The sequence below is a fragment of the Oncorhynchus gorbuscha genome, linkage group LG03, assembly GCF_021184085.1.
Source record: "Oncorhynchus gorbuscha isolate QuinsamMale2020 ecotype Even-year linkage group LG03, OgorEven_v1.0, whole genome shotgun sequence".
Taxonomy (NCBI): Eukaryota; Metazoa; Chordata; class Actinopteri; order Salmoniformes; family Salmonidae; genus Oncorhynchus; species Oncorhynchus gorbuscha.
This window is the reverse complement of record NC_060175.1, coordinates 46897690-46951545: the sequence shown is the minus strand read 5'-3', so window position 1 is coordinate 46951545 and position 53856 is coordinate 46897690. Positions and strand designations below refer to the sequence as shown.

The following is a 53856-nucleotide window of genomic DNA, read 5'->3' as shown; positions in this document are numbered from 1 at the left end:
TTTAAAGGGATAGTTTACTCAAAATGCAAACTAACATGATTTTCAACCTACCTTGGCTGTAGTTTATTCAAGAAGGCAGTTTTGCGATATTCTGGTTTCATTTTGACATATAATAGCCATATTGTGTTACTGTAACAAACTGTACTTGTGCCTGTTTAATCAAACTGTAATTACTTTTTGAACAATGTTTTATTAGCATGTTGTTACATAATACTTTGGTAATTGCATACTTATTGCATATTAATGAGCTGAGAGTTTTTGTAACTTCTGCACACCAGAGGAATAGTGACTGTTCCTTATTCCACTTAGCTATGTAATAACTCTTGTAATGATCACAAAGAATTAGAATTTGATTTGAAGTGTTACTGTATTACCTTGTCTCACTCATTATGAAAATATATTTGTTAGTCAAATTGAAGCTGCAAAAGGGGTCTACTCTAATGTTGAGGTGATTCCATGTCCTTCCTGTATCCAAGCCATGTGCTCATGATCATACATTTAGATGAATTTGTAGTTTTTGGTTCTTCATCAAATATTTGGCAGCCATCAAATCAATATTTATTTGTTTTCAAATACCCTTGCGGTAACACTTTACTTGACACCCAGTATCAGCACACACACACACACACACACACACACACACACACACACACACACACACACACACACACACACACACACACACACACACACACACACACACACACACACACACACACACACACACACACACACACACACACACACACACACTTCCTCCTCTCTCTCTATCACTCCTGATTAAAGTGACAGGGGCACTTCCCATTGGCTGTGAGAGTGGCCCTCTCCTTTCCAGGGCAGCCAATTTCCCCCTACTCCAGAGCTGATAGGAAACTTTGATTGTCCACTGAGCTTATGAGAGACAAAGACATTTTTCCTCTCATACTTCACATACCACTCTATTTCATCTCTACAGTGAGACTCTCATTATTTCCGTGTTTTCTCACCCTCTTTTTTGTCAATCTAACATTAACTCTTTGTTGTCCCCTTGGTACATGGCCTTACATTGTGAACCAGATCTGACAGATCTGACAGGCAGGAAGTGTCACCGTTCTAACACCTGGTTCCTGCACCCCAGTTAACTTACACCTCAAGCAACCTGGCGGCCTGGCAGCTTGACCCATTGTCCTCTTCCTCACAACCCCCTTAAACAAACGTATCATATACGGTGGCTGTGTGAATTCACATGAGGAGTTTGAAGGGGAACATTTCAGAGAAATAGGATGGATTCAAAAACGATAGGCCTACAAGTGATACAAGCGTACAAGCGACAAACGATAGGCCTACACATTTCTCTCTAAAGTGGATGGGGAGTGAAGCATGGCAAAAGACAGATGGATAGGTAGACAGAAAACTTAGAGAGAAATGTGTTGAGAGAGGGAGAACAGCTAACAGGAAACAGCTCTCTCTCCCCACCCAGTACTAGCCCTCCCAGCAGACTCTTCCTGTCAGGACTCCACTCTCTTCCTGTCCAGCCATCGGGAATCCCAGCTGGAACATTCCAGCTGTGCAATGGCCTTTTGTAGTCGCTCTCTCTCTCTCTCACTCTCTCTCTCTCTCTCTCACTCTCTCTCTCTCACTCTCTCTCTCTCACTCTCTCACTCTCTCTCTCTCTCCCCCCCCTCTCTCTCTCTCTCTCTCTCTCTCTCTCTCTCACTCTCTCTCTCTCTCTCTCTCTCTCTCTCTCTCTCTCTCTCTCTCTCTCTCTCTCTCTCTCTCTCCCCCTCTCTCTCTCTCTCTCTCTCTCTCTCTCTCTCTCTCTCTCACTCTCTCTCTCCCCCCTCTCTCTCTCTCTGAATTTATATCTGGAATTAATTTATCTATATTTTATCTGTCTCTCTATCTCTCACACACACACACACACACACACACACACACACACACACACACACACACACACACACACACACACACACACACACACACACACACACACACACACACACACACACACACACACACACACACACACACACACACACACACACACACACACACACACACACACACACACACACACACACACACACAAACACACATGCACTCTCTCTCTTTCTCTCTCTCTGTGTCTCTCACACTGTCTCCATCTCCTCTATGACTATGAATTTCTCTCTAGGTCTCTCTCTCTCTCTCTCTCTCTCTCTCTCTCTCTCTCTCTCTCTCTCTCTCTCTCTCTCTCTCTCTCTCTCTCACACACACACACACACACACACACACATGCACAAAAAAAGCCTTTTAACAGACGACTTAAACTCATGCATGCGTTTTATGTGCGGGTCATGGAATCAAATCACCTATTCTGGTGTCTCTAAGGTACGCACGCACACTTCTTCACTTTCCTCATTTGAATGAGTTTACATTTGAATCATAATTCTATCACTAGGGGTCGCTACATAACAGTACAATAGGGCCCGATTGCTAAAACCGAGCGCTAGCGGGTTGGTATTAACACAAATAGCCTGAGTAACCCCTACAAGCCTTGTTCTGTCTTTACATTCATTCACCAAAAATCACAGAAGATCCCTCTTTATGATGTTGATATTTTGTGGGCAGGGAAATGCTGAAGGCCATTAAGTTAATGACTGTTGGCATACGAATGAAATGGCACACGAATGCATATATGTATGTCCATGCACTCAGGGCCAGGGTGAAAACTCCAGGTTTCGTGACTTTGTGTCTGACCTTTTCGGAAAGAGAGCTAATCCCGGGATATAATAGACTCTGGTGCTGATATGGAAAACTGCTGCTACGTTATCTTGGTTGTCTAGGAGACCATCAGAGCACGGGCCCGGTGGATATGCCCCATCAATACAACGTCTATTCCAAGTTGTTTCATTGAAATGACGTGAAAACAACGTTGATTCAACCAGTGTGTGCAGTAGGTCTTTATTAAAAGGGGAGGTTGTTTATACTGGATTTTTTTGTTGTCATAAGTGTCACATAAATTGTAGATCGTGTTCCATGCTCGATTGTGAATGGAAATCTGGTTTCTCCCTCTTCCAAAGCATTGTACTATCTGTGTGGTCAAATGATTCATGTAGACTCTATGGCTAAAGCAAAGGACAGTCATGAGATAACTGGGTGTCCATGGTGCAGTTTTTGCGGCTAATAGTGTTTGCGAAATATGCGCTCATAAGCCATCAATAATGAAATATCAGAGTAATATTAGGCCCATACCACACCATGTCTATCGTAACCTGTTAAGATTTTAGTTCTACTCATAAGACAGTGAAAAATAATTGTGTTTGAATTTGAATATTTTATTCTAGTGGTAAGAAAGGCATTTGTTAGAGAATACACATATACAAAAACAGCAGGAACTGCTTGTCTACTTGCACGAATACACTTTTGGCATTTCGGAATCTTTAGTATATCTTTAGTAATACAAGCCTATTTTATTTGTTATAGTATATATTGTATGTTTAAGTCGATATTGAAGTGAACATTATTGCCATTGATAATACTGTGATTAATAGACGTAATAATTATATTTTATACCTATTATTAGGCCTATTATTATTCTTATTATCATAATTCTTATTCTTATTATTATTATTAGTAGTAGTAGTAGTAGAATAGTAGGCCTGTATTATTGTTGTTGTTCTTCGTTTTACTTCGCCTAAGCTAATACTTTGACAGTATTATGTTATTGTTTATTTCATTGTTATTTATGGATATTACTATTGCCATTGTTAATTGTTATTATGTGTTAGTTATTATGTTACATTTTGTTTCAAATTTCAACGGTGATAGTTAATATAAGTTACAGGAAGTAGGCTGCCATTCAGTATAGAAAGCATATCTGAAAACGCATACATGGCTACATCCCAGGCAAAGGAGTAAAAAAACACATTTAGCCCTACCACTTTGCCAATGTAGAGACAACAACCGAGGAGACAGGATTAATCAGTCAGATAACCATCATATCACTTCACTATGATATATGTTTAATATAGCGTGTATTGATATGTAAAGTGTGTGTACCAAAGGCCTATACTCAATAAACTAATTTAAAAACCCCAATGGAGCTAATATTGGCTCCAACACCGGGCGCGTAAAACCTGTAAATATTTGTTCATTCTCTGCATCTATCTGTCTCTATCAACCTGCGGGATCTTCCCCCCACAAATGATGCATTAGATGCATTGAATGTATTTCTTGTGCAAGTTTGAAAAGGCGGCGATAATCTGGGAATGAGAGATAAGGAACACCAATTTATTCAGCGGCACTTTGGTCCCTGCTTCCAGCTTCGTTCGGTGCTGACACCCCCAGCAGTTTGCTGATAACGATTAGGCCATTTATTATCTTCACAGAGAACAAAGATTGCCTAGTGCCGATGAAATATTACCCCTGGTAGGCTAATAATCGGAAGAAGAAGGGCCCTGGCATCTAATGCAGCATGCATATATAAATAATAACGTCTCTGCCAAGCGCCGTGCAGACACTTACGACCAAAAACCCTGATGCAGAACATGTTGAAAATGATAAGAAAGAAACGTAGGCTAAATAAATGAATACATACACAGAATACATGTTCATGTGCTTACGTGATTATGATGACCCCATGAAAAATATTATTATTCAATTATTGTTCGGCCGATTATTATTATTCTGTCCTCCTCCTTATAATTATGGTGGCTAATCTAGGACTATAATGTTGTAGGCTATATTGTCATTAAGCTCACCTCTAGATCATTTGCTTTAACATGTCCATAATATAAACTAGGGGTCAAACTATAGGCTAGATATATGAATATATATATATATATTTTTACACAAATTACAAATAGGATTTGAAGCTCTGGGCTGATAAACTTTAAACGGGCGCTCAAACCAATAGGCTGTTATTTTCGCTGGACAGAGATCACAAGGCTCACGCTGCTCATACCTTTATTGATCTGTAACTAATAGGCATTCTAATTGGCTTAATGGTATGGGTATGTTGCGAAATTCTTAATTTACCCAACCATTTTGTCAAGTGATGATGAGCTACCATCTTGAAAATAAACGATAATCTAAACGAAAAGAACTATTCGCGATGAGTGTTTGATTATAATTATGAACATTAACAAGTATTATCATAATCTTTGCTGTTGTTGATGATGTAACTTTATGTGTCCTAAAAGATAGAACTGCTGCTTTTGGGGTGGATACAGTGAAAATAATGGACATTCAAATTGATCGCTCCAAGTTCCCAAATGTTTAGTGCATTTTCAACTTCTAATTTGAATAATGGGATAACAACATCCGGACAGGGGTCGAGTTTACATTTCAAGGAAGGTATAGGCAGGCTAGAGTCACCACTCTATGCAAGGTCTAAGTCTATAATGCTCTATCCAGTTTCAACAAGAGATGGTGTCTTCAATTGTGCACGGTCATTGCATTTGATATTGTACAACAACATTTTGAAGAAAATGAAAGCCTATGCGCCGCGCCATACAGGCTATTTAAAATATGGGCCTATAGGCACAAACTTTTGTATGGCGTCAAAATACAACAACCGTGTAGCCTACATTGGGGAGCTTTTTCTGCCTCCACGGAGGGTTGCCATAAAGCCATCTTAAGATAACATATAAGTTATCTCCTGTCTTTCTTTCTCCAGCTGTTATTCTTCTTTCATTTGTGAAATTCTGATATATGTAGACCAGACCGATTAGTATCCGTTTATTTTTCTTTAGATGATTTAATCAAACAGGCCTTTTTTCGAGTGACAAATACACGAGTGACAGTGTATATTATTTTCTGGTGTTGTTTTTTATCCAAGGTCTTATTCGTGGGCGCAAAACAGAGGTATTTGCAGAAGCGATTTTAAGCATTGAAATGAATGCAAGTAATTCTGTCAAAGTTCAATTTTTCTTTATTTTCTTTTATGCAAGCTTGGTTTTCTCCTCTTTTTGTGTGTGTGCACTCTAGGGGACACGGACCGGGATGCAGCAGTCCTTGCACCTGCCTGGCTTTAGCTGCAGCGCACGAGCCTAGGTCGCGTGCAGGAGATTTTGAGGCTTTGCATGTTTTAAAGTTGGTGTTAATGTGTGGGACAGAGTAAAAAGAAGATCGTGGGAGGGAGGGTCGGTGATGGGGTATACCGTATTTCAATCAAAATGAGCGGGGAAGGAATTCATTACACCGGATTGCTGTAGGCCAATTATATTGTGCATGTAGTTTTAGTTTGCTTGAGAGCCCAGCAACCCAAGATAGCTCAATATGTAATATAATCACACCAATCTGAGTCAACTAAACTCAATAACCTGATTGGGAAGATGTTTGATCCAAGTGGATTGGATGACAATAATGAAGCAGTGTCCCTTTAGGAAGCGTGTTTTTCGTATTCACTCAGTTTCTGGGTTACTCACCTTACACGGGTTGGTTGAGTGATGATACTGACGTGCCACTCTCTCTAACATTCCATAAGGAACTGTTCTGCTTCGACCATGAAGTAGAATTGTTTGCCGGATAAACCTTATGATTAAAAGGGTTTTAAGAATGAACACTAGATACTGTGCGCCCCCTCTTTCACAATCCATATCAAAATGCTCAAAGAAGTCACGACCCGGAAGACAAGATTGAGACTGGTTGACGCACCATAACAACATACATTGCTCCTATGTCTATCAAGTTTCCCCCCTCGTTTTCAGCGGAGCTATAGAAAGAAAACGGGGGAGAGAGAGAGATAAATAGAGATAACGGGAGAGATAGAGGGAGAGAAAGGGGGGATGCTAAACTGCTTGCCAACTGACATAACTATTTTGGGACAGAGGGACATAGCTTCCACAGCAGCATCACTAACAAACGCGGATTGATTTTTAGGCAGTCCAACATCCATAACTGCGCATAAAGGGAAACGTCAGCGAGAACTACATAGTGCCAGGCAGGCGAAACCGAGACCCGGTTATAGGCTACCGGACTGAATCTCTCATTACTCCTCTCCCAGACAGAGCAGGACCGAGTCAGTCTGGTGGTAAGAGATATTAATTATTTACTATTTACTATTGTTGTAAGTGGAATTATTTCGACATGCTGTAAATTCCTTGCAATCGTGTTACTGGTTGTGGTACATATTTAAAGACTAGTTGTCCATCAACTGAAATTAAATATGTGAGAGTAGGCTATCCAAGCGTAAAGCTTTTTTTTAACCATCTGCCTATATATCATTTACAGTATACTTGCCTCATAATGATGCAACGTTGACTGCACACATTATAGGCTACATTATAGGCTACAGAGAGCCCTAGTTGGCACCGCACTTGGAGTGGCACCGTCACGGAGTAGCCGTGTTAGAATGTGGGAAGAACAAGATAACATACATAATAATAACAATAGACTACAATTTCACTGCATTTTATGCAAACATTTTCTCATGTGTTTATGTCATATAGTCTTTCGTTTATAAGAATTCGTTACGCAGCATGTAATCTAATTCTGCTATTATCTTCTGCTTATGTACTGCATGCACTTCCCTGTAAAATCTATAATTACTACTATCAAACACCACGGTTTTCTGGCTTGCAAAACAATAACATCATTTTTTTTATCAGACTAAATAGAATGCATAGAGACAGTATGCTATAGCTCCTTTTAGTATTCGTTATTACTTGTCTTTGTAACTATTGGGCTGTATAAACTAGGAATACAACACAATGTGATTCATTAAACATGAAGTCATCTGGTAGAGCTAAGGTCCTCCCAAAGACATACCTTCCGCACCATCGATTAGGCTATCATTTGTCCAGATTCAATTCTTCATGGTTTAACAGTGTTATTACATGGTTATTACGAGTAGCCCAATCAGTTGAATGAACTGACTTCATGTGATCTGTTTTTTACTAGATGTTCGTGAAGTATTAACAAGTTAATCACAATTGAACTTTAATTAAACGTGACAATTGCTGTGGCCTTGGGTTATGGAATTGTGGAATTGTGCAGATCTAGGCTAACCAATCACGGGTGTGAGATTAACATCAGCGTCATATTAAGATGACGATGTATGTATCCACTAATCACCTGTGCTTTCAAACGCATTAAGACTCTAGTAACCAACCCCCTTTCATCACAAGAAAGGGCAATAAACGCCATGGTCTCAGTGGTCGAATAGAAACAGGGGCGGGACTGTTGTCTCGAGCAGGCAGATTTATTGCCCTCGTGAGACTGTCATCAGCTAATAAAAACGACACTTACACTCGAAACTCAGCATGTGGCCCCTTACCTATCAGTAACCTCACATGCCATACCAGTTAAGCGTCCCTTTTCTGATGATCACTTAGACCTAATATAAATACACTCTCAAATGATATCAAGGCTACCAGTGAGGTCCATGGAGCCAAAATGTACAGAAGTCCATCCAATAATGGGCCATTATACTATAAACATTTCCTTTGAACATACAGTAGCCAGATTCACCAACTCAGAAAACAGTTAATGCATCTAGTTTAATATGAGGGTGAAAATGCATTGCTTTCACAACCCTATTCTGGGTTTGCACTTCCACTAGGATGGGCTGTGTGCTGGGTGCTGTCTGCTTCTGTCTACTCTATAGCCCCCAGTGCCCTGTGCTCGATGTAATTACCCATGAGTAAAGGACAATAATGCTTCAGCTGGTTTGTGTCATTCTCCTCTCCCCAGCTCTGCTTATCTTCACAAACCCCTCTGTGGCTTTCTCTACCCCCCCCACCCCCCACCCCCCACCCCACCCCTCACCCTCACCCCTCTGAATAATGATGGTTGTTGACCATAAGCAAGGGGAACAAACAGGTAGAGAAAGGCACGCTCATTTCATAGCAGCACCTGTTAATGATTGGAATGGTCTCTGTTGCTCGTACACCGACTCTGGTTCAGTAATAACCATGTGGTGTTGTTGTCATGTTGTGTAGCTACCATGCTGTGTTGTCATGTGTTGCTGCCTTGCTGTGTTGTTGTCTTAGGTCTATCTTCATGTAGTGTTGTGTTGTCTCTCTTGTTGTGATGTGTGTTTTGTCATATATTTTATTTTATTTTTCTATTTTATTTTTAATCCCAGCCCCCATCCCCGCAGGAGGCCTTTTGCCTTTTGGTAGGCCGTCATTGTAAATAAGAATGTGTTCTTAACTGGCTTGCCTAGTTAAATAAAGGTTAAATAATAAATAAATACAAAATAACAACCGTCGTCCGGTCATTCACCTTACCATAGCAATGGTCATTAGGGATATCTTCAACAGGAGATGTGCCTTTTGTTAAGTAAATCAGGTGTTAAATGGGGTGAAAATGAGACTGGAGTAGGACTGGAGCTGACCACTGCACAGATAGGCCTACAAACCTACGGCAGAAGAAAAGAAGCATCCTGAATTGACATGGTTTTGCTACCATCGTATTGCCTCTTATTCATAACAATGCCTGTCATTGCCATGTATAGCCAATGAACATTTCTTATGGGAATAAAGGTTTTTCCTCAGCCATAGGCAGCAAGGAAGGGTTCATGTGCTTACCTCCAAGGGCTCTACCGCTCTAGTAGGATAGCATCCCCTGTGAGACAATGCTGCTATGTCCTTGAGCGAGGACCCCCCCCCCCCCCCCACACACACACACACAAACCCATCATCCCATCCTTTGTTCCAGCACAGATACAAATGGGATTAATGAAGGTATAAATTACAGAGGGGTAAATCCCGTTGAGTAATCCATTTGGCAAACATGCGAAACAACAATGGAGAGGCTGCTTGCTGGGCCTGACCCACCCAGTCCCAGCCACACAGCACAGAGCAGGCTGCGGTACAGAGGAGCACAGCACAGAGGACAGACAACCACAGACAGACAAACAGCAGTGGTGATGTAAGGGAACAAAGATGACCTGCTATGATCACTATTAGGGTTTGGTCAAGAGAAGATTTGAATTCCTCTTGCTTTACATTGAAAACATGTAGTCGTTGCATTGCTGTTAAATTGATGCATCATAGTTTAGAGAGATCTCTTGTGTTGATGCTTTTGATAATTTTTTTATTACATCTATTTTGTACTTTAGACCAAAGTGCCATAGAAAACATTGTTTGAAATCTATATAACTTGACCTGCTCAATGAATGACAATTGACAGAGTTGCAAATTATTTCAAAGAAACCTATTTATTAAGACAGATGTCCTCGCTACACCTGACATTTTCAGCTGCTACAGCTCTCATTTCAGGAGAATGTCTGTTATTTGGGTGATTACATAGGGAGACCCTTGGGTGTGTTATGACCCCACATACACTCATTTGTTGATTTTAGAAGATGACAAGCACAGAGTGCTCGGCTCATCATGTCATGGCCCCTGACCAGATGCCAATGACTGAATGCCAAGCCACACACACTCTCGCTCGCGCGCAAGCAAGCACGCACGCACGCAAACACACACACACCCTGCAAATATCCTCATATCAAAGCCCAAACTGTCCAAATTCCCTCGTTCTAACATTGCGTTATGCTATTCATGCATCCTTTTTTTCACAGATTGAGTATAGTAGTCTAAGTATGTAATTATTTTATTTAGGCTTGGCCAAAACATCACTGTATTTCTATTAGAATAAACAAAACTTGGTCGTAACTGATCTCGAGGCTTTTTTGGAACAATTGTGAAGTCCATGCGCTGAGATTTTTTTCTGTGACGTCTAGTCTGGGCGTCAGAGAGGCGGCCAGTCTGGGCCCCGAGCTCCCTCCAATTATTGTCTGTCAATCACGCACGCACGCACACACACACATTCTTTATTAAAAAAGACATTCAAACATTTTCTTTTTAATATTTTAATATCGTGATGTATGGCACGAAATGCCACATTTTTACTATAGAGGGTAAGCCAGTACGTCTCGACTGGCGATTTTACCCTGGATGCTCTTTCCCCGTGTTATTTTGATCAGGTACAGACAGGCCCATAGAATACCTGTGCAAAAGTGTGTAGGCTACAGTATTTCATCACATTATAATAAAATGCCACTTGAAGGCTAAACCTAATAACCTCATAACAAGCGCTGGATTATAGACTACATTTTAGGAGGTTCAGTTTGTAGCCTATTATTCATAGGCTTTTGCTTATGAGGCCTTCCGATCTATTCCTGGTTTGAAATAAATCACAGGTATGTAGACAGGTATTTGGGTATGTAGAGCGGTTGATAAAAGGTTATTGGCGACACTCTGTCTTTATGCCTGTGGTGGACAAGCCTTCTTGTTTCAGCCATGAGGTGAATGTAAAGAATAATTAACAAAGTGTTGCTAATGATCACCAATTGGTTTTACACAGGTGAGGCGGGCCTGACGCCCTGTCTGTACCACCAAGTGAGAAAAAGGCACATTAACATGCAGAAAGTGTTGACTGCTCTAGATCTTAGGCAAAACCAATGTTTTCACAAGAGGAATGTCGTGACTAATAATTAAAGACAATTAGGCTCTCACAACAATGGCCCCTCTTTCGAAGTCATAAAACGAATCCTCTCCCATTAATCCTAGAGGCACTGAAAATTGGGTTTATATACATTGCAGGTTCATGTGATCATTCACACTTGCAATTGGTGTTGTTCTACAAGAAATTTACATAATTGGCATATAGAATCCTTGTAAAATATGTCCAAACTGCCGATGCAGTTCTCCACAAGGGCCTATGCTGTAAAACAAAACTTGTGAAAACCAACCACTTTACTGTTGAATACAGAATAATAACCAAAAGACTGCTTAATTATTTTATGATGTTTGATAGCATTTCAATTAGCCCACTAAAAATGTTGAACATCTAATCTGGTTGGTTTCATTTACCTAGCCTATACAAAATAGCATTGGTATACACTTTGAATTCAAACTTAGCATTATAATGTTGTGTTTTCTAAAGGCTAAACAATCTCAAGGTGGTATGCAAGGCTAAGTGACAACAGCCTACAGGCTACTGCGTTTGCCAGATAATGTAGGCCTAGTTGACTGTTACAGAAATTGTCAGGCTTACAATTTACAGTTTCAATTTGCCTCCATCTGGGCTGTCCGTCTCTGAGTGTTGGTAAAAGAAGACATTATCAGGGGCAAATTGCTCATTCTGCGAGCTTCACGAGAGAGAAAAGTCCCCCGAGAAATTACACCGCTGATTGATATGTCTTTTAGTTTTTTGGTCCGGGGCATTACTGTTTCGAATGGAAACTGAAAGAGCTGGGATACATGAGCCAATTGCAGCTATACTGATCTGTGATTGGCTTACAGGAGGTCACTGCTCGCCCTTGACTCCGCCTCGACTCGCTTGATATGGAATTTACTGGCGCCAGTCGCGTCAGTGTACTGCCACAATTCAATAGGAAAGTGCGCCCCGGTACCTCACGGATCAGGCGTTTCAGAGATTAACGTGTTTTGAACAGCTGATCGTAGTCATAGATCAAACTTTCAACAGGTAAATTCAGAAGAAATATTTTTTTCCAATGGAGTAAGATTGGATGCATGTGTTATGAGTATAACATTGCAGCAATGGTGCAATGCACTGTAAGTCGTTTTTAAAAATTACAGTTTTGTGGTGAAAGCTGTTTGTAAAAGGTCGTCAGTATGCAAAAGAGTGTGGCATCAGTTTGTGTATTAAATTATAAAATGTTGTTGTGTTTCATTGCAGGTGTCAGTAAGAGCCAATAAAACGGATCAAGGATTCTATTTCTGAAGCAAAGAACCTGTAAGGAGAGTGTGCCGAAAACCCGTATGACATCACTACGTCCATCCTTTTCTCCACATTTCGGGACTGTATAAAGTGCTTAATCCAGGAGAAGGACCACATAAAGATAACTTATATTTTCAGAAAAAGTACGACGTTTCGGTGATATATTGGATAAAGTTATCGACGATTTAGGTATGGAAGTCGCAGCCGATCAATCTCGGTGGATGGCGCATCATCACGCCGTGTTGAATGGGCAGCATCCAGACTCGCATCACCACAGCTTGACCCACAACTACATGGAGCCCATGGCGCCGCTTTTGCCCCCAGACGAAGTGGATGTGTTTTTAAACCACTTGGACTCTCAGGGGAACCCCTACTATGCCAACTCCCGGGCCAGGGTTACATACAGCCAGGCACATGGTAAGACGCGCTCAGCCCTGTGACTAAACTGTATTAATTAAGTCTGCTTTATAGCCTTTAGGTAATTGTGAGAGGGTGCAATAAGACAACATGTATCCAACCACCCAGGCTGTTGCTTTAAAACTAATCGATGGTAGGCCTGTATTATTGCCATAACCGGTTGTGTGATGTTTGATGCACAATAACATTTTCCCATTACCAGTAAAAAGTCGTCCATTACAGAACCTTGTATTTAAAAACAAATCTAGATATGTTATTTTATTCAATATGTGAGAACATAAATGATGTCAATTGGAATATTGTAAACACATATTATAGATGTCCATACGCGTGGCTGTCTCTGGCGTACGGCATTGAATCATAAAACTAGCATTTCTAGCAAGCGACAGCGAGGGGAAAGGGAAGTATGTCATTTAACCCCTCTGTTGGAGCAGGGGTTTCTAGAGAGAGAGAGAGAGAGTGTGAGAGAGAGAGGGGCACTCCCGGATATAAAATCAAAACGCAAAATTACTAATAACATTATTTAGTCCGAGATCTGGAACTGAGCGACCAACAGGCCATTGGCTAATAGCAGTTTAGTCGAGGCCTCTACACTCCCATTTTCTCTCCGTGGATTTTTTTCTCCCATACATGCTTTCGACGAAAAGAGATTGTGTTGCAACAAGCGTAAACATTAACATCTGTAAATATTTTTTGTCAAGTAGTCTATGGTACGGAGCTGTAGTAGCTATTTTAATAACTTTTACACGAAGAAAAATATACTTCAATGTTGAGTTTAAATAGTTTGGAATTGACATCAACAGGTGAGGAGACAGCACTTTACGCAGCGTGATAGTACTGGACACATCGCTTTCGATTAAAAAAAAAATCATAATATTTCTTATTTACAGCTCGCCTTGGGAGTCCGGTTTGCCGGCCACACCTCATCCACAGCCCCGGCATTCCGTGGCTTGACAGCGGGAAGGCGGCCCTCTCTGCTGCCCACCACCATAACGCATGGGCGGTCAGTCACTTCAGCAAGCCAGGAATGCATCCTGCTAGCTCCGGCTACCCTTGCAGTAGCAGCTCCAGCACTGCTCCGGTGTCTTCCCTCACCCCTGCGTCCCACTGCAGCCCGCACCATCTCTACAGTTTCCCTCCTACGCCTCCCAAAGACGTGTCCCCGGACCTCGGGCCTACTTCTCCAACCTCCACATCGACAAGAATGGACGAGAAGGAGTCCATCAAATACCAAGTGTCACTGGCAGAGGGAATGAAAATGGAGGGTTGCAGTCCTCTCCGCAACAGCCTGGCTTCGATGAGTGCCCAAACTCCCGCAACACACCACCCCATCCCGACCTACCCATACTCTCTCCCAACACCACACGAATACGGCGGCAGTCTCTTCCACCCCGGTAGCCTGCTGGGTGGATCTTCATCCAGTTTTACGCCGAAGTGTAAAAGCAAAGCCCGGTCGTGCTCAGGTGAGTTTTATAAGTCTATTCTGCGCATAAAGAGTCTGGTATGGCCTAATTATGTACTTTTAAGGTATACAAATATTGGGAGTCAATGTTAGGGCAATATAAACCAGTGTCAGGTCTATGTTTTGTCAAAACGCTTTGGAAGTGCATGGATATCTGTCAGGGCCCAAACAAGAATGAACATTTAGCTTGTTCTAAATGTATTTTACTTATAGGGCTATGAATGCTTTAATCTTCAAGAAATAGTTTGGGTGGTCCTGTAAGTGTTTCGCTGTCGAACAGTTGCTGTAATAACGTCAAGTTATTTTACCTGTAGCGCTTCTCTCCTTCCCAAACCTGTCCCAGTGGCTCTTATCTCTGTTCCATCGCATTCGTCACCACTTGTAAACACCATCCACTTAAATGAAATGATTAAGCATTTAACATGAAATGACTAATATTTGAAACGCAAATATTCAGTTTTGAACATGATTAAAACACGTTTGAGTCGAGGCAAGGAGATAACAGCCTAGTCAAACAATCACCAACATTAAAATACGTAATTCAACGTGAAACATTAGTTTATTTTCAATAATTTGGCTTATAGGCTAGTTGGCAGAATTAGTATGAAGAGGGTTCTGAATATAATAATATTTCAATAGAATATGTAATAATACTTATTGTGAATGTTTTTATTAGTAGGTCTGTTGAAAGTGCTATACGTGACCTAGGCCTATAATAAGCATGTCTGACAGGCCTATCCAGATTTTAAAATAACGTTTTTTTTATTACCAAATTGCACGAATGCTAACCTAATCATTATTTTGAAACCATATTCTATGTGGTCGTGTTTATGTTTATCGGGCCTGGTTGGCTGGATGCTGAGAATAAATGCCACCAATGTCCTTGTTTGGCACAAGCTTAAAAAATGCAGGAGTCACGACGCTCTGGCGACTCCTGACATATCCTGTATACCTTGAGTGAACAAATCACGACCTCCACCGTCCACTGCTCGCCCCAATACTAACAAAGCACTGTCGGGACACGCTGTCACAGGCGACAGAGCCCTGCTGTTTGTGTTTTTAAGCATGGCCTTGGCCCAGTGCGCTGAGATAGTGAGAAATAATCAAGCCCAGGGAGAGGAAAGGATGATTAACACTAGTAGTAATGACCATATCGAAGACAACAAAGTCATAATATAATAATAATTGAAAATAAGGTTATGATATGGTAATAATAACGTTTCTCTTATAGCAGTTTAGGTTCTCCGAAAAGACCTCATCACCTTCAGATAAATGTATAAACATATTAGATAGTTAATTACATAGTTAATCAAGCCATCACATGAGCTCATAGGGAGACATTTATCATTACATTTGCTCAGACTAATTAACTCAAAATTAATTATGTTGTGGGCCTGGTGTCCAAAAATTATTTGAATGTGGAGTCTCTCTAACTGTTTGTTAGTGTATAGCGATATTAGAAAACAACTGTCTTCATTTGGATTATCACGACAGATCAAAGTGTTATTGTCTGATGTATGCTCAGTACTTCAATAATTTGTGGATGGTAGATTGGTTATGCAAATATTTTAATTAAAACGGTATCCACAAATCCTTTAAAGGGATTATTTTATGCAAGAGCATTGTAACTATCACAACAGAGAAATACACATGAACTTGAATCTTCCCTTACAGATCCAGAATCAGTAACTCACATAAGGCCTGCCATCCCTTTATCAGTCCCAAAGTCTGATGGAGCCGTGATTGATTGTTGTATGAAATGCCACACTGACATTTCAGCAGTCAGCACATACCTTACACAACAGTGTGGCTTCCTGTTTAAATAACCTTAAACTAGCCCTATCCGCTCACCTACATACCTCCTCCCTGGAATGGCAATGGCATCAGTCTCTCTACTATACTCTTGGCCAGGTGGGATTTCAGTGTTTTCTCCGCAAGTAACTTCCCAAATTACACAATAATTCAACACAGTTAGTCCTTCTGGAGCTGGAAGGCGATGTTGTATTGATACTGGTGCCTCTGCTGGACTGACAAAACAGGGAGAGAGAGTCAAACACTTCAAAAGGAGCGTTGCCATTGTCCCGAGCAGATCCCTTTCTCCGGTTTAGGTGGGACTATGGGTGTTGCTGACATTATAATAGGAATAAAGGCACAATGCTCTAGGGAGACGGAAACATGAATTAAACAAGGCCATTTTGGTCGAGGTTCAGCAACGGCCCATTTGACTGAGCCTGTGCATTATACCACAGTGCAACCTGTAAGAGGAGAGAGAGAGAGTCAGGCAACACCCACTGTCTTTCTGCAGCTGAAGATGTAGAAGTGGGTGAAAAGACTTGAACCCTGAACACACCAGAAGAGGGTCACCACTAAATGGGTCACAGTAGCTGCCAGGCACACAAAGAGAAACCTAACAATGAAAAGATTTTGTAAATAATTTCAAAAGTCATGAGTAAAGGGAAACATAGCAACCGGGCTGGTATAAAGTGATACTGAGCTATAATATGGGCACCTATTTGTTGGAGACCACAATGTGGTCAGGCCCACATTTAATACCACCACCAGCACCACACTCTTCTGTTTCCTCTCATGTGTGCCCACAGCACATGAATTATGTAGCTCTAATACGATGGTGTCTCACATTCATCTGTTTGGACACCTTAGGACACGTCCTGCCTGTCTCTGGGCTTCCTACCCTGGATCACTTTACATACAGGTGTCTGTGTCCATGGCGATTCGCCCTGAACCAAACTGTACAAATGACAGTCATATGGGATTGTCTTTGGCTGGTACACCTGCACACTGATATGGACACTGAGACACTGTCCTCCCAGTGTGTGTTTGTGTGTGTGTGTGTGGGGGGGGGGACTTCATATTACACTACTAATGAAGAGTGTGTCCAGTAGGCTCATGATTTCCTCTGTGTCGTCCTGGCGGCTATTGTCTTCAATGTGAATCCGTTCCTGTTTAGCTGTTGATGGAGTGTGAACTTTTTAATTATATAAATGTCCCTTTGTCTTCCCTCCACTTGAATTCTGCTCAGAGGGGCGCGAGTGTGTCAACTGCGGTGCCACCTCCACCCCGCTGTGGCGGCGGGACGGGACGGGCCACTACCTGTGCAACGCCTGCGGCCTGTACCACAAGATGAATGGCCAGAACAGACCTCTCATCAAGCCCAAACGCAGACTGGTGAGTCCCCATCTCGCTCCCGTCTACCCTTCCACATCTAAGAAAGGGGGCCAAAATAGAGCACGAAGCAGATACCGCCAGGACAATTCCAGGAAAGTTGTATTTTCCCTATGATCTTCCTGGAATTGTTTGTCCCTCTCACCCCCTGGTGATTGCCTCCACCGCCTGTTACAATACTGCTACTATTGCCATTTGAACTGCTATCATTAGTGCTGATACTGCTGATACTGTCACTGATCCCAATGCCCAATGCCCATGTTGCTTTGGTTATCACCACCCTGAAGTGAGTGAAAAACAGTGCCCACACATAAATACTTTGTCCAGTGTTTCTGCACAGGCATTTAAGAGCAAGGATTATTCTGAGCCTTGTTATTTCTAATGCACATAAGCCTATATATTTTCCTTGTCTCAGGTGGGCTGAATTATTACTGTATGTTTAATTTACAAGTTATTATTACAATACATTTTTTTCCCCAAATGATAATGGTTCCTGATTATATTGAAAAGGTTTATTTGTTCATTTTATATTCAGACCTCTGATTAGGATTCATCATTTTGACTGTATAGGATAGGCTTACTTACCATCTCGAACTTTTTAAGATATTCAAGTTGTGAGAAGTGACATCATTTCAGTGGCAGTTCAAGGCACATTACAAATGCTAACTTTTGGGTAGCTCCAAGCATTTTCGCATTAATATGCAATAAATTTAAATTGATATAAACTTTAAATTCGATATTTACATTTTGCTAAACCATATTTTACTTTATTTATTTAAGGAACCTTTCTACCTTGTTTCCCTCTGAACATGTTAATGATCAGTAGCGGTTTACCCGCCATACCTCATTTCTGTATAGGCTAGATCTGAATAGTTTTGTTCTGACATAATTAAATCATACTACTATACATAGGCCTAATGGGAATATTTCAATCAATAGCTTATACCTCACTATCTAATTAAATGGACACTCGTTATGCAGTCATCCAGTCATGCAGTTCCAAAGACGCAATAATAGACCAAATTGTAGCCCAATTCACTCGTGTTGTTAAATGTAAATTCGTGTTATAATTTACAAGTGTAGCCTAACCCACGCGGTGGCCTATTTGACATATCGTAATTGTTTAACACATTGCAATGGTTGCCTGAGTTTGTCTTTGCCTAGGTTATCTTCCATTGAGATACATGTAATGGGATGGAGAACATTGCGAATGTAGTTTTTTTATTTCTATAACTCTCTTTTTGAAATATATTGTAACAGACTGTATTAGCGTTATTGTCAGCATTAGTGGAACAAGTAGGCTATAAGTCATTTTAGCGCAGCTTGGTGTAAATAAGCGCGCCTCTGACTCGTTCTCTCGATGAGAAGTCCATTACATTTTCCATTTGGTCGGTCTGTGGCCGCAGCTTTGCATTTTCAACTCAAGTGTTTTCAGAGTTCTGTTCAAAGGGCATCCAGTTGTTTCCTATTCGGATATCTGCCCCGGCACGATAAGGAAGCCAGGCTCCCGGGTGTTTCCGCCTTCAACAAATACCGCTGCATTTTGTATGGACCCGGCAGGCCAGACTTTTACAGTATACTGTAAAGCGATTATCATAACACTATAGGACCCAGTTATGTGTGAAGAGAGAGAGAACGTGAGGGGCGGGATGGTTGTGGGGATTGGAAAATAAATGTATTTATGTTCTTGGTCTGTTGTTTGTTGGTCATGCACCGTTGGCACTGGCACATGCTTTATGCCCCGGAATGCGATGTGGTTTTTGTTGTAGTACTATTCTATTTTTCTGTTTTTTTTTATTTTTTAAATTCCGTCCGTCGCCATCCTAGTTTTTATTCGGGATGTTTTACATGAACCACTGTCATAAAACCCTAAATTAATACAAATAAATACATAGTTATTGTATTGTGAGCCTAAATGTTTCTTATTATGTATGAAGAATAGATCTGTAATGGACACAAAGCGCACTGGCAGACAGGGTCCTGGTCTTATAGACGCCTATAGTCCGGGTCGTTTGATTCTCTGGATCAAGGGAAGGGAGAATCATGCATAGAGACGGTATAAATTATTAATGTGCCCTATCTCATTTTTTTAATTAAATGAAATATGACAGCAGAAATTGGTACAAGACAGAAACAACGCATTTCAGAGAAACAGCTTTTGTAGCATTGCACAAATTGGAAAATTGAATTAAGCTTTGTATAAATCACAGAATATATTCAATTAAACAAATACAGATGTGACTCCCTGTAAGCAACTGCATGAGTCTAACTGGCGCTGGCCTGGCTTTGAAGTTATTTGTGAATGTAGCCCGGAGAGTGGGACATCACAGTAGGCTATAAAACGAGAGGTTTTACGTTTTAAACGCAGAAATATCATGGGCAAATAAATGAACATTTGAAATGTATAGGCCTAATCTATATTAGGCTATGCCTTAGGCTACGCCTACATGGCCATGGTAGTTCATTTCAATAATCGTATTCATGTCATGTTCACTTTCCTCGTTGATCTCTGTTGTCTAAGCTAATACAATCGTCAAATCAGCTAACATTTGAATGGCTTTATTCATAATGTAGCCTATTAACGTTCTGTCTTTTTCTCCAACACAGTCCGCTTCGAGACGAGCTGGCACCTGCTGCGCTAACTGTCAGACCACCACCACCACCCTTTGGAGGCGTAACGGCAATGGCGACCCGGTGTGCAACGCCTGCGGGCTCTACTATAAACTGCACAACGTAAGTAGCCTAACCGCTTACATAGAAACTGCGGGGCGAGCTGGTCAAGTGGGCGGACAGCTTGTATCGATTTAGGAGCGGGGGCGAGAGATGCAAAGCCTGCTTTCCCTGTGAAGCAGAACCCGCGGTCGTTTTCCCCCCTTTTTATTAATCCATCTTTGTTTCAATGGTGGGTGTTACTCCCAGGAGAGGCTGGAGGGTGGGACTGTCATTCTGGGTAACGCGTCAGTTACATTGATGTCAGGGTAACACGGAACCCAAACCGGCTGCGCGCGTGCGCTATCGTGCATGCATTTATTTTGTCCCCCAAACCAAACGCGATCACTACATGCAGGTTAAAATAGCAAAACAAACTCTGAACCAATGACATTAATTTGGGGACAGTTCGAAAAGCATTAAACATGTATGGAAATTTAGCTAGTTAGCTTGCACTTGCTAGCTAATTTGTCCTATTTAGCTAGCTTGCTGTTGCCAGCTAATTTGTCCTATTGAGCTAGCTTGCTGTTGCCAGCTAATTTGTCCTGGGATATAAACACTGAGTTGTTATTTTACCTGAAATGCACAAGCTCCTCTACTCGGCCAATTAATCCACATATAAAATGGCCAACCAAATTGTTTCGAGTCATCTCTCCTACTTTCAGGCTTTTTCATCTTTGAACTTATATGGTGATTGGCATCTAAACTTTCATAGTATTACCACGACGACTGGCAAAACAGTTCGTCTTTCAATCACCCACGTGAGTATAACCAATGAGGAGATGGGAGAGGCAGGACTTGCAGCACGATCTGTGTCACAAATAGAACTGACTTCTATTTTAGCCCTTGGCATCGCAGACACTCGTTGGCGCAGGCGAGCAGTGTGGGTGCAACAATTGAATAACATGGATTTCTATATTTATTTAGCGACGCTTGCGCACGCGACGTGTCCGGTCTGGTCAGCATGTAACGCGTCAGTTACATTGATGCCAGGGTAACTAACGCGTCAGTTACATTGATGCTAGGTTAACGCCGTCAGTTACATTGATGCCAGGGTAACGCCGTCAGTTACATTGATGCCAGGGTAACGCGTCAGTTACATTGATGCCAGGGTAACGCGTCAGTTACATTGATGCCAGGGTAACGCCGTCAGTTACATTGATGCCATGGTAACGCCGTCAGTTACTTTGATGCCATGGTAACGCCGTCAGTTACATTGATGCCAGGGTAACGCGTCAGTTACATTGATGCCAGGGTAACGCCGTCAGTTACATTGATGCCATGGTAACGCCGTCAGTTACTTTGATGCCATGGTAACGCCGTCAGTTACATTGATGCCAGGGTAACACCGTCAGTTACATTGATGCCATGGTAACACCGTCAGTTACATTGATGCCAGGGTAACACCGTCAGTTACATTGATGCCAGGGTAACGGCGTCAGTTACATTGATGCCAGGGTAACGGCGTCAGTTACATTGATGCCATGGTAACGCCGTCAGTTACATTGATGCCAGGGTAACGCGTCAGTTACATTGATGCCAGGGTAACGCCGTCAGTTACATTGATGCCATGGTAACGCCGTCAGTTACTTTGATGCCATGGTAACGCCGTCAGTTACATTGATGCCAGGGTAACACCGTCAGTTACATTGATGCCATGGTAACGCGTCAGTTACATTCATGCCAGGGTAACGCCGTCAGTTACATTGATGCCAGGGTAACGCCGTCAGTTACATTCATGCCAGGGTAACGCGTCAGTTACATTGATGCCAGGGTAACGCGTCAGTTACATTGATGCCATGGTAACGCCGTCAGTTACATTGATGCTAGGGTAACGCATCAGTTACATTGATGCCATGGTAACGCCGTCAGTTACATTGATGCCATGGTAACGCGTCAGTTACATTGATGCCATGGTAACGCCGTCAGTTACATTGATGCCAGGGTAACGCCGTCAGTTACATTCATGCCAGGGTAACGCGTCAGTTACATTGATGCTAGGGTAACGCATCAGTTACATTGATGCCATGGTAACGCCGTCAGTTACATTGATGCCATGGTAACGCCGTCAGTTACATTGATGCCAGGGTAACGCGTCAGTTACATTGATGCCAGGGTAACGCCGTCAGTTACATTGATGCTATGGTAACACCGTCAGTTACATTGATGCCATGGTAACGCCGTCAGTTACATTGATGCCATGGTAACGCGTCAGTTACATTGATGCCATGGTAACGCCGTCAGTTACATTGATGCCAGGGTAACGCGTCAGTTACATTGATGCCAGGGTACGCGTCAGTTACATTGATGCCATGGTAACGCCGTCAGTTACATTGATGCCATGGTAACGCGTCAGTTACATTGAGCCATGGTAACGCGTCAGTTACATTGATGCCAGGGTAACGCGTCAGTTACATTGATGCCAGGGTAACGCGTCAGTTACATTGATGCCATGGTAACACCGTCAGTTACATTGATGCCATGGTAACGCCGTCAGTTACATTGATGCCATGGTAACGCCGTCAGTTACATTGATGCCAGGGTAACGCGTCAGTTACATTGATGCCAGGGTAACGCCGTCAGTTACATTCATGCCAGGGTAACGCGTCAGTTACATTGATGCTAGGGTAACGCATCAGTTACATTGATGCCATGGTAACGCCGTCAGTTACATTGATGCCATGGTAACGCCGTCAGTTACATTGATGCCAGGGTAACGCGTCAGTTACATTGATGCCAGGGTAACGCCGTCAGTTACATTGATGCTATGGTAACACCGTCAGTTACATTGATGCCATGGTAACGCCGTCAGTTACATTGATGCCATGGTAACGCGTCAGTTACATTGATGCCATGGTAACGCCGTCAGTTACATTGATGCCAGGGTAACGCGTCAGTTACATTGATGCCAGGGTACGCGTCAGTTACATTGATGCCATGGTAACGCCGTCAGTTACATTGATGCCATGGTAACGCGTCAGTTACATTGAGCCATGGTAACGCGTCAGTTACATTGATGCCAGGGTAACGCGTCAGTTACATTGATGCCAGGGTAACGCGTCAGTTACATTGATGCCATGGTAACACCGTCAGTTACATTGATGCCATGGTAACGCCGTCAGTTACATTGATGCCATGGTAACGCCGTCAGTTACATTGATGCCAGGGTAACGCGTCAGTTACATTGATGCCAGGGTACGCGTCAGTTACATTGATGCCATGGTAACGCCGTCAGTTACATTGATGCCATGGTAACGCGTCAGTTACATTGATGCCATGGTAACGCCGTCAGTTACATTGATGCCAGGGTAACGCGTCAGTTACATTGATGCCAGGGTAACGCGTCAGTTACATTGATGCCAGGGTACGCGTCAGTTACATTGATGCCATGGTAGCGCCGTCAGTTACATTGATGCCATGGTAACGCGTCAGTTACATTGATGCCATGGTAACGCCGTCAGTTACATTGATGCCAGGGTAACGCGTCAGTTACATTGATGCCATGGTAACGCCGTCAGTTACATTGATGCCATGGTAACGCCGTCAGTTACATTGATGCCAGGGTAACGGCGTCAGTTACATTGATGCCATGGTAACGCCGTCAGTTACATTGATGCCATGGTAACGCCGTCAGTTACATTGATGCCATGGTAACGCCGTCAGTTACATTGATGCCAGGGTAATGCGTCAGTTACATTGATGCCAGGGTAACGCGTCAGTTACATTGATGCCATGGTAATGCTATCAGTTACATTGATGCCAGGGTAATGCGTCAGTTACATTGATGCCATGGTAACGCCGTCAGTTACATTGATGCCATGGTAATGCGTCAGTTACATTGATGCCATGGTAACGCCGTCAGTTACATTGATGCCATGGTAACGCCGTCAGTTACATTGATGCCATGGTAACGCCGTCAGTTACATTGATGCCATGGTAACGCCGTCAGTTACATTGATGCCAGGGTAATGCGTCAGTTACATTGATGCCAGGGTAATGCGTCAGTTGCATTGATGCCATGGTAATGCGTCAGTTACATTGATGCCATGGTAATGCGTCAGTTACATTGATGCCAGGGTAATGCGTCAGTTACATTGATGCCAGGGTAACGCGTCAGTTACATTGATGCCATGGTAATGCGTCAGTTACATTGATGCCAGGGTAATGCGTCAGTTACATTGATGCCATGGTAATGCTATCAGTTACATTGATGCCAGGGTAATGCGTCAGTTACATTGATGCCATGGTAACGCCGTCAGTTATATTGATGCCATGGTAATGCGTCAGTTACATTGATGCCATGGTAACGCCGTCAGTTACATTGATGCCATGGTAACGCCGTCAGTTACATTGATGCCATGGTAACGGCGTCAGTTACATTGATGCCAGGGTAACGGCGTCAGTTACATTGATGCCAGGGTAATGCGTCAGTTACATTGATGCCATGGTAATGCGTCAGTTACATTGATGCCATGGTAATGCGTCAGTTACATTGATGCCAGGGTAACGCGTCAGTTACATTGATGCCATGGTAATGCGTCAGTTACATTGATGCCAGGGTAACGCGTCAGTTACATTGATGCCAGGGTAACGCGTCAGTTACATTGATGCCATGGTAATGCGTCAGTTACATTGATGCCAGGGTAATGCGTCAGTTACATTGATGCCATGGTAATGCGTCAGTTACATTGATGCCAGGGTAATGCGTCAGTTACATTGATGCCATGGTAATGCGTCAGTTACATTGATGCCACGGTAATGCGTCAGTTACATTGATGCCATGGTAATGCGTCAGTTACATTGATGCCAGGGTAATGCGTCAGTTACATTGATGCCATGGTAATGCGTCAGTTACATTGATGCCAGGGTAATGCGTCAGTTACATTGATGCCAGGGTAATGCGTCAGTTACATTGATGCCAGGGTAATGCATCAGTTACATTGATGCCAGGGTAATGCGTCAGTTACATTGATGCCAGGGTAACGTGTCAGTTACATTGATGCCATGGTAACGCTTCATTTACATTGATGCAAAATTGTCTGAGAGTAGCCCTTTCAGATCCAGCATGGCTTACAGTCCTGTGTATTCATGTTTAGTGAGATAATTATATGCAATAGCCTTAAAGGCTAATGCCATTTATTGTGGCTTGATCATACAATGCCTGTTAAACCTGTTCCACAACATTTATGGCACATCAGATTTTCCCCCTCATGTTTATTAAGAAGGCAACATGTTTTCCATCATAGTTGTTTAGATTTTTCTAAATGATCTAAAATTACAAATTACACTTGACATAATTGAATATAAAATCACTGAGAGTGCAAGAAAATATCCAATGACTAATAATAAAAATTTAAAAAACTTTGTTTAACTAGTTAAGGCAAAAATAACAAATTCTTGACAGCCTACTGGGGAACAGTGGGTTAACTGCCTTGTTCAGGGGTAGAACGACCAAATTTTGCCTGGTCAGTTCAGGGATTTGATCCAGCATCCTTTTGGTTACTGACCCAACACTCTAACCACTAGGCTACCTGCCACCCCCAGGTAAAAACCACATAATATTAATAGCCTGTATATATATATATATTATTTACCTATATTACTCCAGGCCTATCTGACTACTCCTTAGCTAACATCCCTCCTCCCTGGCCTCTCCACAGGTCAACAGGCCAATGACCATGAAGAAGGAGGGCATCCAGACACGCAACCGCAAGATGTCCAGCAAGTCCAAGAGGGGCAGGCGTTCCGGAGATGGCTACGATGAGCTGTCCAAATGCATGCATGACAAGTCCTCCCCCTTCGGCGGTGGCCCAGGCCTGGCTGGACACATGACCCACATGGGCCACCTTCCCCCCTTCAGCCACTCCGGACACATGCTGCCCACTCCCACTCCCATCCACCCTTCGTTCGGCCATCCTCACCATCACTCCGGACGGTCACCGGCCTGGGCTGAGCACTGAAACCTCCTGAAGCCCCTCCATCACCCCTCCACCATATCATCACCACCAATGCTTCTGTCTCTAGAGGGGTAAATTGGGCTCACTGTCAGTAGGACATTGTTTTGCCTGGCCTCATTTAGAGAATTGATGGAGAGGAGACGTGACTGAAGGGAGAGAGAACGTGAGTGTGCGAAGGTGAAGCGGAACATGGGCGTGTTGAGTTGCTCCCTTCAAGTTGCCTTTCTTTTTACTGAGTCACTTTGGTACCCCTCCCACCCTATGAGAGAAAATATGTGAGGTATTAGGAGAACCACTGCTTTCCCCTCCTGAACCTCTGTAGTGTAATGAGACCAACCCCCCCCCCCCCCCTCCCCTACCCCTTCCTGTTGTGGACAGACTGTTCACACCGTGGGTATGAGAGACTTTCTGAACCAGCCTCCCCACACATGCATACACACACACACACACCACTGACCCCTCACCCCTCACATGCTGGAATACACACCCACCCGCCTGGTCCCCCTGGACTTTATTGGAAAAAAAGAAGCAAGCAAACAGAAATTTTATATAAAGTTAATAATTGTTATTATTGTTGTTATAATTGATGTTATACTAGTTGTTATGATAATTTATTTTCACTCTTTTTGCTTTCTTCAGAACACAAGGATATTGTTACGATTATAATTTCATTGTTATTATGTAAAGAAAAGAACACAGACTTATCTTAGACGAGACATTGTTCCTAAGCTGTACGTTTTTTATCATTTTGTCCATCTCACAAAATAAAGGAAATCAAGTTTTAATACTAAATAATGTCACTGAGTCCTTTAAATGTGAAATGTATCGTGTCTCTGTCTCTCTCTCTCGCCGTCTGTGTCTATTGGAGTGTCAGTGTGAATTCCAGTGTTGGTGAAGAGGTTTTGATTCCTGCTGTATTTCTAAGTGATATCAGATGTAATGAAGCCAACTCTATGATCCCCAAAGTGCAGTAAAGGTTTTGTTGAGCTCCTCCCCTGAGTGATGTGCTGCTGTTAATAGAAGGCTTCTTTGTGGAGCTCACGCCCCAGGGTGCACCAGTGTGACCCAGACAGCAGGCTCCAAACCCAGGGTGAGCACAGGGCTCCCACGTCACACACTAACGCGTACACATGTCCTACAGAAATACACATTTTCGGTTCATATTACAGTTTTTTTCTATCACTTTGGTGCAATTTTCACAAGTACAGTATGGGGTACATTTTCACAACACTTAGTACAAAACAAGGCAGTTGTTTAAAAACTCTAAGCACATTTTCAATTGACTAAGTACAACACACAAAATCACAGTCCCCTTTTCACCAAACTTAATCAGTGTTACATCTCGAAATACACGTTTCACATTGGAATACATGTTCATATAAAGTAAGTTGCTGTTCACAATGCAATGCTCCCATTACCTTTGATATGATTGTCTTCTCATTTGTTAAAACACATTTGACTATTACTTAATCCGACTGCTCTTAATTAATAATCACTTAACCATTTGGTAAACCTACAGCTTTTAAACTGGTTTGCCTGTTTCACACTGCTTCACAAAAATTGTATTGGCAAAAAGAGTACTGTAATACTTTGAGATATACAATTTACGTAGAAGACGCTTTTATCTAACACGAAAAAAGTCCACAACTCTGGTGTTGCTAGGGCCATGCTCTTATGAACTGAGCCACGTACAGGACCACTACCACACACAAGTACAAACAATACTCTAAAATACAATACACAGGTTCAATATAGATGGAAGATGTATGATTGCCAACCGCATGAGCGTACCACCCTCCTTCATCCCATAGACGAGGAATGCAAGGATTTCAATCCAGACCTATGTCAGGCTTTCTCCCCAGGTGCATGAACAATGAGGACTTTTACGCCGATTCCCATGAGAACTTCTAGCCAAATGCTCAAGACAAGCTCGATGCAAACATGAAGTTTCTTTCATTTATTTTGTTTGAATACATTGTGAAAGATGTCTTCAGTGGAAATTGGATGTTCAGTTAATTTTAGTGGGTAGTATTTCCTAATGTGAACAGTGTAACGTACAGAACTGTACAGTGCTGTAGCGAATTGCATTCAAAGGACAATTGTTTAACATTTTCTATTTCTATATTTTCTATTGAATTAACTGGTTGTTGTGTGTTTTGGTGGTTAAATCGGTGTTCTTATGTTATTTTACAGTGAACTTATTGTTTGGATCAATGGCTGTGCGGTAAAAGATGTCTCATAACAAAAGTAATGCACAATAAATGGTTTTGAATATAATACTTGCTGCATTACAAGTATTAACAGTTTGGAGTTTTGTACTAAGAGTTTGGAAAATTAACCACATATTTGTGAAAATATTACCAAAGCGATTGAACAAAAACGTTATTCCTTCCTTATTTCCATCTCGATTCCTCGTGTCCCTCTCCCAGAATGCCCCTCTCTGGGCCACAGCGCGGTGATTGGAGTGAGAGGAAGGACAGAAGGTCTTTAGTGGGAGAGAAAAGAGGAAGGAAAGGCAATCAGGCGACCTGTGAGCAAACACATGGGAGGTTGTTTGGACCCCTCACACACAGATGTGCTTGCAGCTGAGGACTGCAGGAAATAGCTCTCAACTCTCTCTCCCTCTGTCTGCTGTTTTGTCTCTCTCTCTAGCCCTGTTTATACCTGCCGTTAACATGCTTCCGTCATCCTGGTCTTGTTCTGATCTTGTCGGTTTACACGGATCACAATCAGATCACAATGCATCTTTTAATCGTGTACACACAATCAGAATGTGGACAAGATCAGGACCAAGGCTGCATGTTAGAACCAGGTATAAACAGGACTTGTCTGTCTGTCTGTCTGTCTGTCTGTCTGTCTGTATGTCTGTCTGCCCCCCCTCTCTCTCTCTCTCTCTCTCTCTCTCTCTCTCTCTCAAGCTAAACGGAGGAATAGAGGAAACCATCAACAGAGCCAGCAGCTAATGAGCCGGGCAGATTGGGGCCAATTCAAGGTCATCCTCACTGACCGCCTAGCTGCCCTCACACGCCCTTGGCCATGACAAACAGGTCCTGGACAGACGCCATCAAACAGAACTAGTGCCACCCTATCCGAACTTAGACCATAGCACTACCCACCCTGTTACCCTGTGTAGTACTATCAGCTTTGTATCTATGGGAATTGGCATGTTATGTAAAATGGGCAAGAAAAAAGCCTGCATCATTAGTCTATAATAAATAAGGCTATGTAGCTACACAAAATGTGTTAATATATGAATTAATATAATGTACTGTATTCATAAAGGGCATTCTAAAGTGCTCAAAGTGCTGTACATTATAAGGGGGCAGGGAATCTGACCACATACACTATCAATACATGGTGATTTCCAGTAACGTGTGTGTAAAGATGTCTGAGCCCTAGAGTGAGAGCCTGAGATCCAGCCCTCCTCAATGAGGCCCTCCAGAGGGAAGGAGAAGTCCTCCCAAAAATAATACAGCAGTCTGCCAGAGTCTAAGAGACAGGAGAGACGGGAGGGAAGGAGACAGCTGCTCTGTCCTGCTGCATGGAAGGAGAGGGTTGCACTGGTATGGGTATCAGACGCCATACTCATCGAGAGTGAGGGTTTGATCTAGTGATAGTTATAGGTTCCTCTTCAGAATTATTGGCTCCTTGACACCTTTTAAACCTGAGTGGATGTACATAATAAACAGTTTGTGAGTGGCTATGTGTATAATTCAGCATGGGGTGACATAACCACATTGGACAGAACATTTAAGGAACTTGAATCTCTCTAGGAAAGATAATAACAGGATCAAAAGCAGTGATAGACTTCAGAACAACTATAATAACCAGCAAGTATTTATTTATAGCTAATTTTACCTTAACTCCCGAGGTAGCATTAAACTACAGCAGGAAAGCTACATGAAGATAGATGAAGATGGAACATGACCTTAGATGAGGAGCAGGGTGAAGATGCTGGGTGTCTTCCTCAGAGTTCTGAGAGCTTTATGAGTCTTCAACCTGGGACTTTTATGTCCCCTCTGTCTCACTCTCCCTCCCTCATCCTCCAGATCTCTTTCCTTCTGTATACCCCTCTCTGCCTTCACCCACCTCCCCCCTCTCCCACAAACCCCTCATCTGGCTCTCTACAACATCTCCACCCCTCCCACTCCCGATTATTTCTCTTCTCCCACTCCTTCCATATATTTGTTTTTCTATCAAATTGAATTAGCAGAATCAAAAGGTAGTTGGCATTTCCCCACACAGAGTGGAGTTAGGCAGACAGGGAGGAAAGATGAAAGGAAGTGCAGCTCGGTTCAGACAAAGTTCTCCTGGACTGGATACATGTGTGTGTGTCTTTGAGTGTTGGGTCTGACCTTCACACTAGCCTAACTGAAAAAGCACCCTCCCCTTCTCCCCCAAACCCCTAGTAGGACATGAGGATGTTAAACTGGGTTTTTTCTGGACTATATTTAGAGCTTTAAAGAATGGGACACGCATCATTGAATGTTACACTTCCTATAAAAATTATGTCATCTATGATTAATTCAGGTCTTACATTTCATGTAAAAATATGGTCTTACATTTCATGTAAAAAGACATCAATGTAGTGGATAGATGCCGTCTTGTAGGGTACGCTCCTGAGCAATTCTGCCATTTTGTGTGTTTTTTTAACATAATGTTTAATCCATCATTTCCTATGACCGAAAACAGAAAACACACACCTTGATTTGGATGAAGATTTCTACTTCAATGAGTCAGCATCTATAGATGTTATGCTTACGAACTGGACGAGCTTCTTTCGAGACTGTCCTATCAACGGGACCAGAAGAACTGTACTATCCTATGTTTCTCAGAGTTGTGTTTGAACAATGACATGGATAATATACACGTCATTGGCTTTTCCATGCATCGTAAAGATCGGACGGCAGCTTCTGGGTAAGCTGAGAGGGGGAGGACTGTGTCTCTTTGTTAACAGCAAATGGTGAGCGATCTCTAATGTTAAGGAGTTAGAGTACCTCATGAAAAGCTGCAGAACATACTATTTACCAAAACAATTTTCATCTGCTGTACTGTATATTTTTCGTAGCTGTTTATTTACCACCACAAACAAATGCTGCCACTAAGACCACACTCAACGAGCTGTATAGAGCCATAAGCAAACAAGAACATGCACTTCCAGAGGCAGCACTTCGCATGGGGCTTTTCATGCAGAGAAACTGAAATGTATCTTACCTCCTTTTTAACAGCATGTCACCTGAGCCACTAGAGGCAACACAACTATAGATCACCTTTACTCCACACACAGAAACACAAACAAGACTCTCTCTCGCCCTCTCCCTTTGGCAAATCTGACCATCAATATATCCTCCTGATTCCTGCTTATAAGCAAAAACTCAAACAGGAAGTACCAATGACGGGCTCAATATGGATGTGGTGCGATGAAGCAGATTTGTTAGCATCATTAATAAGTGCATCGACGACGTTGTCCCCATAGTGAATGTACGTACATATACCAACCAGAAGCAATGAGTAACATGCAACATCTGCACTGAGCTGAAGGCTAGAGTTACCGCTTTCAAGGAGCGGGACATTAATCCAGACACTTATAAGAAATCCCGCTATGACCTCCGATGAGCTTATGTCGCTTACGTCTTGAACTGGCCCTGTTTTTACTGCATGATAAGTCACGTACTCCCCGTCACATAATTTTGTCCCACTATGCCCCACCTCGGTACAGATACTGCGACAGCTGCACTTAAGCTTGGTTGCACACATTCTTCCAAGCACCAAGAAAATGTAAAAAATGGGAAGTGGGAAGTTCAAAAAGGAAATACTTATGCAGTATTATTAGGGCCGATTGAGATCCAGAATCTGACAAAGGCAGGGTGGTACAAGATTGATAAACAGAGAGTTGGGTAGCTTGATCAACGATGAGAACGACAGAAGAGAAGCGAAAGAGGGAAAGAAACTGAGAGTGTTTCATATCGTTGAGAAGTGGTTAGTGGTAAATCCTTATTGCTGTTCCTTGTGGGTTTCGCAATGGGAAGGCCAGTAATGAAAGAGGTTGTAAAGACCATCGAAATGTGGTGCTTGTGGTCTTGGTATAGTTGGAAAGCAAATTAAGTTGTGCTCCCCTATGATTATATACTCTTCAGAATGGTGTTGGGCATCTCATAACCCCCACTCTGCAGATAGAGACGTTATTGCTGGAATAATATAAGGGCATTACAAAAACCTGGTACAAAAACCCAACATTATTCAGCTCCCTAATCACATGAACTTCATTCAATTCAGACTGACACCATTAAGAATTAGCATCAATCATATAACCGTTTCCATTCTGCTCCATTCATGCATTCTGTTCTACTGTTGAGTGGGGTAATTCTGGGCCTGAGTAGTAGTGGCTGATGCAAGGCGCGGAAACCAAGGAAACCGCCCTCCCCTTGATCCTCTATGAAATTAGGTCAGACCTCCTCTCACCTGGGACGGGCAGCATTCACAGCATTCACCTGGGACAGGTAGTGTTCAGGTGCCATTCAGGTGTAGCGTTCAGGCAGTGTTGAGGCCCTTCTGTTCCTTTGTGGGGCAGACAAATTCATCCCTGCTGTCTGCGGACAAACAAGCCCATTCATCTGGGGCTCCCATTTACAAACCAGGGGGGGAAGTTCAGTACTAATGCCTGGGAGGGCTCGGGGGAGTGGGCATCTGGACCTCTTATCCTCTTCCGCACCCTCACAATGACCCCCCCCCCCCAGCTTTCACTAGCAGGTAATTGGAGAACTGGAGTGGGGGGAATCTGGGGCAGCCGGGCCCAGTGCCAGGGGTGAGGGCTGGGGGGACGCGACCCAGGACCCAGCCCCTGGATGCATGTTCCCCAGGACCCAGCCCCTGGATGCATGTTCCCCAGGAGCCCGAGAAGGAGAGATGATGAGAGGAAAGTAGAGGAGTCACAACCCACTGAGGCTTCCTTTTTCTCATTCATATTAGTTAACTGTTCAGGGTCTCTTTTGTAGAGTCCCTAAAGATTGAGAGGATGAGCTTCTCTACAGGTATGTGGGCTTGAGAAAAAAGACTTGCAATGTAGCTGCTATGTTTCTAACTGCGACCTTGAACAATCCTTATGGACTCAGTGGCCTTACCTACACCGTCTACACACCAAAAGAAGCACATTGGGATAACCAGCGTAGGGCTTCCAGACCAACTGCACTGAGTATACAAAACATTAAGAACACCTGCTCGTTCCATGACATAGACTGCCCAGGTGAATCCACTTGTTAAATCCACTTCAATCAGTGTAGTTGAATGGGAGGAGACAAGTTAAAGTCATATTTTTAAGTATTGAGACAATTGAGAAATGCATTGTGAGGGTGAATGGGAAAGACAAAAGATTGAAGTGCCTTTGAACGCGTTATGGTAGTAGGTGTCAGGCGCACCGGTTTGTGTCAAGAACTGCAACGCTGCTGGGGTTTTCACCCTCAACAGTTTCCTGTGTGTCTCAAGAATGGTCTACCACCCAAAGTACATCCAGCCAACTTGACACAACTGTGGGAAGCATTGGAGTCAACATGGGCCAGCATTCCTGTGGAACGTTTTCGAAACCTTGTAGAGTCCATGCCCCGACGAATTGAGGCTGTGCTGAGGGCAAAAGGGGGAAGGGGAGTTGTAAACTCAATATTAGCGTTAATATGAATGTTTTGTACACTCTGAATATGTTTTCCTGCTGTAGCAAACTGGCTCAAATTAAGATCCTACATCTGTATGGTGCTCATTGTGAGCCGGCGTCGGGAGCCAGTCGGTTAGGCATCATTACAGTCCCCCTTGGCTTGTCACTCATGCAGAAATGGTGCCTCAGGTGAGGGCATTCCTAGACAACACTACGTATTGTTTGTCCATGGCTGTAGTTTTTGTTTTGTCTCAGCCCTCAGCACCCCAGCAATGTCTATGTAAACAAATGCTATCGTCTGATCCACCCCGCACCCTCACATTGAACCCCAAAGGGCGAGAATGAGCCTGGTGTTACTTGGGACAACCCCTTGGTCCCAAGACAGAGGTCCTCTCTCCCAGTCTCACCCTCACCCTCACCCCACCATGGGGGAGGGGGGGGGGAGTGTGTGTACCTGCGTACCAGACAGAAGCTTGTCTCCCTTGGAGACAGAGATTATCACAGCCATCACACAGAGTGAGTGGGGATACGTGGGAGGGAGAGGTGAAGGAGGTGAGACACAGCAGGCCTATCTGCTCAGGGTCGGTATGAGAAGCATTCTGCTCACTCATTGGCTCAGTGGGATGCTGCAACTGCAGCATCTACTGGTTCTTATCTCCCTCAGGCAGACTGCGCTGTCTGATATGCATCTGGTAAAATTGGTTGGAAGTAAGAAACACTGCTGAAAAAAATAAACAAACTCCTCTGTGGTTTATGCACGCGGTTGATCATTTGCTTATACATTGTGGGTGTGACACCTCCCTGTGCAAGGGTTCAGGTGTGTTTACAAAACGTAGATCTGTCTTGTGTACATACTGTACATGTGTGTTTGCTCGGTTGTACATAGTACATAGGTATACGAGTAGGTCTGTCTGTACGGGTTTAAGTGTTTGTGAGTAGGAGGGTGAATAACATGATTGTCATCATTCCATCACCATCACCATGATGACAGATACGACCATCTCCTCGTCATTGCGGCGTTACATCTTGTCCATCAGCTGATGTGGCGCTCACTGTTGCTGGGTGGGTGTCTATCAGGACTATATCTGTAGTGATAAGAGGAGAGACGGGAGGAGAGAGACTGACCACAGAGCATAGCATGGCATATCTTAAGGCTCTAAAGACATAAAATGTCAAGGTCTCCTTTACTCATGCACACGCGCGCACACACACACACACACACACACACACACACACACACACACACACACACACACACACACACACACACACACACACACACACACACACACACACACACACACACACACACACACACACACACACACACACACACACACACACACACACACACACACACACACACTTCGCCAGTATAATATCCTGAGGTTTGGTTACATATTTAATCACCCATGTGAAAATAAAGACAAGACCAAATTGACTGATTTAATTATTCCATTTACTCTTGTGATTAAAACATGTCTGTACTGTCATGGTCTACTGGAGAAAGAGTAAAAAACAAAATAGGGAAAGTAATTAAAAGTCAGTGATGTAAATGGCTTCATTCAACTATCAAATAAGGGGAGGGTTCAGAGTATGATAAGTAGGCTGTTCAGCCAGATGAAATTAGCTTGAAGAAAAAGCATTTCATTTAGTTTGCCTGAAACTCTTTAAAGGTCAACTACACTTCCTGATTTGGCCTTGTTTTTCCATCAATGCTCATTAAGAAATGCTAGCGACCATTACAGAAGGCAAACAAGAATAATCTTGTGGTTTGATGTGGGTGTTTCTTGGGTGTGTCTTTGCCATTCAATCACAACAAACAAGGCCAGTGGTACAGTGAGGTAAAATAAGCTAGCTGTTCTATGGAGAGAACAAATTTTGAAATTGACGACTTCTCCCCTCCTGTCTGACTGGCCATGTCAAGATGGTCAGCTCATTCAGTTCTATGTGTAGGCTAAAGCTTGCGTTGACCTTGTGTTGGGTCAAGCTGACAGCAGCTAGCATAGCTTGGTGATAGCTTAAAAGCTGGCTTTCCAATCTCGCTGATATTTTTCTGTCAAATTAGTTATGGCAAGATAGCAAGAGCCAGTGTCTGAAATGTGTTTCATAAGACACTCACTCGTTGTACAGCGAAAGTAGCTTGTAACTTAGTTACAATGTTTCATCACACCATGTAATACATGTTACCGTAGAAACGATATCAACTACTGCAAGTTTAATGCCTGCGGTCTTCAGTCAGCTCAGCTGTCCAACAACACAATATTCTATAACTGGCTAGTTTGTTCTCATCTCTTTGTTCTCTGTTAGATCTTTCCCGGGGGACAAATGCCAGAATGAATATCCCTACAGGTGTAGGTTACATGTGAACATTGTACAAATATTATCACCCAGCTTGAGTGTAGATACATCAACTAAAATCGATGGATGTGTTCGTGTTACAAAGACAAAACATTTTCTGCTGCAAATACCATGTTGATGTGCTTATAAAGACAGTATGCCTAGCAAATAAAGACAGTATGCCTAGCAAATCAAAATCCGCTCTGTGTCCAGTACAACTGTCTAACCAGAACTAGAATGGTTAACTATTTTCATGGTCTATTTGCCCAAATTGAATGATTTTGCTGTCCAACACACTGACACGCACAGCTCTCTGTCTGTCTAACCACACTGACATGTACAGCTCTCTGTCTGTCTAATCACACTGACACGCACAGCTCTCTGTCTGTCTGTCTAATCACACTGACACGCACAGCTCTCTGTTTGTCCAACACACTGACACGCACAGCTCTCTGTCTGTCTAACCACACTGACATGTACAACTCTCTGTCTGTCCAACACACTGACCTGTACAGCTCTCTGTCTGTCTAATCACACCGACCTGTACAGCTCTCTGTCTGTCCAACACACTAAAACGCACAGCTCTCTGTCTGTCTAATCACACCGACCTGTACAGCTCTCTGTCTGTCCAACACACTAAAACGCACAGCTCTCTGTCTGTCTAATCACACCGACCTGTACAGCTCTCTGTCTGTCCAACACACTGACACGCACAGCTCTCTGTCTGTCTAATCACACCGACCTGTACAGCTCTCTGTCTGTCCAACACACTAAAACGCACAGCTTTCTGTCTGTCCAACACACTGACACGCACAGCTCTCTGTCTGTCTAACCACACTGACATGTACAGCTCTCTGTCTGTCTAATCACACTGACCTGTACAGCTCTCTGTCTGTCTAATCACACTGACCTGTACAGCTCTCTGTCTGTCTAATCACACTGACATGTACAGCTCTCTGTCTGTCTAATCACACTGACCTGTACAGCTCTCTGTCTGTCTAATCACACTGACCTGTACAGCTCTCTGTCTGTCTAATCACACTGACATGTACAGCTCTCTGTCTGTTTAACCACACTGACCTGTACAGCTCTCTGTCTGTCTGTCTAACCACACTGACATGTACAGCTCTCTGTCTGTCTAATCACACTGACCTGTACAGCTCTCTGTCTGTCTGTCTAACCACACTGACATGTACAGCTCTCTGTCTGTCTAATCACGCTGACCTGTACAGCTCTCTGTCTGTCCAACACACCGACACGCACAGCTCTCCGTCTGTCTAACCACACTGACCTGTACAGCTCTCTGTCTGTCTAACCACACTGACCTGTACAGCTCTCTGTCTGTCTAATCACACTGACCTGTACAGCTCTCTGTCTGTCCAACACACCGACACGCACAGCTCTCCGTCTGTCTAACCACACTGACCTGTACAGCTCTCTGTCTGTCTAACCACACTGACCTGTACAGCTCTCTGTCTGTCTAACCACACTGACCTGTACAGCTCTCTGTCTGTCTAACCACACTGACCTGTACAGCTCTCTGTCTGTCTAACCACGCTGACCTGTACAGCTCTCTGTCTGTCTAACCACACTGACCTGTACAGCTCTCTGTCTGTCTAACCACACTGACCTGTACAGCTCTCTGTCTGTCTAACCACACTGACCTGTACAGCTCTCTGTCTGTCTAACCACACTGACATGTACAGCTCTCTGTCTGTCTAACCACGCTGACCTGTACAGCTCTCTGTCTGTCTAACCACACTGACCTGTACAGCTCTCTGTCTGTCTAACCACACTGACCTGTACAGCTCTCTGTCTGTCTAACCACGCTGACCTGTACAGCTCTCTGTCTGTCTAACCACACTGACCTGTACAGCTCTCTGTCTGTCCAACACATTGACCTGTACAGCTCTCTGTCTGTCTAACCACACTGACCTGTACAGCTCTCTGTCTGTCTAACCACACTGACCTGTACAGCTCTCTGTCTGTCTAACCACGCTGACCTGTACAGCTCTCTGTCTGTCTAACCACACTGACCTGTACAGCTCTCTGTCTGTCTAACCACACTGACCTGTACAGCTCTCTGTCTGTCTAACCACGCTGACCTGTACAGCTCTCTGTCTGTCTAACCACGCTGACCTGTACAGCTCTCTGTCTGTCCAACACATTGACATGTACAGCTCTCTGTCTGTCCAACACATTGACATGTACAGCTCTCTGTCTGTCCAACACATTCACATGTACAGCTCTCTGTCTGTCTAACCACGCTGACCTGTACAGCTCTCTGTCTGTCCAACACATTGACATGTACAGCTCTCTGTCTGTCCAACACATTGACATGTACAGCTCTCTGTCTGTCCAACACATTGACCTGTACAGCTCTCTGTCTGTCTAACCACGCTGACCTGTACAGCTCTCTGTCTGTCCAACACATTGACATGTACAGCTCTCTGTCTGTCCAACACATTGACATGTACAGCTCTCTGTCTGTCCAACACATTGACCTGTACAGCTCTCTGTCTGTCTAACCACGCTGACCTGTACAGCTCTCTGTCTGTCTAACCACGCTGACCTGTACAGCTCTCTGTCTGTCTAACACACACTGACATGTACAGCTCTCTGTCTGTCCAACACATTGACCTGTACAGCTCTCTGTCTGTCTAACCACACTGACCTGTACAGCTCTCTGTCTGTCCAACACATTGACCTGTACAGCTCTCTGTCTGTCCAACACACTGACATGTACAGCTCTCTGTCTGTCCAACACATTGACCTGTACAGCTCTCTGTCTGTCTAACCACACTGACCTGTACAGCTCTCTGTCTGTCCAACACATTTACCTGTACATCTCTCTGTCTGTCTAACCACACTGACCTGTACAGCTCTCTGTCTGTCCAACACATTGACCTGTACAGCTCTCTGTCTGTCCAACACACTGACATGTACAGCTCTCTGTCTGTCCAACACATTGACATGTACAGCTCTCTGTCTGTCTAACCACACTGACCTGTACAGCTCTCTGGGTGAGGTTCTGTCTTCAAGTCTCCAGTGGGGTGATGAAGTCACTTCTATCTATGTAATGTATTACAGGTTATGGACAGGTGCAGTCAGGTGGAAGGAGGGGTGGAGTGTATCACACTTCATCCTGGATATGACAGAGTTTGCCTCAATCCATGGGTCCAGCAGACAGAGTTCAGTAACTACAGGCAGAGTTCAGTAACTACAGGCAGAGTTCAGTAACTACAGGCAGAGTTCAGTAACTACAGGCAGAGTTCAGTAACTACAGGCAGAGTTCAGTAATGACAGGCAGAGTTCAGTAATGACAGGCAGAGTTCAGTAATGACAGGCAGAGTTCAGTAATGACAGGCAGAGTTCAGTAACTACAGGCAGAGTTCAGTAACTACAGGCAGAGTTCAGTAATGACAGGCAGAGTTCAGTAATGACAGGCAGAGTTCAGTAACTACAGGCAGAGTTCAGTAACTACAGGCAGAGTTCAGTAACTACAGGCAGAGGCAGGCAGAGTTCAGTAACTACAGGCAGAGTTCAGTAACTACAGGCAGAGTTCAGTAACTACAGGCAGAGTTCAGTAATGACAGGCAGAGTTCAGTAATGACAGGCAGAGTTCAGTAATGACAGGCAGAGTTCAGTAACTACAGGCAGAGTTCAGTAACTACAGGCAGAGTTCAGTAATGACAGGCAGAGTTCAGTAATGACAGGCAGAGTTCAGTAACTACAGGCAGAGTTCAGTAACTACAGGCAGAGTTCAGTAACTACAGGCAGAGTTCAGTAACTACAGACAGAGTTCAGTAACTACAGGCAGAGTTCAGTAATGACAGGCAGAGTTCAGTAATGACAGGCAGAGTTCAGTAACTACAGGCAGAGTTCAGTAACTACAGGCAGAGTTCAGTAATGACAGGCAGAGTTCAGTAACTACAGACAGAGTTCAGTAACTACAGGCAGAGTTCAGTAATGACAGGCAGAGTTCAGTAACTACAGGCAGAGTTCAGTAATGACAGGCAGAGTTCAGTAACTACAGGCAGAGTTCAGTAACTACAGGCAGAGTTCAGTAACTACAGGCAGAGTTCAGTAATGACAGGCAGAGTTCAGTAATGACAGGCAGAGTTCAGTAATGACAGGCAGAGTTCAGTAATGACAGGCAGAGTTCAGTAACTACAGGCAGAGTTCAGTAACTACAGGCAGAGTTCAGTAATGACAGGCAGAGTTCAGTAATGACAGGCAGAGTTCAGTAACTACAGGCAGAGTTCAGTAACTACAGGCAGAGTTCAGTAACTACAGGCAGAGTTCAGTAACTACAGGCAGAGTTCAGTAACGACAGGCAGAGTTCAGTAACTACAGGCAGAGTTCAGTAATGACAGGCAGAGTTCAGTAACTACAGGCAGAGTTCAGTAACTACAGGCAGAGTTCAGTAACTACAGGCAGAGTTCAGTAATGACAGGCAGAGTTCAGTAATGACAGGCAGAGTTCAGTAATGACAGGCAGAGTTCAGTAACTACAGGCAGAGTTCAGTAACTACAGGCAGAGTTCAGTAATGACAGGCAGAGTTCAGTAACTACAGGCAGAGTTCAGTAATGACAGGCAGAGTTCAGTAACTACAGGCAGAGTTCAGTAATGACAGGCAGAGTTCAGTAATGACAGGCAGAGTTCAGTAACTACAGGCAGAGTTCAGTAACTACAGGCAGATGTGAGATGCAGGAGGATGACCATCTTCTTGTACTGTAGAAGCAGTGTTCTGCTGATAAAACAATGTGCAAATATTACACTTGTCTTTCATATTTCATGTCTTTCGTTCACAGCTGATACAGATATTGTACCTATTAGCATTTTGTCTGGTGGTGCTGGGACTACCTTGCCAAACATGTCAGTTGTCATACCTTCCTGTATGGCGTCCCATTGTATTGCTGAGTGCAATGTCTCTCTCCATTCAGAGACATCAGCATCAAGCCCGTCTGTCAGTCTGGACTCCATCAAATCATATTGCAAGTCTCAAAGATCCTGGCTGAATACAAGTATCTGTGAACATATACACACACAGTTCTATTACCAATGGCAGCTGGAACAAGCGATATCTGACACACCAACATATACTATCTTGAACAGGTCAGACTAAATCTGCCTAATTCTGTTCTCCCCGTTGACGACCGTTGGTGAGCAGGCAAGAGGTGAGGCTGGAGGTGTGGTCATTGCATGAGCCTCATTGATGGGCATAGCAGCGTAGATCAGCTCCTGGCCCCTCATCAAAGATACTGGTCGGCCACACACAAACAAACAAACAAACAAACACACACACACACACACACACACACACACACACACACACACACACACACACACACACACACACACACACACACACACACACACACACACACACACACACACACACACACACACACACACACACACACACACACACACACACACACACACACACACACACACACACACACACACACACACACACACACACACACACACACACACACACACACACACACACGAGCACTGATTACATTATCAATGGTGGTCATGATTAGCCTGGTGGAACTAACCTTATTGTTGCATTCACTTTTCTATTTCACTTCAGAAATCATAAAATGTGACGTAAAATAGAATGGTGAAGACAGCAATCAGGCTGGTTCCATCAGGTTAAGTTATGCCATGGACATTATATGTATCTAATAAGTAGAAAATAAGCAACAAATAATATCAGTTTGCATAAATTCTGCTTCATAATTGGGTTATCAAATGTATCAAAGTAATGAAGCGGGTTACCTTCTGTATTTGTACAAATGATGAGCCTGTGAAAGATGATCAACTGTTTCTTGGGACCAAGAACTAGCATCTCTGTTTTGTCCGAGTTTAAAAGTAAAAATGTGCCGCCATCTACTTTCTTACGTCTGAAACACAGGCTTTCAGGGTAGGCAATTTTGGGTCTTCACCATGTTTGATTGAAATGTACATCTGTGGATCGTCCACATGGCAGTGAAAGTTGACATTGGTTTTCAGAATGACATCACCATGAGGTAGAATATATAGTGAAAACAATAGTGGTCCTAAAACGGAACCTTGAGGAACGCCGAAATGTACAATTGATTTGTTCAGAGGACAAACCATCCACAGAGATGAACTGATATATTTCCAACAGATAAGATATAAACCAGGCAAAAACTTGTCTGTGTAGACCAATTAGGGTTTCTAATCCCTCCAAAATAATGTGGTTATCGATGGTGTCAAAAGCAGCGCTAAGGTCTAGAAGCACGAGGACAGATCAGATCCTTGCTCTGACACCATTAAAATGTAATTTACCACCTTCACAAGTGCAGTCGCAGTGCTATTATGTGGTCTAAATCCAAACTGAAGCATTTCGTATACATTGGTTGTCTTCAGGAAGGCAGTAAGTTGCCGTGCAACAGCTTTTTCTAAAATGTTTGATAGGAATGGGAGATTCAAGATAGGCCATTAGTTTTTACATTTTTCGAGTCAATTTTTGACTTTTTCAAGAGAGGCTTTATTACTGCCACTTTTAGTCAGTTTGGCACACATCCGGTGGATAAGGAGCTGTTTATTATGTTCAACATGGGAGGGCCAATCACAGGACTTGGCTCTTTCAGTAGTGTAGTTGGAATATGGTCCAGTATGCAGCTTGACGGTTTAGAGGCCATGACTATTTTCAGGAATGTGTCAAGAGATACAGGATTAAAAAACTTGAGTGTCTCCATTGATCCTAGGTCCTGGCGGTTCTGTGCAGACTCAGGACAACTGAGCTTTCGAGAAGTACGCAGATTCAAAGTGGAGTCAGTAATTTGCTTTCTAATGATGAATTCATCACTGCTGAAGTGAAAGCTATCCTATGTTGTTGAATGCAGCTTTTTAGTTAGCTTTGCGACAGTATCAAAAATAAATGTAGGATTGGTCTTATTCTCTGAAATTAGGTTGGAAAAATAGGATGATCGAGCAGCAGTAAGGGCTCTTAGATACTGTACTGTACTGTCTTTCCAAGCTAGTAGGAAGACTTCCATTTTGGTGGACTGTCATTTCCATTCTAATTTTCTGGAAGCTTGCTTCAGGGCTCAGGTATTTTCTATATACCAGGGAGAAAATTTCTTGTGACAAATATTTTTAGTTTTTAGGGGTTCGACTGCATCTAGGGTATTACACAAGGTTCAATTAAGGTCCTCAGTTTGGTGGTTAACTGATGTTTGTACTCCGTCGTCCTTGGGTAGGTGGAGGGAGTCTGGAAGGGCATCTATGAATCTTTGGGCTGTCCGAGAATTTATAGCACGGCTTTTGAGGATCCTTGGTTAAGGAATGCTTGTCGATGCCATATAAGCATATAAGCAAAGGGATGAGCTGGTTTTCAGGGGCAGTCGTTCTTTAAAAGGGAAATAAGTCCTTAATGAAAGGAGAGCTTCTCCATACAAGGAAAAGTCTCTCCTGAAGGTGAAGAAAGAGTATTTTACTACACCCCTCCCGCCAATAGGCAAGTTCGCTGGACACGAGTATAGCCACCCCAGGCTCACTTCCCAGAAGTCAAATTGTATTGGTCACATGCACATATTTAGCACACAAGCTACAGTGGGGTGTGTAGGGACTATAGTTTCAAAGTGCAAATGGAAAGAGAGAGAGAGAGTAAAGCAGAGCGAGACAAAGAAAAGAGTGGAGAGAGAGCTTTCTGATTAGTTTCCTTGGCAGGAAGACAAACCCGTAAGGAATGCAGGCGAGAGGGGAAAGAGAAGTGATCAAGAAAAAGAGAGAAAAAAAACCAAAAAGAAGGAAGAGAGGAGGAGTAAAGACTGCTGAATAAGCCAGGATGTTTAAAAAAAAATCATTTCCATTTATGCAACCCGCTCTCCCTCTCTGTCTTTCCATCCATTATTGTCACTCTCCTTACAGCTTTACAAAGCTTCCTGTCTCTGTTCACTCTTCTTCTCCCGTCCTTCCTTAGACAGAAAGGGATTTTCCCTCCATCCTGTGTGAGGAGAGGTGGAGGGGTAGCACATTCTGACTGCTGCTGGACTCACTCCAAGAGCAGAGCAGAGAAGATGGCAGAACAACTTGTCATTGTATCTGCTGCATGTGGTGTCAGAGGTGCGGATGGAGGTAGATAGCCTGGTGTGGCCACGTTTTGCTCGTGTCCATGCATGTACACTGTACAAGTGAGAGTACTGTAAAGATATTTTGTGTTGAAAAATGTATTGTGTGATTGTTGTTTTGTTTATGTAAGTGTACATGTACACATTACATGACAAAGTAAATCCATATATGGTAATAACAGAAAAAAGGCATAGATAATTGAGCATGCGTACACTATTAATGCCCGGGTTGATTCATAAATGTATGGTTTCTGTGCAATTCATATCTATAGGCTACATTGAGGTTTTTCTGGCATTAGTGCGTAGCCTAAGTTTTGCGCCTAACTGTAGTGAGCCAAATACATGCCAATTACCAAATGCTTTTAGGAACTTGGTCAATCCACTGAGGCAAAAAGGACCATGTTAGGGGATAATTCAATTAGAGAAAAGCTGCGAAATGGAGAGCTGAGCACAGACAACGTGAAATCATCAAAACAATGTCACAATTTCACAGGATTGAGGTGAAAAGTTGGGTGAACTTCATGCAAATCAAATCATTTCCCCGCATTGATTCAACGTCATCACATAGATTTGTTGTTGTTGAAATGACGTGGTAACAACGTTGATTCCACCAGTTTCTGCCCAGTGGGGAGGGCCAGAACAGCAGTCTAATGTTTGGGAAATATTTGGTAAAGTAGTAAAAGAGGAGTGGTAACTGTGTTATGTGTGATGATTGTGAGGCACTATACAAATTCGACAGTCACAAGATTTCAACATGGCAAATCAAGGGAGCTGTACAGTTCAGATGGGTTGAATGGAATAGTAGCCTAACTGAAATCTGGACACTGATTGTAGGTCTATGACCTCTCACATAGCCTAATATAATATGAACACCTTCAGAATTAAACAGTTCTTGCAGTAAGATTATATACCATATGTACATTTTGACTTGGGAACAGGAGTGGATAGAATTGCAATTTTTTTTCAGCATCTTGTGAGAACGTTAATGTGCGGTTAGGGACCGTATGGGAAGGTGCTATTTTTATCAGCATCATAAAGGCTGATAGTATTTGATCCACATAGAATATCCAAGAACATGTTGGGTGGTTTAACAGCTTTTAATTCCCTTAAACCCGGTGAAACTGATGTAATTTGAACATTTTCAGTTATTGCATTTTCTCCCCATTCCTGAAACGTCGATGCTGCGGGAGGGTAGCGGAGATGAAAAAGGAAAGAGAAAACAAACTTTACCGATGTCAACTACAAGATTAATCTGGTGAGCAAGGGCTTATTTTGTTTTCTAGGGCAACAAGTAGTCACAGAAGACACGCTGCGTATATATGTCATTCTAAACAAGTTGACTAACAAATAGCTTAACAGAATGTTGGGAATTATAAGCACATTTGATAAAGTTTTAAAAGCAAATTTCCTGCAATTCTAAACATTTTGCCATGTTAATATGACATCAGTGTCAATGACTAACAAACTCTATGGCGTTCAGGGCCCCTGGGCATGTGCCCTGCGTGCCCGGTTGGTCATTCAGACATGATTACTACAAGCTTAGATAGCTGCCTAGACTAACTAGACTAATTTACCAATCCCAAAATGTGTAACTGACATGGGTACATTGACTGACTGTCAGTGAGTGACATATAACAAGAGGAAACTTTAAACCCCGACTGAGTTCCTTTTTTTAATTCAAAGAAATATAGGACCGGACCATGGTGTCCTCGTATGTAGCTACGGCCCTGTATACAACACACACACACACACACACACACACACACACACACACACACACACACACACACACACACACACACACACACACACACACACACACACACACACACACACACACACACACACACACGCACGCACGCACGCACGCACGCACGCACGCACGCACGCACGCACACACACACACACACACACACACACACAGGGAAGCAGCCGCCCCTGTCCAGCCCATTTCACAGCAGCTCCTCACAACCCTGTGTTGAAGGCCTGGGGCCAGTTGTCGCTCCAGTACTAAGAAAACATTGCCACCTCTGCCTCATACACTCCCACACACACTCAGTCACTCGTTTACACACAAACCCACACTGTTGAACAAGCTGTGTGATTAATGGACGGAGAACATAGGAGATGACAGCATCATGAAAGGCTGTGTGATAGAGCGCCACACCCAGAAAAGCAGCCTCAGTTCCCCCCCTTCTTTAATCTGTCTCTCTGTGTCTCTCACTTTCTCTCATTTTTTAAATTTAGTTTATTTTATTTCACCTTTATTTAACCAGGTAAGCTAATTGAGAACAAGTTCTCATTTACAACTGTGACCTGGCCAAGATAAAGCAAAGCAGTGTGACACAAACAACAACACAGAGTTACACATGGAATAAACAAACGTACAGTCAATAACACAATAGAAAAAAAAGAAAGTCTATATACAGTGTGTGCAAATGGCGTAAGGAGGTAAGGCAATAAATAGGCCATAGTAGCGAAGTAATTACAATTTAGCAAATTAACACTGGAGTGATAGATGTGCAAGTAGAAATACTGGTGTGCAAAAGAGCGGAAAAGTAAATAAAAACAATATGGGGATTAGGTAGGTAGATTGGATGGGCTATTTACAGATGGGCTATGTGTCATTTTTTTAAAGTAATAAAATATCAAGACATATCATTGGTAGCATGACTAGGTGGTTCCACTCACCTCAATAACAGGAAATAAGAATGACAAATAATAAAGGTTAGACTACAGTAAAGTTAGAGCTTCACCTTGTACCAAGTCCAAACCTGTGTCCAAAACAACCCATTTTCATTTCCCAGATCTAACCATTGTAATGTACTGTTAAATGTTCTTCTGGCTGCACTTAGTGCTTATCGAATCATGTTGACCCGTGTGTCTTTTCAGTAGTAGAGAAAGTGATGTGGGTAAGCTGTGTTCTGTTGTGTTCAGACGGTAGTTCTCTGGGCCTGCACAACACTGGCCCTGGTCATGAGTCATCATAATATAATAATATAATACTCTGTTGTTTGAGTGGAGTTTGGCTGCAAAATTTGTCCATCATGTGACACGAATCAGCCAGTGTACCCCCTCAGCCCAACCCACCACCACGCTCCCTTCCCATCTTCTCGTGCCTGTCTTCCCCCCTCTGACCCCCCTCCTGCTGGCGCCTACATGGTTAGTTAGGGGTTGCCACAGGGCATCATGTGAGCAGGGAGACATTTTCCAAACACACACACAAACACACTTCCACAATACACACACAGAGAGAGAGAGAGAGAGAGAGAGAGAGAGAGAGAGAGAGAGAGAGAGAGAGAGAGAGAGAGAGAGAGAGCGAGAGAGAGATAGAGAGAGAGAGAGAGAGAGAGGGAGAGAGAGAACAGAAAGAAAAAGAGAAAGTGACAGAGGGAGAGAAAGGCAGAAGCACAAACATTTAATGTGAAGGAACCAATGTAAGCACTATTATGCGCACACACACACACACACACACACACACACACACACACACACACACACACACACACACACACACACACACACACACACACACACACACACACACACACACACACACACACACACACACACACACACACACACACACACACACACACACACACACACACACACACACACACACACACACACACACACACACACACACACACACACACACACACACACACACACACACACACATATCAATCTGATGTTGTAACCTTCTCCGTTGAGAGGATCATTTCTTTCATGTGGGGTGACTTTGAGGGCCAAGGAGATCTCCAACAATACTATCCATTATACTGCCAGCGTCAGGGGTTTATCTGTCTCTCTGCAAGTCAAAGAGCTGGTCAGACACACCTCAGGGCTAAATGTCAGAACAACTTTGCAGAACAACACTACTCACAGAGAAGCTCTTTGAACGCATCAGGCCACATTTGGGTTTGTTGGTTTTCAGGGAGGACGTTGGTCGTATGGTTGCCTAACAAATCACATTGCAGCTCTCTAACATGTACCGCGTGTTGCATGGAAAGCCAGGCCTATAGGGGAGATCCCTTAATGACATTAGGTCTGAGATCTCAGTGTCTGGAACTTAGACAGGAAATATATTTGAAGGCTTTACTGGAATACATGCAAGACACAATTTTGCACAAATATATTTCTCTCTCTCCTCTCCTATTTACCTATCAGCCCCCCCCCCCTGGCAGACCTCCAACGTCTGAAACCCTAGACGCCGCTGGTTCTGCACTTTCTACAACTTTTAGGAAGCCATTAGCTACATCAAATCATTACCTCAGGAAGGGAGGGAGAGAGGTATATGGAAGTGAAGGAGAGAGAGAGAGAGAGAGAAAATCGGATCGGGAGGATGGTGAGAGAGGGAAAGATATCAGGTGCCCCCTGTTTTCAGTCACTCAATTACAGTAATGTGCCATTTAACTAATGCATAATAGCACATTGATACCCATAATAAACAGTATTATACACTAAAGACTGCCCAAATACACAAACATGCACGCACACACTTACACTCTCATCCCTACCCATTTTTCTAGCCTCCCCCTCTCTCTCTCTGACCATTTACTTGTTGCACTCGGAGATTAGGTATCCATCCACATTAATTCACCTGTACATCTATCACTACATGACAGCAATGTCATGTCAAGGACACTCAAGAGAACAAACAGACAAAATAAAAAGGAAAAGTCATTCTAAAAATGACCAACTTTCCAATATAGACAAAATGGAAACATTACACCCTCAGGCAGTCTTGGACAAAGCCAACAAAGTTCAATGTAGAATGAAACATAACTTTTCTTTCACTAAACCCCATTCTTCTTCCTTCTCTCTCTCATTACTGTCACCCCAACACTAATCCAGTTCAAATGTAAACAGGCTTAGGTCTTCATTCCACACGTAAACCGTATCAAATGTATCAAAGCCAGGGCTCAGTAGCGTCCCTGGCTATAGCAGGGTCAGACTGGGGCCACGCGGGGCCACACACCCAACTCAATTAGCCTGAGAGCCAGTTAGTCTGTCCCACCAATACTGTGTGTGTGTGAGAGAGATAGAGCGAGAGAGAGAGAGAGAGAGAGAGAGAGAGAGAAGGGGGGGACTGAGAAAGAGGAGAGAGTGTTTGTGAGACTGTGTGCATGGTGGTGTGTAAGATCAGGATTTGTAATGCTGTGTGAATGCATGTGTGTGTTCGAATAGCCATGGTGGTGTGTATTGGGTTAATAGGTCAGGTCACGGTGAAAAGGAGCGTGTTAGAGTCTATGTGTGTCTGTGTGTGTGTGTGTGTGTATGTCCACGTGTGTGTGCGTTTCAGCACGTGTGTGTGTATGTGTGTGAAAGAGACAGAGACACTATACTTCATCAACTAAGAACTGTGAGAGGTTGTCTGCAGGCCAAGGACTATAATACAGACGCCGTATGCAGCAACAATATTTCTCTCCGAGGGAAAAAAACTCATCAAAGACCCCACTATGGCTCCTGCAGAGATGTGACCATACTGCCCACAGAAAACAGAAGCAACATCACAACAGCGAGGACAATCCTCTCTTAGATAAGCGATTCCCAAACGCGCACAACCTACCTCACATAATCTCTTGCCATTTTACTGTGACCAATTACAAAAACACATAGACAACCCAAAGTTTCAGCTCAGAGCAAGGAGGCATCAACAACAGACGAACCACCAGTGGGTCTCAAAGAAGCTGATGAGAGCCAGAGCCTGACGTGAAACAGGTCTTTGGGCTCTAGTCAATTTGGATGGCGGAAGCAGTACAGATTGAGCGATAGAAATGTAACAGTCATCGAGTGGATGGAGCCGATATGCAGCGTTTAGCGTGTTGCCGTCTCCGCTGCATTCAATTTCAATCACATTGTAACGATGAACGTCCTCGATACGGATTGAATAGAGCCCCTAATTCTCTGTTCTCTCAGCCCAGTCAAAGCTCTCCTCTGTCCTGGCACCCCAATGGTGGAACAAGCTTCCCACTGAAGCTAAGACAGCAGAGTCCCTTCCCATTATCCGAAAACAACGGAAACCCTACCTCTTCAAAGAGTATCTTAAATGTAACATAATATATAATAATAATAATATATGCCATTTAGCAGACGCTTTTATCCAAAGCGACTTACAGTCATGTGTGCATACATTCTACGTATGGGTGGTCCCGGGGATCGAACCCACTACCCTGGCGTTACAAGCGCCATGCTCTACCAACTGAGCTACAGAAGGACCACAACATCTCAGTCTTCTTTTTCTGCACTTGTCCAACTAGCACTGAGTTTGCTGATAACTTCTGTATTGAGGAAAAAGGTACTTACTACAATTGTGATATGTGGTTGTCTCACCTAGCTATCTTTAGATGAATGCACTTGGATAAAAGTGTCTGCTAAATGACTCAAATGTTATATATGGCTGGATATTTGGGAATTGACCATGTCCTTATCCGACACAGACTCCCCTGTCCTGCCCGATGCAGGTGGGGTCTCAGGAGACCTTCGTAAAAGCCTGTTCCCATCCGCTTCCCTAGAGCCAACCTCTTCACCCCTATCAACTGCCATATTGCGAAAGTTTAGCCCAGCTAAGTAGAGACTAGTAGAGCACAATCAGGCAGCCCAGCTTAAACCCAGACAGCATAATTGTGCTAAGTACATCTCACTCCACTGCACCCAACCCAATTCAATGAACCTATCTACCAATGCGCAATGCATCTCCCAAATGTATTCCTCCCAACCAGAAGGGGCAATTCAGCTTCAATCAAGCAATCATCAGGATCATCAGGGTCATCCTAATGTTTGGAGGTCACTGGTTCTCCCACAGGTTTCCAGTAAGGGTACGCTATCCTCCCGGCTCCAGTCCCAAGCCCATCACTCTTATTCAGCCACCCGAACTGTCAATATGGCCCTGATCTGGGAACAGTGTCTTATCTGATCCCTTAGGACTCTCCTGGGGATGGTGCATCCCAGCCAAGCCAAGCCAAGCCACACAATGCTTTTCATGCCTCCTGCCTCTCCATACACACACCACTCTACCTACCCCTAAACATCAACTCCAAACATTCCCCTAGAGGTTACTGACCGTACTCCTCCAGAACCTAAACATTACATCACAACTACCTGCATTGTTTTGTGTTTAATGCAACAATTTATGGACAAACTGTCCAATGACTGCAGTTGCATAGGTGTGTGTGTGTGACTACTTGGTGTCATAGGGTAGCCTTTGTGTATTTTCGTTTGCATGTACAGTACCAGTTAGAAGTTTGGACACACCTACTCATTCAAGGGGTTTTCTTTATTTGGACTATTTTCTACATTGTAGAATAATATTGAAGACATCACAACTATGAAATAACACATATGGAATCATGTAGTAACCAAAAAAGTGTTAAACAAATGAAAATATATTTTAGATTTTAGATTCCTCTAAGTAGACACCCTTTGCCTTCATGACAACTTTGCACACTCTTGGCATTCTCTCAACTAGTGTGTGTATGTGTGTGTGTGTGTGTATGTGTGTGTATGTGTTAGTATGTATACGTGTGTATGCGTGTGTATGCATGTGTATGTGTGTATGTACGTGTGTATACGTGTGTATGCGTGTGTATATGTGTGTATATGTGTGTATGTGTGTGTATGTGTGTGTATATGTATGTATATGTGTGTAGATGTGTGTGTATGTGTGTGTATATGTGTGTATATATGTGTATATGTGTGTATATGTGTGTATTTGTGTGTATATGTGTGTATGTGTGTGTATATGTGTGTATATGTGTGTAGATGTGTGTATTTGTGTGTAGATGTGTGTATGTGTGTAGATGTGTATATATGTGTATATATGTGTGTGTGTGTGTGTGTGTATGTGTGTGTATATGTGTGTATATGTGTGTATATGTGTGTATGTGTATATGTGTGTATATGTGTGTATATGTGTGTATATGTATATGTGTGTATATGTGTGTATATGTGTGTATATGTATATGTGTGTATATGTGTGTATATGTGTGTATATGTGTGTATATGTGTGTATATGTATATGTGTGTATATGTGTGTATATGTGTGTATATGTGTGTATATGTATATGTGTGTATATGCAGTATGCTCTGACTCACTCCTAGTTAGATTCCATCAGCAGGAGGAAGGTATCCCGGTCCTTAATCGTCCGCTGACTCGTCCGTCAGACACAGATTCAATTGCTGCTTTAATTAGTATTAATATTTTTATCATTGGGGATATCAGGCGCTGGGGCGAGGGACAGGAGCCTATCACTGCAATTGGGAGGCCTGATTAACCGCAAGAGGAAGCTTTTAAGCCAGCAAGGTTAGTAAGTAAGCATTCACTGTTAGTCTACGCCTATTGTTTATGAAGCATGTGACAAATAACATTTGATTTGATTGATTTGATTATGAGAGGCCCTACCGCTCTCTCCCTATCATCTCTCTCCACAGCATGGGCTCTCATGCTCTCCTCTGTGACCACTGTCTTCCTTTCTCTCTTGCTCTGATTCCACTCCGATCACCTTCTCTTTCTTTCACCTGCTCACTTCACTCTTTTTTTGTTGTTCCAATGAAGTATGGCTTGTCTTCAAATTCCTAGAAGTGTTTGGGCTGTGCACCCTTACTAAAACCGTTTGATTGAAATGTGTCATTGGACATTTCAACATCTTATATGGCAGCCAACTGATTCACTAAAAGTGGCAAGATGCCTAAATGACTTTTTCATTGCCTAGTTTAGACAGAGCGAGATGGGTAGTGAGGGAGGCTCAGTGTGTTGGACAGCTCCTATCCTGTCTGTCCATCCTGATGCGAATGGACATGTATTGATCCCAACAGACTGAACTGCAGGTACATTCTCGCTCTCTCTCTCTCTCTCTCTCTCTCTCTCTCTCTCTCTCTCTCTCTCTCTCTCTCTCTCTCTCTCTCTCTCTCTCTCTCTCTCTCTCTCTCTCTCTCTCTCCCTCTTGCGCTCTCCCTCTCTCTCTCTCTCTCCTCCTCTCTCTCTCTCTCTCTCTCTCTCTCTCTCTCTCTCTCTCTCTCTCTCTCTCTCTCTCTCTCTCTCTCTCTCTCTCTCTCTCTCTCTCTCTCTCTATCTCTCGTTTGTCCCACTTCATTATAGGTTTACCATGAGATATCTATTCCTCCCTTTCCTGTCTCTCTCTCCACCCTACATCTCCCTTTCCCTCAATCTCCCTATCTTTAAATCTACTCCACTCTCCCTCCCCACCCCCGCCTTGTCCCTCCTCTCTCTCTCTCCTCCCCCTTCTCCCTGGGGTATTGTTTGTAACGGTACTCAGGGGTGTCTGTCAGTCTGGTTCAGGAGGGGACGATGTTTACATTTTAAAAAAAGATTCAAATGAACCAATGATACAAGAGTTTGGGGAA

The 53856-nt window shown here is 43.3% G+C and overlaps 1 protein-coding gene across 5 annotated transcripts; it reads left to right on the top strand.

The window, feature by feature from the left end:
- The first annotated feature begins 6757 nt into the window (after positions 1-6757).
- On the top strand, positions 6758-28468 carry LOC124031440 (GATA-binding factor 2-like). Of its 5 annotated transcripts, none has more exons than XM_046342674.1 (6): positions 6758-6997; positions 12619-13077; positions 13968-14540; positions 17568-17725; positions 20330-20455; positions 26092-28463. In XM_046342674.1, exons 2-6 carry the CDS (start codon positions 12852-12854, stop codon positions 26389-26391), a joined length of 1383 nt encoding a protein of 460 aa, XP_046198630.1. In that variant the 5' UTR covers positions 6758-6997; positions 12619-12851; the 3' UTR covers positions 26392-28463. The 5 variants fall into 5 exon arrangements, with proteins under 5 accessions (XP_046198630.1, XP_046198628.1, XP_046198631.1 ...); XM_046342672.1 differs by lacking the exon at positions 6758-6997 and adding an exon at positions 12279-12405; XM_046342675.1 differs by lacking the exon at positions 6758-6997 and adding an exon at positions 12279-12405 and having other exon boundaries at positions 17580-17725; positions 26092-28462.
- The last annotated feature ends 25388 nt before the right edge of the window (positions 28469-53856 follow it).

Coding starts and splice junctions, on each gene's coding strand:
- LOC124031440 (XM_046342674.1), top strand. CDS start 12,852: ATGGAAGTCGCAGCCGATCAATCTCGGTGGATGGCGCATCATCACGCC. Junction 17,726..20,329: donor TCAAGCCCAAACGCAGACTG/GTGAGTCCCCAT, acceptor TCTCCAACACAG/TCCGCTTCGAGACGAGCTGG. Junction 20,456..26,091: donor TCTACTATAAACTGCACAAC/GTAAGTAGCCTA, acceptor GCCTCTCCACAG/GTCAACAGGCCAATGACCAT.